The 71,739-nt window shown below is 42.8% G+C and overlaps 6 protein-coding genes across 7 annotated transcripts in view; 3 read left to right on the top strand and 3 right to left on the bottom strand.

The window, feature by feature from the left end:
- kcnh6b (potassium voltage-gated channel, subfamily H (eag-related), member 6b) overlaps positions 1-7,636 on the top strand; it is an 18,839-nt gene extending 11,203 nt beyond the window's left edge. For both annotated transcript variants that reach the window (XM_048232933.1, XM_048232934.1), the window contains 7 exons: positions 1,032-1,466; positions 2,712-3,108; positions 3,655-3,854; positions 4,326-4,578; positions 6,700-6,893; positions 7,044-7,149; positions 7,452-7,636. In XM_048232933.1, the coding sequence (XP_048088890.1) occupies positions 1,032-1,466; positions 2,712-3,108; positions 3,655-3,854; positions 4,326-4,578; positions 6,700-6,893; positions 7,044-7,149; positions 7,452-7,636 (1,770 nt within the window). The remainder of the gene's footprint in view (positions 1-1,031; positions 1,467-2,711; positions 3,109-3,654; positions 3,855-4,325; positions 4,579-6,699; positions 6,894-7,043; positions 7,150-7,451) is intronic.
- On the top strand, positions 7,602-10,785 carry LOC125287309 (potassium voltage-gated channel subfamily H member 6-like). The gene is made up of 4 exons (XM_048232935.1): positions 7,602-7,762; positions 8,085-8,244; positions 8,329-8,536; positions 9,146-10,785. Exons 1-4 carry the CDS (start codon positions 7,732-7,734, stop codon positions 9,437-9,439), a joined length of 693 nt encoding a protein of 230 aa, XP_048088892.1. The 5' UTR covers positions 7,602-7,731; the 3' UTR covers positions 9,440-10,785.
- Positions 10,786-10,926: 141 nt separating this feature from the next.
- Positions 10,927-17,250, bottom strand: LOC125287306 (DDB1- and CUL4-associated factor 7-like). The gene is given in 8 exon segments (XM_048232932.1): positions 10,927-12,170; positions 12,511-12,628; positions 13,513-13,722; positions 13,987-14,105; positions 14,544-14,583; positions 14,585-14,656; positions 15,835-15,993; positions 16,335-17,250. Coding segments are annotated over 8 exon segments (1,026 nt in total). The 5' UTR covers positions 16,470-17,250; the 3' UTR covers positions 10,927-11,997.
- Positions 17,251-23,821: 6,571 nt separating this feature from the next.
- On the bottom strand, positions 23,822-53,747 carry erbb2 (erb-b2 receptor tyrosine kinase 2). Its single transcript, XM_048232520.1, has 27 exons — positions 53,404-53,747; positions 44,926-45,077; positions 44,049-44,217; positions 43,792-43,935; positions 43,546-43,614; positions 41,790-41,902; positions 41,381-41,522; positions 40,374-40,499; positions 40,077-40,203; positions 39,137-39,210; positions 38,846-38,936; positions 37,148-37,356; positions 36,549-36,681; positions 36,156-36,246; positions 34,925-35,079; positions 34,553-34,597; positions 34,127-34,265; positions 31,242-31,364; positions 30,645-30,743; positions 29,752-29,937; positions 29,343-29,498; positions 28,896-28,971; positions 27,844-27,990; positions 27,499-27,596; positions 27,157-27,345; positions 26,705-27,059; positions 23,822-24,892 (listed from the first exon to the last, which is right to left on the bottom strand). Exons 1-27 carry the CDS (start codon positions 53,471-53,473, stop codon positions 24,549-24,551), a joined length of 3,822 nt encoding a protein of 1,273 aa, XP_048088477.1. The 5' UTR covers positions 53,474-53,747; the 3' UTR covers positions 23,822-24,548.
- LOC125287089 lies at positions 32,138-33,187 on the top strand. Its single transcript, XM_048232523.1, has 2 exons — positions 32,138-32,759; positions 32,914-33,187. The coding sequence occupies exons 1-2, from the start codon at positions 32,258-32,260 to the stop codon at positions 33,102-33,104; spliced, it is 693 nt and encodes a 230-aa protein (XP_048088480.1). The 5' UTR covers positions 32,138-32,257; the 3' UTR covers positions 33,105-33,187.
- A 4,429-nt stretch (positions 53,748-58,176) lies between the features above and the next one.
- Positions 58,177-68,743, bottom strand: pgap3 (post-GPI attachment to proteins phospholipase 3). The gene is made up of 8 exons (XM_048232521.1): positions 68,206-68,743; positions 67,025-67,122; positions 66,508-66,660; positions 66,006-66,068; positions 64,393-64,454; positions 63,947-64,083; positions 59,922-60,126; positions 58,177-59,630 (listed from the first exon to the last, which is right to left on the bottom strand). The coding sequence occupies exons 1-8, from the start codon at positions 68,405-68,407 to the stop codon at positions 59,567-59,569; spliced, it is 984 nt and encodes a 327-aa protein (XP_048088478.1). The 5' UTR covers positions 68,408-68,743; the 3' UTR covers positions 58,177-59,566.
- Positions 68,744-71,739: the final 2,996 nt, after the last annotated feature.

The raw sequence follows: 71,739 nt of genomic DNA, 5'->3' as shown, positions 1-71,739 counted from the left end.
ACATGGCTGCCTTAGCTGCTGGCTGCAGCAACTTCGAGCTAGGACCAAAGTCCTTTTAGGCAAGTATTTCCACTCTCGTCCATATTGCAAGCTTTTTGGGCACTTATCGGGCATCTATTTCTGCAGAAATGCGTGTGCGTGGGTTTCCGCGACACCAATCTTGCTCCAGCGGCGAGATCACACAACAACAATCAATCCCCACCCAAAAAAAAAAAAGTAACTAAGTAACTTTTACTTAAAATTACATTTTAAATGAACTACTTTTTTTACTTTTACTTGAGTACATTTTCAGATCGGTATTTTTTAACTTGTACTTGAGTAATATTTCATCAAAGTATTGGTACTTTTACTTGAGTACAATATTTTCTTACTTTTTCCACCTCTGCACATAGACTATGTAGAAATATCTTTTTGCGTAATTGTTTTTGTATAATTATTTTTAATAGCAGCAGAAGTCATGGGTTAAAGGAGAAATCCGGACGATTTTTACATGGATCTTGATCCCAGTGAGTTGCCATGCTTGGTCTGGGGGCATCATCTAAACGTGCCTTTTTGCCAAGTACAAACTTGAATTTAAACGGCTTCTTCACAACTAATAAGTAGAAAATGCATCGTTTTGTAAGGACTTTGTAAGCACAGACCTTTTAATAACATTTTGAGGCAGAAAGGTACGTTTAGATGATGCCCCCAGACCTAGCATTGTAGCTCACTGGGAGCACCGGCCATTGGCTGCAGCTACTCCAGTTCTGTAGCACCGATTTTGGTCGACAGTTCTTGGCGATGTTTAGCGATCAAGATACATGTAAAAATCGGCCGGATTTCTCTTAATTCTAATTTTCTTAAAATTTCTAATATTATTAGGCTTGGGCTGGATCTTTTAAGATTTAAAAATAGTTAATAGTCATACATAACAGCTTTCGAACATTTCAGTTTTGATGTACATGCCCAGTGTGAAAGCTTCTGAAAGTACATCCCAAGTGTAATTGAAAGTGTAATTCCAACCGCGCTCTTCTTTCTCTGACCCTCCCCAGGTGCTGTCCTTAGCAGAGGATGTGCTTCCAGAGTATAAGCTGCACAAGGCCGAGACCCACAGCTGGATCATGCTGCACTACAGCCCCTTCAAGGCCGTGTGGGACTGGGTCATCCTCATCCTGGTGCTCTACACGGCCGTCTTCACACCGTACTCGGCCGCCTTCCTGCTGGACGAGCGTGAGCTCGGGATCGGCAGCGCAGACGGTGCCTGCGGCTACGCGTGCAACCCGCTGGGTGTGGCCGACGTGGTGGTGGACGTGCTCTTCATCGTGGACATCGTCATCAACCTGCGCACCACTTACGTGGACCGCATCGACGAGGTGGTCACACAGCCGAGACGCATCGCCGTGCACTACCTGAAGGGCTGGTTCTTCATTGACCTAGTGGCGGCCATCCCCTTCGACCTGCTGGTCTTTAGGTCGGGCTCCGATGAGGTGAGAGGAGGGACTGTGTTGGACCTCTGCAGACAATTGTCATGACCCCCATGTGCCCCCTACAGGCCGTCTCCTGTCAGTGCATGGGCAGGGTTGGGCCTATGTTGCGGTCTGGTAACTAGAGATACACAGATTGACTTAGATAGATAGATAGATAGATAGATAGATACATACATACATACATACATACTTACATACATACATACATACATACACAATAGTTACAGCAGTAAAACTATGATGATAGATAATCTACTAGTTGTGGCTCCTTTCTTGTTCTAAATGTGTTGCTTATAAGTAGACTGCTGCTATGATTGTGGAATATTTACTATCTACCAATAGGTGCCAGCTGGGAACATTTATTATCTACCAAGAGAACAGCTTGGAAGTCTTTGAATGGTTCCAAACAGTAGATTCACCTCTGTAAATTAACACAAACTACACACGTGTGGGAATGGTTCACATAACCATACCAATTCATACTCATGTAGTTTGGTCACTATGATCATCTTTCAATGAGATCAAGAGTCCCTTTATGAAGATGAGAGAAGCTTACAGAAGGACAGTGGCCAGATGGAAGCCATTGCCTGCGGGGAGTTTGCCAGAAAGCACCTGAAGGACTCTCAGACCATTAGAAATAAAATCCTCTGGTCTGATGAAATGAAGATTGAACTATTTGGCCATAATTCCCAACGGCGTGTGTGAAAGAAAGCAGGCACTGAGCTGCACTGATGTTTGTCATTCTGTAAGGTCCACAAAGTCCACAAATGAACTCTGGATCTCAATCATAGTGACCATTGGGTCCTTGGTTATCTGTCTGACCAAGACCCTTAGGCCCGGATTAGCTGGGCGGCCAGATCTACTGTAGGAAGACATGGCTGTCCAATCAAGTTGTAGAAGCATCTCAAGGACCATTGATAGAAGTAGGATGCACCAGAGCTCAACTGCAAGCATCATAACAAAAAGTCTGAATACTTATGTAAATGGAATATTTCTGTAATTTATTTTTTATTACAAAACAAAAACACCTGTTTTTTGTGGAGTATTGGAATATTGTGTGTAGATTGATGAGAACAAAAATTAATTGAATCCATTTTAAGATGAGTCTGAAACACAACAAAATGTGGAAAACTTGAAAGGGTCTGAAAACTTTCTGGTTGCACTATACTTGAAATTACCCCCTTTCGTTCATTCTGAGACCAGCTCCCTTCAGTTCCCTTCTGTCTTCTAACCCCTCCCCTCCAGACGACGACCACTCTGATTGGACTGCTGAAAACGGCCCGCCTGCTGCGATTGGTCCGCGTGGCACGCAAACTGGACCGCTACTCAGAATACGGCGCGGCCGTGCTCTTCCTGCTCATGTGCACATTCATGCTGATCGCCCACTGGCTGGCCTGCATCTGGTACGCCATTGGCTACGTGGAGCGGCCCTACATGAATATCGGCTGGCTACACAACCTGGCAAGAGAACTGGGCAAGAGCTACAACTACAGCGACCCGACGTCGGGGCCGTCCATCAAGGACAAGTACGTAACGGCGCTCTACTTCACCTTCAGCAGCCTGACCAGCGTGGGCTTCGGAAACGTCTCGCCCAACACCAACTCCGAGAAGATCTTCTCCATCTGCGTCATGCTCATCGGATGTGAGTTGCTTCATATTCACATGCACACACACAAACACATACACATACACATACACACACACACACACACACACACACACACACACACACACACACACACATTCGCACGTCTTGCCCAAAACTCCAAGAAGTTCCTCTCCATCTGCTCATCAGATGTCAGTACCTGTCTAGGCACCTGCCAGGGGTGAGGGGTCAAAGATGCAGAGCTCATATTAAGAGATTTACACTGACCTCATAAAAACACTGGATTGAGCAACCAAATCCTGTTACCCTTTCACAATGTAAAGTGTATTTAAACACTTTTAACACATTTAAACACAATTGGAACACTTTCCTGCCTCACCATAGACATACAGAACATGCAAAATTCATGACTTCCTCAATGTCATTAAACAATTTTATATTAGGTTTCTATAAGGTTGGCATATTTTTAGACATTGTAACAGTCACACACAAAATATATTCCCATCATCACAACTACATGCATCACAGTTTTCTCTCCAAAAACAACAGCTGACTGATGTATTATTTCAATCCAAATCCCAGCTCTGATGTACGCCAGCATCTTTGGGAACGTGTCAGCCATCATCCAACGCCTGTACTCGGGCACAACGCGCTACCACACCCAGATGCTGAGGGTCAAGGAGTTCATCCGCTTCCACCAGATCCCTGGCTGCCTCAGGCAGAGGCTGGAAGAGTACTTCCAGCACGCCTGGACCTACACCAATGGCATCGACATGAATGCGGTGATGGACACACACACACACACACACACACACACACACACACACACTCACACAGGCACACAGATTCAGAGGCTGTAACAGAGCTTCTCTGAAGGTTATCTTCAGCAAGTTAGCATCCAAACTAGTCATCCCAATTGTCTCAAACAAACTAATTAGGTGCAGCATTACTGGCAACATATACTGTTTTCTATGTGGATTGGTGAATGTTCCCATGAGCTAGCAGTTGCCAAGCTGGGGGGAATAAACTCCACAAAGACAATATAGTTTGTGGCATCTGTAATGTGAAGCCTGACTGGCTTGTTCTGTGGGCGGAAGTGACACCATTTTTAAACTTGGCGTACACCAATCTAGACATTTTTGGGTTGAAAATAATTGGCCTAGTATCAACCATTGAAATGAATTGGAATGGTACCTCCTCACTCTCCTCAGGTCTATATAATACCTCTTTGTCTCTCCCCCTCCTCCACCCAGGTCCTAAAGGGATTCCCAGAGTGTCTTCAGGCGGACATCTGCCTGCACCTGAACCGCTCACTGCTGCAGAACTGCCAGGCCTTCCGCGGCGCCAGCAAGGCCTGCCTCCGTGCCCTCGCCATGCGCTTCAAGACCATCCACTCGCCGCCAGGCGACACTCTCTATCACCACGGTGACATGCTCATCTCCCTCTACTTCATCACCCGTGGTTCCATCCAGGTGTCGCGCCACAACATGGTGCTGGCAGTGCTGGGTGAGAGGCCGTGTTCATGTGACACAAGTGGTTACAGCGCCCGTACCACATTCTGGTGCCCACGGGTCCAAGTCAGACCAGGGCCATTTCCAGATCCCGCCTAATCTCTCTCCCACTTGCTTCAGCCTCTTCACTGTCCTATCATAATAAAAGCAAAAAAGTCCCCAAAAATATGGGCCTACTTCAAAAAGAAAATATAGCTGCAAGCGGCAATGGCGGGCCCGAGCACCTGCGGGCCGCAACCCGTGACATGTCGAAATCCAACAAAGCACCGATGTGGTGCATTTGTGAAATGTACATATTTCATGCGTGTGCTATTTGTTTTTGTATTTTATTTTCTGCCTCATGTACTTGCTTGGCCAGGTGGGGGCGCAATGCAAGGCAGCCCCATTGGGTGTCATCATAATCATAATATATATTAAGCTGAGAAATTTCAGACCATTCATTTTAAGCAAAGAACATTTCTGATACACTTTTTGGCTGGCCAGATGGTGGCGCTATGTTAGACATGGAAATTAGACATGTGAATATCATCACAATAATGATATCCAAAATTTGTGTAAACTTTCAGATCAATCACTTAAGGCATTGTCCATTTCTGGCACATTTCCTGCTTGACCAGGTGATGGCGCTATGCCAGGCAGGCCCATTGGGTGTCTGGATATCATCATATTCATAATATCTATTAACCTGAGAAGTTTCAGACCATTTATTCAAAGCATAGAGCATGTCTGTCACAGTTCCGGCTTGTCCAGATGGTGGCACTATGCTAGGCCTGTGAATTATGAATGTGAATATCATCACAATAATGATATCCAATATTTTATAAAGTTTCAGATCAATCACTTAAGGCATTGTCCATTTCTGGCACATTTCCTGCTTGGCTAGGTGGTGGCGCTATGCCAGGCAGGCCCATTGGGTGTCTGGATATCATCATAATCATGATCTCTATTAACCTGAGAAGTTTCAGACCATTCATTCAATGCACTGTGATTTATGACACATTTCCTCTTTATGTGGTGAGATATTAAAATCATATCAAATATATAACATATCAAAAATCCCTTCACAATTTAACATCAGCGACATCTTGGCATAATGTTTGCCAAATTTCACATGAATCTGACAAACCGTCTAGGAGCAGTATGTTAAAATTGATCATGTGACATCAGTGTAATTGTCATTCTTTCTGTTGCCAGTTTGTGGCGACCAAACATGCATTATGGGCATGTGAATATTATCATTAACATGGTCTTCAATGACCTGTGAAATATAAAACATTTCAAGCCATGCATGGTGAATTAAGACACATTTATTGTTTATGTGGAAGGGTATTAAAATTCATAGTTCCGTCCCGGAACCGCACCGTCGGTGCTCGGGCCCTAATTAGCAACACTCAAGAGCCTATGCTTCCGTCTAGTGGGAGAGTTGGGGAATTGCATGCTAATGCATTAGTCCATGTACTGTACCTATACCAGAGACTTTCTAATGAGGAGACACAGCACTCAAGGAATCTCCCATAGAGATGTATGGGGTTAGTTCGTAACGCAAACATGCCAGTCGTCTACACAAATTCCCCCCCTTTCGCCGCTAAGAGTTGACATGTGAATACATCGTGCCAACCATGTGTTGTGATCTCGCAGCTGGAGCAAGGTTGGTGTGTTGTGATTCGTGAAGCCTTGCGCACACGCAGTTCTGCCTGAAATAGATGCCTGATAAATCCCCGAAAAGCGTTGCAATATGGCCGCCGAGTGGAGGGACTTGCCTAAAAGGACTTTGCCTAAACCCTGTCTTATTTGGAAACAAAAATGATAAATAACAATTGACCAAATTGAATGTAGCAAATGAACCAGCAAATTGACTAAATTAGATTTAATTGGAATTTAAATCAACTTCACTAAACAGTAATAAGTAGGTAGTATATGTACAATTCTATTGGAAAAAAGTCCTAAATGCACCCTTAAGTTTGTAATGGGACTCTACAATTGACTGACATTATATTTAGTACAGCGCAAAGTCGCATCACAAAGAGAGATGGATTCTGTTACCATTTATAGGTAATTTTTGACTGTTTGAATGAATGAAAAAACAACACTTTAAGTAATGTTTTGTGTGGTGCAGGTAAAAACGACACGTTTGGGGAGTCCATTAACCTGTTTGCGGAAACGGGGCGCAGCAACGCTGATGTTTTGACCCTGACCTACTGTGACCTGCACCACATCCAGAGGGAGGACCTGCTGGAGGTACTGGACATGTACCCGGTCTTCGCAGACAGCTTCTGGAGGAACCTGGAGATCACCTTCAACCTCAGAGATGCAAGTCAAACACGCACACACACACACACACACACACACTCTCATACTCACACACACACACACACACACACACACACACACACACACACACACACACACACAAACAAACACACACACATGTGTAACTGGTGGTCTGTAACGTGTGCTCAGGTGAACCAGGTGATCCAGATGCTGCCCAGAGAGGATTCAGACTGTGGTAACCGTGGTCACAGGGCCAGGCACCGGCGAAACTCACTGGACCGACGTAACAGACCAGGTGAGCACAAACACACACATACGCACACACGCACACACAGTTTACTTTGTTTCTTAACAGTTAGACACAGTGAAGATGTGATTGAGCAAGTCAGTATAACTGCATCCTCTCAGTGGCCAAACAAAGACTGTTCTGTGCCTACCATGATACCCAGGCTTGAAAAAGAGCTACTTTGTGTTCCCTTTACTTTACTTTTTTAATCTGCAAGATGAAGTCAAACATACACGATGTTAAACCCACACACACACAAACACACACCCGTTGACATTCACACAATATCTCTGCCCTCTGTCTCTGGCCAGATGGCATGGACCAGGACAACTCCTATCCCCTCACACAGACGTGCCCCCAACTGGGGCACACCCACCCCCACCGTCCCTCCGCCCCTACCCCCTCTGGGACGAGCTGTGCAGCTGTGGCAACACCTCCCAGTCCCAGTCCCAATCCCAGTCCAGCGAGGACCTCAGCAAATCCCCTCCCCTGCTGACCCACGGCCAGAAGTACCCCCCTAATGAGGACCCCCTGGACTACCCCCCCACCGTGGTGCGATTCTTGCCCCCAGGAGGGGCCTCCTCAGTGGGCATGGAGAGTGGCATAGACAGGGGGCACCAAGGTACAGTGGAGACTGACTTACTGGATTGATGTATGATATGATTATCCCTTAAAGGTGTATCGTCACACCGGTGTTGGAAAATTAATGTTCTAAAGAATATCTAGGTTCATTGAATTCAACATAGAATTTTAGAACCTTCAATTGTTGCAGAACGGAATCTTATGTTAGAATGTTCAAAAACCCACACCTTTAAGGGTTATCAATAGGGTTGTGGTATCACACTAAGTCAAATGTGTTTCTTTTTTTTCATCTTTTGTGGTGACCGGTTCTCTAACATTCCTCTCCTTTCCTGTGGTTCTGGTTCTCTATTTGGCCCCAATAGTTGCCGGGCTTTACCAGTACTGGCCCCATTGCTCGGCCCAGTTTCCCCAGCACCACTGGAGGTCCTCATCAGCACGGGGCACCCGTCCACCACCCTGTTCACGCGACCAGCCCAGCACTCTCCAGGCCCGACTCGATCTACTACAGAGCCAACTCAACAGGTGTGTGTGTGTGTGTGTGTGTGTGTGTTGAGAGAGAGATACGAATCTGATCTGTTTGGCCTTACCCCTGATCTGTGTCCTCAGACTGGAGACGCGTATGACCGCAGACATTAACGTCATTCTGCAGCTCCTGCAGAGGCAAATGGCCCCTGTGCCCCCCGCCTACAGCACTGTCTCCCCTGACAGCCACCCGCCCGACCCCACTACCCTGTATGGGCCAGGGGTGCCAGGGCTTCATGGCGTGTACCCGCTCGCAAGTCGACCCAGAGACAGCTGGGTCTCCTCACTACAGGTACTGAACACGCCAGGTCCTAACGCCACTAGTTACAGTGCAGCCTTTCCCATTTTTTCACCATTTTTGAGCATAGTTAACTTTTCAGTGTTTGCACAGCACTGGAGAACAGTTATTCATAATAGACAAAGAATACTCAAATGGGTTTTACACAGATTGTGGAATGTATTGAAGAGTTCTGACCAGACCGTAGAATGGCAAAAATGGAAGAAAGAAAAAGGCAGACAAAAGCACAGTTCAAAACTCAGTTCTTTGACATCATTCAATCCTTCTAAACTTCCGACTTCCATGGGGTAATTAAATAATGTGTAAGCGTAGCAGCTCATCCATAGTGAAAACTTAAGCCACATGCATGGACATTGACACAAGAAGAGACATATCACCTAGTCTCATCCCCTCTCCTCATCTCTCCATGGGAATATCATTTCTGAAGCCACATTCAGACAGGAAGAGACTAGAGACTATGGAGTGTTCATGAAATTCAGTGACTCCAGAAGTAAGTTCAACTAATCTCAACTTTTCAGGCGCCAAGCAATGGACGATGAGTGACTCGCCGTCTTTCTCTGCATGACTTTAATAAGCTCCTCTCCTCCCTCCATCCCCCCCTAGTGTGCTGCTCAGTCAGAGACCAAGGTGACCCAGAAATCCCAGGAGTCCCTGTCGAGCAGCGTCCACGTCACTGTGGTGTCGGGCGAGGAGGGGAGCATGCCCATCACCCCGGAGATGGACCTGGCGGCGAGCCCCGACGCCCGTTCTCAGGAGAAGATGGGTTGTCCATCAGCGATGACCTCATCACGTGGCGCCTCCCAGCGCTCCCCTTCATTGCCCAGCAACCTGGATGCATCGCTGCCCTTTGGTGAGATCCAGAAGCACATGTCGGATCCTTCCCTTCCTGTCAGCTAGAGACACGACATCAGGACCACTGGCCACTGCAGCCTCCCAAGACCTGAGAGACTGGGTCTTGTTGTCCCCTAATTAGGGGTTCACAGGATTGACTTCTGGACTGCATGCCTTCATAGAGACCACAGCAACAAAGAACTGCATACGACTCCACAGTCCAACCAACTCAGCTGGTTTGAGTAGTTTAAACCACCACACACCTCATGCATTTCAGTGATATATAATTTGCATTCCTGTGCTGTAAGCACTGTTTTTACATTCCCCCTGGGTTTTGTACAATAGAATGGCACCACATTGTGAATAGCCTTGGTAACCAGTAGGAATGTCCATTCTATCAGTCTCTCTATATGTAACATGCAAATTATTTGTATAAGTTAATAACACTAAAAACATAGCAGCTAACTCGACATGTTATATTGTCTGGGGATTTGCAGTGAAAGATGCCAACAGGCCTTCGTCAAAACTGGCAGAGAAACGTATTTTTCTGCTGTTATTTAAGACTGTTTCCAACATCAATGAAAACACAGGGAGTAACAGTTAGTAGACAATCTGTTTGTTTAGATATCATAGTCCAGTTTTAGAGCTTATATATTTATTTTCATCATCTAATTTATTACTAGTTTACATGTAGACAGGAACTACATTAACATATTGGGGGATATTTGCGATGTCTATTTTTTCATGTCTTCCCAAATCACAGATGCTACTGTTTGGTTCTGAATATCATAGAAAAACAAACAAACAAACTTGACAGAAAACAAAATGGCTGCCTAGACACAGTGGAATAGGGGGTATTCTGTGAAAAGAGATTAGTGGTATATGTTGAGTCTAACGCTAGAGGTGTGTTCAAGTCCAGCAAACACAAGGTGAACATTTGTGGCTATTGCATTGTTGCATGCACTTTCTGTTTACAGTGAATAACTTACAAAAAGCTTACACAAAACATTCACATTTAAATGGTTAAAGAAAACAAGTTTGCCACAAATTTTTGCCAAATTTGAATAAACCTCTGGCTTGAGGCTCAACCTTCCGCTAAACTCGCTTCGTACTTTAACCCCCTTCCAGAAGTGGATCAATGTGACCCAGAACATCCCAGTGACAAATTCTGACACAAGCCCGAAAGCAGCTGGTTCTAGACCAGTTCCATCCATTCTAGGATCAGCTGCAACCAGGGATCACAATGTGTAAGGAAAGTACAAGATTAATATTAGTATTGTTTTGTTATAGTTACACTCAGTGAAGAAGATCCTGTTCATTGAGTTTTTAGACTCATTTCAGAAATACAATAAACACTGTTTATGGGCACCCACATCTCCAACCCTTTCTCGCTCTCTCTCTCTCTCTCTCTCTCTCTCCCTCTCTCTCTCTCTCTCTCACACACACACACACACACTCTCTATCACACACACACACACACAGTAATCACACACACACACTGCAGTAATCAGTCACTGCACAATAGTTGCTTTAGTTTTTTCCAGGACGGGGGCAGGCAGGACGGTTCCAAGTGAAGACCAAGTCTCTGACGGCAAGACCCGCTGTGATCAGAGGAGGGCGGCAGCGTTTCTCTGTCTTGTGTGTTGGTGTTGGTTGGCTGAAAAACTCCCCTCTCTCTGTGTGGTGTCCTTCCTGACTGACTTCAGACTCGCGTAGACAACGTTAAATAGTCTCAATTCACATCCTGTATCGTCTTGACAAGAGGAAAATATCTACTTTAGAAATAATAAATGATAACAAACACAAAAACACACCAATAAAACATGCAGCTGATCTCAGACCAGCTGGTTGTGCCGCAGCTTCTTCAAATGTCTTTATCATGGCTAGTCACTTCGGCCTTAGAAGGAAGGGGGTTGTTGAAGTCCTTCAAATGACCCACATGTCAATAATAAACCAGAAATGCATCAAAATTCCCCAAACATAACTAAAAAAATAGCACATCAAATACAAAGAAATAAAAAACACAACAACTTCAAAAAAACAAAGACCTAACCTGCAAGAGTACATTTTTTGTGAACATTACAAATAAGCAGTAAAGCTGTACAAAGCCACTCGAGAGATGAACTCGTACTGAAAGCACTTCAAATCCAGATGATCTACTACTACATTATCAAACAGCACCACGACGCCATGATGAAAAACATCTGTATCAGTGTCAAGCTTTATAAATACTGAAAACATGGCGCCCGCAGGTCCTTTCCAAATTTTGGAGGGGAGCTCATGTATCCGTCCATGACCATGTACAATGGGATGAATAATACAATACAACAGGGCAGACAGAGATATGGAACGAGAGAGAGAGAGAGAGATTGAATAGACCAGATGGATAGGAAAAGACTGGAAAGACCAACCTGAAGATCACAACAGCAAAGATTGTGAAAGGGCTGTCAAAGAGTGACCGAGCAGGAGAGAGAAGAGACAGAAGTTTATGAGAGAAATAGGACAGATAAAGAAATGGAGTGAGTGAGTGAGTGTCTGTGTGTGTGTGTGTTTGTGTGGTGTGTGTATGAAAGTGAATAAGAGTCCTCCCGCATCTCTGTTGCCAGGCTCAGACATTCAGGCTCTCAGACGCGCAGGATCTCCAGGCAGTTGTTGTAGCAGATGGAGATCCAGTCGGGCTGGGTGGAGGCCCACTGTACGTTGTTGATCTCGCCCTCGGCCGTGTAGGCCAGGATGGGGTCCTCGATGGCGCGCGGCATCTGCTGGATGTCCCAGATCAGCGCCTGGTGATCGTCCGCTGAGTGAGGGATAAAATGATCGACAGACAGATAGACAGACATTTCAGTTAACTTGTAAAGAAATCTGATGACCAAAAAGAATTTGAGTGGCAAGCTCAGCAGGTGTATTCAAATGGATTAAATGGAACCATTAATTCAGGTGGGCAACTGTAGTTGGTCCAGCTGAGTGTCAGCTGACAAGCTAGGCAGTAGGCAGACTACCATGGCCTGTCTGAATTAATGGTACACTTGATTATCTAAAACTAGTAAAGGTCACACATGCAAACTCTTCCTATATACCTGGTTGAGTTCAATATTTTTGTGAATGGGGAGAGGGAGGGGGTGGAAAGAATTGACTACCTGCTGTGCAGATGTGGCAGGAGGAGTGGGGGGCCCAGGCGATGCCGTTCACACACGCCCGGTGATTATTCAGCCTGGCCACTGGAGTGCAGGGCACTCGCACGTCCAAAATCACCACCTGGCAGAGAGGCCGCAAGACCAGTCATTAGCCTTAGCCATAACGGATACATACTGGAGACACATGAGGCATGTTAAACCAATGATGATATGATGATCAATGATGAACTGAACTACAACACAGGAGAGGGACAAAGAGGAAAATACACTGTGATAACTAAGTAATGTGAGAAGCAGTGTGGGAGGAGAAGGAAGTGATGTATAACACCAAAAAAAGAAAAGTAAATGCAGTCTCAGAGGAGGAGGTAGGGAGTAGGGGAGGAAAAAGAAAGACATAAACAAAGAGAGAGGGACAGGGCTTGAAAGTGCCTGAAAACTTTAATTCTTGGAAGGAGAAAGAGAAGGAGAATCCGTGTGTGTGTGTGTGTGAGGAAGAGAAGTGGTGTTAGATTAGAATCGTCCTCTCTGCTTAGATACTACCCTGTGTGGGGCCTATAAATAGCCCAGGAGGTGTTTGGGTAATGAGGCCGCACAGGCACAGTAGAGGAAAGGAGAGACATAACGGTAATCTACAGGGCACGAAAAAGACAGATGGAAGATGGACAGAGAGAGAGAGAGAGAGATATCAATAGAATGGGCTTTAAAAAGATGGGGGACAGACTGACACATCGAACAAGGTGGGCTGACAGAACAGGAGACAGAAGTGAGGAGAGTCATACAAAGAGGAAAGGGCTGAGAAAGACAGATGGAAGATGAGGAGAGAGAGCGAGAGAGAGAAATGGATGAATAGAATGGACAGAAAGAGATGGGATAGGCAGACAGCAAAAACAGACAGATGGACAATGAGATAGCAGAGAGAAAGACCATCAGGGATACAGCTAATTTGACTGCAGGGAGACAGAGAAACAGGAATCAGGAGACAGACAGACAGGCCGACAGTCCCACCTCCATGCCGTCCATAGCCATGGTAGCCAGGTAGTTGGGGTCCTGCTTGTTCCAGCAGAGGCGCAGCAGCGGGTGGTGCTGGGGGTCCTCGTAGATGATGGTGCTGTGCTCCAGGTGGCGCAGGTCGAACATGCGCACCGAGCCATCTGCCCCCACCGACGCAAACATGTCCCGACCTCCACCCGCCCGGCTGAATGCAATGTCATAAACCTGCAACGCACCAACAGAACGCCAGCGCTCTTTAGAATCCCAATGCAACACTACGGCAACTTTTTTAGACTGTTATTAGTACCAATGTAATTGGTTTTGCATAGCCACAGCATCCACATTTTACGAGTATTATCAAGACTAGATCATAGAATTAGAATGAAAATAAGCAAAATAACAAAACACAGTCATATCTGGTAGTAATGATACTCCGTGACCAGTCTCATCAGGCCTTGAGAACACCACGTGTCCTTCAGATGTCCTCACCTCTTTGTCATGAGCGATGAGCTGTGTTTTGACGTGGCCCGAAACCAAGTTGACCCGACCCAAGACCTGTCCTGTCTCCAGCCCCCAGATGGTACAGGTGGTATCTATGCTGGACGTGCCTGAGGAAGAGGGGAACAGGAGAGAGAGAGGAATGGAAGAGAGAATGGTAGAGAGAAAGAGGGAAAGAGGGATGGGGAGAAAGAGGGAGAATGGAAGAGTGGACAATGAATGAGGGATAGGAACAAATTACTCCACAAAGGTTGGTGCCATGTTGCACTTCGTTTTAATACAGAAAAAGTTTGTAGATCGGATCCATTCAAAAATATTTGTAGATCCAATACATCACAATAATTATAGCCCACTGTTGTCTTTAATGTCTAGAAGCACTTTTGTGTCTCAATTCAACTCCATCTTATTTATTCATAGAGCATCATTAGCAATTTGGTCACAAATTATTGAACAACTATTTTTCTACAAGTCTACTAGAACCACAAGCCCCTTAGACTTTCAACAGAATCACAGACAAACCCTTTAAAGCCCCTCTTTTTGCTGCTTACCCAAAAGATTTGGGTCAACTTCGTTCCAGTCGAAAGAGGTGGAGGGGGGCACAAAAGTCAGAGTTTTTGTTGTTGTTTAGGAGGCACTCCAGCCGTGTGTCTGTCTCTCCCACCTCAGAGACACAACAAACAAACAAACAAACAAACAGACAAATGTTTTAGCATGAAAATGACAGCTGGCTTTAATTTAGCTCTTAAGGCATTACTAGTATTGACATGTGATGGCCAGAATGCTTCTGTGTGAAATTGCTGAATGAAGTTTCACCCTATAGCTCCTGTACAAATGCACTTTCGTTGTATATAATACTCTTTTGATCCCGTGAGGGAAATTTCAATACAAATGCAATGCTCAAACATAGGCCAGTCTTGAAGTATACTATGATTTACATTTACAACATTAAGCTATTTCTGCAGAGAAGGAACCTGTGTGACATCTTATAAAATTATGTAAGTAGGGCTGTCAAAATAACTGATTCATTTCGATTAATTAATTTGAGAAAAAAAATAACTGATTAAAAAAAATAACGCAGATTAATCGATTCCGTATGACCTTTGACCCCAAGCCATTGTAGTCAGTAACCATTAGACTGTAAAATGAAGGAGAGAGAAGAAAATGTGCTGACTAGATCATTGATTGGAACATTTACTTTAAACAACGGCCTGATGGTGTTGATAAAAATAAAGTGTTGATTAAAATAAAGTCCTTTGCAATGTCTGCAGCAAGGAATTTGCATATCACCGGAGTTCATCAACTCTAGTCACACATCAATGCAAAGAAATAGTGTTGACATTGAGGGAAGTGTTAATTTATTTTCATTGTGTCCCCTAGGTTATATCTGTGGCCTGAAATAGCTACCTTGTATGTGAAAAACAACTTCTTCCCGAAGCACTTTTGAATTTATTTCCTCAGCATATTAGGTCATCATAGATTATTATGGCCATTATTAAAATAATAATAAAAGAGTTTTTGAACTAATGTCACTAATGCTGATTATTCAATGATTTATTTGAATTTAAAATGTTTAAATACTTTCACAGCAAAAATGATATATGTGATTAATTTAGATTAATTAATCACAGAGTATGTAATTAATTAGATTATTTTTTTTAATCGATTGACAGCCCTAGATATAAGTTATTACCACCCTTATGCTTTGTGGGTATTGCAAAACCCAGTCAGGAGTGAATGTTCTGCCAGAAACAGAACTATGAAAGGAGACCCATTTGATTAGTTCATGAGCTAACTGCCTAGAAGACTACTAGATTATGACATCTTTCATAGTAAGCTTACCCTCCAGATACGGAGATAGTCCCCACTTGTGGCCAATAAATCGGGATACACCCCTTTGGTGTCTGGGATCCACATGATTTTAGTTGTGGGGTACGGGTGGTCAAAGGTGTTCCGACACACAAACTCTGAGCTTTCCTCCTCCAGACCCACCAGCTGAACCTGCATAACAGATCAAATGTATGCTCATTAGTGCAGGTAACATTATAGTATATATATATATATTATAACATAGATATGCGTACACACATTAGATACGCGTACAATTGTAGAGATGGTAGGCTACTGTTAGAAATACTGGTACTGGTAGAAATACTGATGTATTTCTATTGAGAGATGGTAGGCTACTACTTCTTATCCAAGTGCCGTTCATTATATTACATAGTTCAACATAGGACAACAATCAATTTTCAAAATAACATCATACAGTAGGCCTACTACACATATACTATGATACGTTAGCTATAAGGGCTTATTGGGGTAATTTAAGGACACTTTCTTACCTTATTATTGTATTCTTCCACGAAGCTGCCAAGAGCCAGACGGAAGCGCTTGTCGGGCCGAACGCTCCAATTCATCGCGTACACAGTCCATGGTGCCTCGTATTTGTAGATCTCTTTTCGTTTTCCGTGAGACATGACTTGTTCCCCCTCAAGGGACTGGTTCAACAAATGCAAAGGTACACACGCCTCGCGACTGTGTACAGTTTCGTGTAAGCAGTCTTCTTTTGTTTACCTGTCAGATTTAGCCTAATAGCTGCAATAATGCTAGCTGACTTAGCTAGCTAGTTATTTGGGCTTGTATTGCCTTGTTTTACAGTGGACCTTGCGTGCTAAATGCAGACCACCACACATACAAATACAAGATAGGCCCAGATATTAAAACAAAAACCCCGATAGTTAGTTACACCAAAATGTGTAACTAACAACAATGGCGGCTGCACTGCACTGTCGAAATGAAATTAAAATAGCCAACTAGCAAGCTGTATGATGCTAGCTCCACCAATGGGCAAGTCTTCATGTGCCTTGGAAAACGTTGGAAGCTGTTGTCATCATTCAGTGCACTGCAGAAGGGCTTTCATGGGCCGTGGCTGCGAAAAATTCGCTCCGTTATATCCCCAACTTCGCAATTTCCAGTCGATGTCAGCAATAATCATACAACAGCTGCAAGATGCCCATATGATTGGATATGACGGCTTTCGGATGTCCTCTTCTGCGCGTCGACTTCAACCCGGAAGTTGAGTTTCGTATTTCGAAGCAGTGGAAAAGTGTGTTGTCGGGCAGAGCTTAAACATCTATGAGCGTTTTCCTTCAGTTCAACTGTAGGCTACGTTATTAGTTGATCTATATGTTGCGCAAAAATATTTAGTTTCTGTTTATTAATGGACCGATCATGCTTCACTGTCTAACTTTAGGCCTATGGTGCATTCATGAGCATCTGGGATGTTTCTATGTGTGTGTGTGTGTGTGTGTGTGTGTGTGTGGGGTTGTTTATGTTACTCATAAGCAGGCGATATTGAACAGTACTTCCCAGCGTAGGCCTACCTTTGAGTGTTACGTGCATGATGCTGGATGGCAAGACATTTTCTTCAACTGAACGAAAGTAAAACTGATATAATTATTTTTGGCCCTCCAAGTGATGTTTCTATCTTGAAAAATGCACTAGGACCTCTCTTTTTGTTTTCAAAGCCCTCAGTGGTTTGGCACTTAGTTACATAGGTGACCTACTAATTCCGTACAGCACTCCAGGATCACTTAGGTCTTCATCTCAGAATCTTCTCTATATCCCCAAAACACGCCTTAAAACTAAACTAAGGGTGATAGAGCCTTCTCTGTTGTTGCCCCCCAACTCTGGAATAGTCTACCTGTCCATATTAGTCCTCTCCAACCATTGACTGCTTTAAGTCTAACTTAAAGACTTTCATTTTCTCCCAAGCTTTTAATCTACCTTAATACCCACACACACACACACACACACACACACACTCTCTTTATTCTTTATTTTATTTTTGAATTTGTTTATTATTTCAATTATTTATTTATTTCCCCCCATGTTATGTTATTATTGTTGTTGTACCATTGTCATTGTTTTATGTTTGTTTGTAAGCACTTTGGTTCAACTCAGTTGTTTTTAAATGTGCTATAGAAATAAAGTTGACTTGACTTGACATGATTTTAGCCTTCTGGCTAGCTAGCCTATGTTAGCAACGTCGCCTGTTTGTTGTTGTCAAGTGAACGCTCTCAGTTCGGATTCGGAAGTATGGAGTTCCAAAGTGGGGACCTTCTCACTTCCCAGCCACATGAACTCACCACTAGGCCAGGGGAAATATCCTTTATCAACCGTCTCTGGCCAGGGGTTCCCAACCTTTTTTGGCAGGTGACACTATTTTTGACGTTCAAAACGTTGGTGACCCCAATCATGATGGTGTGTTCATGCCACCTGGGAATATCAGGGACCTCCCCCCGTTATTTCATTGTTTTTCCCACTGCAAGTGTAAAGAACTGTATTTGCTTAAACATGGTGTAAGACACTTGTGAAAGGAGGATATGCAGCTTTCAAGTGACAAAAACGGCAAATTCCCAAGTTGACATTTGAGAGAAAGTGGAATAGAACATTATGTAAAATATTCCAATATATGGTTTAATGTTCTGCATTATGTCCAATATTCCAATATGTGGTTTAATGTTCTGCATTTCTCATTAGTGGGTCACTTTGATACTAAAAGTATGATTCTATGTAATGACTGTATGATATCTGTACTGTCCCTGTGTATATCTGTGTGTGACTGTATTTAAAGATAAGCAGGAATATTATGACTTTGCAGTGTTTTACTGTTCTGCATGGCTGCATCAGTAGCTATCTGCTCCGGATTGCCAGGTTGCCACTAATCAGGGTCTGATTCAGTGTAGTCCACGTGAGATGGGATGACCAACGCCATCTCCCGTCAGCCTGGAAGGATACTTAAACCCTAACTATTTCCTCGTCTAGTTAGAGCAGCTGATGGATCTTCAGGTGAAGTCATGCTGTCTCTCCCTTGATGCGCATCATTGTAAATAAACTCTGTTCCTGATTTTTCATACTATTGGTCTGACTGGGTCTCTATTAAATCGATGGGATCAAAATTACCATCACATTAAAATGTTTGGACATGAAAGTCCACATGTACTACAAATGAACTACAACGTGACGACGAGCCCCCAACTGGGCAACTCGGGTAGCAATCTTCCCCCAGTCTCCCACCTTTGACCTAGCGTTTATATGAATGGGCATCGGAAAAACCTTTTTCCCAGTGAAAACGTCATCATTCCGCATCATTCACGTCACGTCATATGTGAGTCAGAGGTCGGTAACTGGGGCCACATTTTGCTAACAGAGTTGCCCAGTTAGGGGCTCGTCGTCACGTTGTAGTTCATTTGTAGTCCATATGGCCTGTCATGTCTAGTTTTAATGTGAACTTTGGAATTTGCCATTTTTGTCACTTGAAAGCTGCATATCTTTCTTTCACAAGCGTCTACACTATATTTTAAGCAAATACAGTTGTTTATTTAGGATTAGTGAGCGTATGTTTTAACCTTTGTTGTGGCATCCATGTTTGTCACACATTCCGACAGCAAAACACATGAACACTCGCTGTGGGAAAACCAAAGTAATCCCGGGGGCGGTCCTTGTCATTCCCAGGTGCCATGAATGCACCATGATTCCCACCTGAAGTAACATAAATGATGACGTTTTCACTGGGAAAAACGCATGAACGCACCAAAACATTTTCCCTATAGTGAAAACATCATTCACGTCTGACATGGGTGAGCCTCAGAACAAAAAAGTTTGAAAAAGACTTAATTGTTGTTGAAGGTGGGTTGAATCCAATTGCTTCAGTATTGAGTATAACGTTAGGCTATTGCTTTTACAGAGGTAATGACAACAAAGCATTGTCAACAATGCAAACTATGTTATTCTAAATATCCTCTAAATTAGGCTACCCTCTACATCTAAATCTACATTGCCTAGACAGATACAGACACACATTTATTGGCACAGTCTTGAGTTAATATCACACAAGAACACCAAGAAAAGTCATGTAGGCCTATATGCACAAAAACATTGCATAGGCAACATCATCTTTCACACACTCAGATGTATCAAGACTGAAATGTCAACATTTAGGTTTTCTACGTATCAATGACTTAAGATAATTTATAGGCCTACTTTATATGAATAATTCATAAATTCATGGATAAAATAAAATGTAAACACTCTCACTCTCACAGAAGAACGCCTTTTTCAGTCAGAAAGATATCTCTCAGTGTCTTCAAAGTGTGTGTGTGTGTGAGAGAGAGAGTGTGTGTATGAGAGTTAGTGTGAGCACTGAACAAAGACAGAGTATCAGGTAATGTATTAGCATTTTTTCCATGTCTTTGTCCAATGTGACATGTTTTCCTGGGTGGGAACTGAGATGTGGTCTTTTTACATTAGCTTTCTCTGTTTTTATAAGTGAATGAGTGAGCAAGTAAATGAGTGAGTAAAGTTTATTTGTACAGCAGTTTTCTCACACAAACATCATACATTAAATGGTGGGCAAAGTCCAGTCTGTAAAAGCATTTCATCTCATCTCAAAAGTTTTCATGCATTGTCTACTGTATTAGCTAGTGTGTGACATCGGAGAACTAGGCTGACTCCTGAATATTTTTCCTTAAGGTCTTGCCATTGGAGTTGAAGTAATTGATTTAGCTTTAGTTAGACGTAAGACTTTACACTCTCTGCCCATCGTTTAAATTAGGGCTCATAAAGTTCAGTTAGTGCATAAGAACTACCACTATACTACCACTTGGAGGGGCTAAAAGCTCACCCCATTCTTCTGAAAGCATGCATCTCTACAGTGTTTCTCTATGACAGCAGCTTTGTAATGCTATTTTACAGTAGACCTATCTTACTGAGTGTGCTTATGAATTACCAATGATACTGGTGGATGTAGCTGTCCTCATATAAACCGCAGAAACTCCACCGAAAGTATTCTTTGCTGTTAATTGCATCATTTGCAACATATTTCTGTGATAAATTTGAGCGCTGTTTGGAATTTACATGTAAAAATTAGCAACCAAATGAGCTTCATTGTATATGTATAGACTACTAAAGCCTACGAGTAGCTGTGAAAATATGACATAAAAGAGACGCCATGATGGAAGGATGTTTTCTTGTATTAATTTATATGCCACACACAGTATAAATGTATCTCAAACATTTTTACACTTCAAAGCACTTCATTATTCTCTACAATATTTCACATATTTGCACCAGATTGTATCCATATGGTCAAGTCAGTGATGCTAGCCCACATCAGTAGATTCAGCACTAAAGCCGAGTAAATAAAATACTCTTTGATATATCATAGCCTAATATAAGACTACCAGAAGTGGTAAAACCGGACATTCCCTTTAGATGCCACATATATGTTATTTAGTGAAACCTGGGTGAATTTCTGCATAGTGATAAGCCTCCTACAACAAGCACCATTTGGCTTTGGTTTGCTAGGTGAGCCACAGGGCTTTTGTTGGAAGGTCTACCACTTTCTCTGGGTTACCTTACCCAGATTTGCCACTTAACCACAAGAAATCCCCCCTGCAGGCCTGAGCAGGTGTGTGGATCTGTTTGAGAATAGACTGGCTTCTGGGAAGCTGTCTCTCAATTAAAATGACCATCAAATGGACAGTGGACTGAATTTATACAATGCTTAGGGTGCCACCTTTTGGCTTAATGGCCACAGTCCTCTGAATCAGTTTTCTGTACCGTTACATAAAGCAATTCAATATTTACAAGACAGTTTAGATGCATTCAGTAGTTGTTGCAGAAAAATAAAAAAGCACCAGGATAAAAATTCTTCAGTACCATTAAACCCCACCCCCCAAAATTGTGTGCATTTAATGCACAATGTTTTGCATATAGCCTTATTAACGACCTGTTAATGTCTTGGAAGTTGTTTTTTATTTTTCGACAGCATAAATGCACCTAGACTTGGCTCATTTAGAGAAAGGCACTATCAAACACCACCATGACGATAATAACAGTCTCCTCTCCCACAGAACAATCCAATGAAAACCATTTACGATATATAAAAAGCATTCACATGAAAAAATATAAAGAAACATTTCATTTTTCAAAATCACAATTAAAGACAAAGATTTTATAATTCCTTCAAAGGCACCTTCAGCCAGCTGCACACATAGTCCGAGTCCAAGTTTCCCATTGACGGCGGAATATCATTAATCTTCTCAAGCAAAATCTCAGAAATGAGGTCCGCACCATGTGTGTGTGTGACTGATATAGCAGAAAATCATATGCAGACTTACATGAAGATTTAATAGTTATATGTAGAAATCTAATTTAGTATAAAAACAGGTTTGGTAACTGCAATATTGAACTAGATTCAAGCATTCAATATAGCAGTCGGCGCTGAATATAAGGTCTGCAATAATAACACAGCTATCTCAGATGATACATCAGGTTGGATCAAACTCCATCTAAATAATTCTGGCTCTCAGTCAATCAACTGAAACCTCAGTGATCTCTTCTCTTTTTTGGTACTATTCGTACAGACCTATGCAGTCATTTAATTTAAGAGCTATTTTTTCTTCCAGTTACAATGCAAACAGCTTATGAAAATGAAGCCAGCTGCCCCTCAGCATCCTGGGAGTACTTCTGGAACTCATGTCTTGTAGATTCTAAAACGTGTATTCTAGAACATTGCAAATCCTCAGAGCACAGCTAGCCAGAATGGATCTGTTCAATTCCATATGGGTGGCTGCTGTGTGCCATAGCCAGTCAAAATAATATGAAATAGATGCTGTTCAAAGTCTATACAAATGCTGCTGATGTTGAAGTTAATGACATACACAAAGATTATGATTGTACAGGTAGTGACTGCAATGGTTAAGCTGATAATTGTGGAAGTGTTTGTTTTGGTGGATAAACAGGGTGAGGACAAGTGGGAATATTTCAGCCTTTTGAGAGTGGTCAGAGTATCCCTACTGCATCTGCAGTCTAACCACCAGCATGCCAAACTGAGTGTGGACACTAACGTCTTTTATGGAGGAAGAAGTGCAACAACGCTGCTGGCTGTGCGTGAACAAAATAGGCACAAATTCAATGAATACTTCCACCCCCATCTGGCCAGTCTCTCTATCTCTCTCACACACAAACACACACACACACACACTCACACACAAATAAGTCATTGTTGTGGCTTACATCAGGAAACGTCCAAATAGACTGAAGAATTGCTGCAGTCTCTCAACAGACTTCTCAGTCCCAGTGGCTCCTTATCCTAATGGCCATGCGTGTCGTCACAAAAATCTCTCTGTCTCCATGACGATCTAATTCACTAGGGTTAGGCCAAAGCTGTCCACAGCCAGAGGGGAAGGAACTGTTCCGCTAAATGTGCCAGTTATCCAGTTGGAGGTAGGAGAAATGGTGCCATGAGAAGGTAGATTTGAACTGAACCCAGCTAGGGGATGATCCAACGATGCATGATTGAAGAGAAAGTTCCGGACAATTTTGAAAACATATGGTCTATTCCATAAGGTTTCTATGTAAAATACACAAGGACAGCCGTTAAATGTATGACTGTAGAGATGACTCCTAATATGAGATTAATCCTCAGCTCAAGCTGCTCGAAGAAAGTCTGACACCTCAAGTCCCCCCTTCATTTTTTTTTTGTCTCCACAACATTGGAGCAAATTGGAGCAAACACAAGAGAGACAAACCAGAAGAGTGAAAAAAGTTCACACAGGAACCTGTTGGCCATTTGGGAAAGTACAACAAAGAACAAAGGCACTGAGAGGCACTGAGGCAACAACCTCAGAGAGTCACATTCACATGTGAACATTCTTAAACACATTCTCAGAAATGAACCCATGAATATTAAGCAGTCTCTCTGTGTGTGTGTGTGTGTGTGTGTCTGTGGATATGTGTCTGTCGCACTTTGATGCAGGGGTGGATGGGGGTGTTGAGCCTTGGGCCTTGAGGGGACCTCCAGACAAAATGGACATTATTGTGCTGCTACCCTTCGCTTCAGGGGAGAACATAAGTTAAACATTCACAAACTCCCCAACAAACCACCACAGGACGGTCTGAGAGGTCAAGACAGAAATCCGATGGTCCTTTTCTCCACAAGACTACGGAGTCAAGAAGTCTTTTCGTGCCATTGAACGAATAGAGAAGAAAAATATCTTAGTCTGTCTTCACTCTTTTTTGGTGTTCTTTTGCATTTAACAACAGGTGAAGGAAATGATTCTGGGTGTCGTACCTGATTTGCTTTGGAAAACAAGATTGTGGAGAGAAAATGGGATCGGTTCGGCCTCTTCTGCATTAGGCAGGGGAGGCCATTTTCTGACATTGTGTAAACAGTTTTGTTTGAGACATGATTGCTTGCATGATCAAAATCAAGAGTTCACTAGTGTCTCCCCGCAATGCTACATATGGAGTGACTGCATGGAGGGAGGGGAAGATAGAGGCTGGTCCCATTGACACACACACACACACACACACACACACACACACACACACACACACACACACACACACACACATGCATACCGGTACACATGCATACAGGTACACATGCATACGCATTTTTGCTCTCTAGCGATCCACCCTTTCCTCCAGACCCCCCAATCCCTCTCTCCCTCTCTCTCCATCTGCTGTCCCAGGTGTGTTTTGTCCTCTCAAGTGTGCTCCTTCTGTCCACTCCAGGTGTCGGCTAGCCCCAGGTACTCTGGGTTTTCAGCGGTGGGCGTGATGAAGCCGTTGAGCTGCCGGTGAGGCGGGGACATCGTTGCCGTGGACATGCTCGGACTCCTGTCGTTAGCGGCGGCCACTGCTTGCGCCTTGGCCACCAGGTCCAAGTAGTAGGGGTTGTCGAAGGCCGGTGAGAGGCTCCCGGGTGGCACTAGGTACTCAGGGTTGTCCACGCTGTGCCCTGTTGACATTCCATTACGCAGCCGCCGCTCCGCCCCTTTCCTGGGGAGCGTGCTCGGACGCTCCGACGGCACTTCTTGGTTCACATACTCTGGAGGACAGAGGACAGGCAGTGTCAATCAAAACAGCCTACTTACTTATGAACTGATAACATCACTGTGTTGATACAGTAGCTACTTATAAACTAGTAATAAACAGTGTTTCGATAGCTACTTATAAACTAGTAACATATCAGTGTTTCCATAGCTACTTCGATAGCTACTAAACAGTGTTGGGAACGTTACTTTAAAAAAGTAATTAGTTATAGTTACTCACTACTTGTTCCAAAAAGTAACTGAGTTAGTAACTGAATTACTCTATGATAAGAGTAACTCGTTACCAGGGAAAGTAACTATTTAGATAGATAGATAAATAAATAGATGGATACTTTATTGATCCCCAAGGGGAAATTCAAGATATTGCACATCGACAGACCTACGGTTGACTTCAGCCTGTGTCATAGGTTTTTGTTCTGAGGCAGAAAGATTTAGCTTTTGCTGCTTGGAGCACTTTGCTCCGAGTCCTTCTTTGCTAGTGGATGGTGAGCTATCATCTGTGGTGGCGGTATCGGTGTTTTTGGCCACTAGCTTTAGATGTGTTGCTTACAATGTATGTCAACAAAGTCTTCGCTCCTGGACATTTTGTGGCAGCCGTGGCCCACTGGTTTGCACTCTGGACTTGTAACCGGAGGGTTGCCGGTTCGAGCCCCGACCAGTGGGCCACGGCTGAAGTGCCCTTGAGCAAGGCACCTAACCCCTCACTGCTCCCCGAGGGCCGCCATTGTAGCAGGCAGCTCACTGCGCCGGGATTAGTGTGTGCTTCACCTCACTGTGTGTTCACTGTGTGCTGTTTGTGTTTCACTAATTCACCGATTGGGTTAAATGCAGAGACCAAATTTCCCTCACGGGATCAAAAAAGTATATATACTTATAATGTACACATTACATGCACGTTCTTGCCTTTGACCACAATGAATTTGAAGTAGTGCTTATATCTCCACCTCGAAAATGCCAACTTTTCATCGGATTGATCCTGACCTCTGCTGTTTTGTCAAATCTCTTTTTTAGCTGTTGCGTGTGTATGTGGCGCGTGTGCTGGCAAGTGTGTAAAAACACTGGCTCTGATTGGCTACCATGAAACATGACTCTGCCTTAGCCAATCATAATCGCTTACGTCGTTATTAACCCACCTCCTCACTAGCTGTGAGCCAGGGGTGCGTTCGGATTACAGTTTATTCAATCAATGCATAGTAACGCACCGCATTTAACGTCCATTAACATTAACGGCGTTGTAACAACAGGAAAAGTAATTAGTTAGATTACCCCGTTACTGAAAAAATAACGTTCTTTCTTTTAAACGGCGTTATTCCAAACACTGCTTATAAACTAGTAACATAACAGTGTCGATACCTACTAACTTATTTATGAACTAATAACATAACCTGCGTTGATATCTACTCATAAACTAGCAACGCAACAGTGTTGAAACCTACTTATAAACTAGTAACATAAGTGTCGATACTAACTCACTTATAAACTAATAACATAATAGTGTTGACACCTACTTATAAACTAATAACATAACAGTGTCGATACTTACTCACTTATAAACTAATAACGTAACAGTGTTGACACCTACTTATAAACTAATAACATAACAGTGTCGATACTTACTCACTTATAAACTAATAACATAACAGTGATGATAACCACTCACCTATAAACTTGTAACATAACAGTGTTGATACCCACTCTCTTATAAACTAGTAACAGCACAGTGTTGATACCCACTCTCTTATAAACTAGTAACATAACAGTGTTGATACCCACTCTCTTATAAACTAGTAACAGCACAACACACTCACCTGGCTGCTTGTGTGTCCTGCGGGGCAGCGTGTTTGAGAATGGGCTCTGCCCCGCCCCATCCGTCTCTCCATCCCCCTCGGGGAAGCCATTGGGGAAGGTGGGGTCCTGGCAGTACCTCCCCGGGCTGGCGGGGGGTCCGTCGTCATCGGGCCCCACCCCTCCGTCCAGGAACACTGAGTCCGACTGCGCCCCTTGGGAGCGATGCGAGATGCTGCGGGCGAGCGAGGGATACGCCCCCCCTGCCCAGCCGCCACCCACTGGCAGTGTCGGGTACTGGCTCCGCGCCAGCGTGCTATTGGACGAGTGCATGCTCCGCCCACTGCCGTCCACTTCCATCAGCTGCTGATCTGTGCTCTGATTGGACAATACAGAGAGTGACTTGCGTTAATTTTAGTGTGCCCCGCAGTTACATACATTATAAGGTATTAAGAGCAGTGTGTTCTGTTCTGACCCGATGGGAGTGGTGTCTACTGGGGCCGTTGGCCGTGTTCTCGCCCTGCTGTCGGAAGAAACTGGGCTGATGGGGAACCAGGTATTCCTCAGCATCAAGCAGCTCGCGGACATCCCCGCCCTCCTCCTCCATCAACGTGCGGAAGAACTGACTGTCCACTGGGCTCGCCAGGTTCATTTGCTCGTCATTCTGTACACACACACACACACACACACACACACACACACACACACACACACACAGGTCAGATGTCAACACCTCAAATACAAACATCAAATAAACAATATATAAATATACTGTGTATGTACATAGGCCCAGGCCTAGACCCAAACCCAGACCAACCTGAATGACAACGTAGCGGGCAGGGTCCCTGGCCATTGTGCTGAATTCAGTCACCAACTCCTTAAACCTGGGTCGGCTATCCGGGTCAATCTTCCAGCCTAGTTGACCACACAAACACAAAGAGGTCCAATGAGCAAAGTATGCTTGTGAATATAACCTCCGTTCTTTAAAGGAGAACACTTAAGGGATAACGGCCACCGAGGTGTCTTGATATACGGAATTAAGGGATGAGGCGGAGGAAAAGAACTCCATGATGTGAAGTGGAGTGGGGATTCCTCTGCCAAGGCCCTTCAGTGCATAGGTACTGAAACGTAGCTGAAACTGATATGAATTGCCCTGACTCACAGTTGACCATGATCATGTAGAGCTCCTTGGTGCAGATGGGGGGCTGGGGGAGCCGGTCTCCTCCCTCCAGCAGCTCAGGGATGTCCCGTGCTGGAATATGGTCATAGGGCTTCGCTCCGAAAGTCATCAGCTCCCACACTGTCACGCCTGGAAAACACCCACATATACACATGTAAGGAGAGAGACATATAAGCACACACACACACACACACACACACACACACACACACACACACACACACACACACACACACACACACACACACACACACTGTAAGGGGAAAATGACAAAGATGGACTTTAACCTTGTGTTGTTTTGATTTGATTCTTGTGTTTCTGTAAGATCTTACACTTTGAATGGACTCTTCTGTTTAAGTTTAACCTTAAACCTTAAGTTCATAAAGTTCCTTATAATTGATACTTCTTTTGCCTTGTGACTTCATTCTTTTGTTGGAGACTGACCAAGTTCTTAAAGTTCTTCTCTATGTGATACTTCTGATTCAGTAAGTGTTGTGTAGATGGCTAATCATGTGTTGACAATATGACAATAAAAATGCTCTTAATGTTCTTGGTTCTTAAATAACCCATTGTATTGACCAAGTCATGTGTATGTGCAGAGAAGGTGTCATGATACAATGAGATTATGATACCGTGCAAGGTATAAATGTGTGTATGAGAAACAACTGATTGTCTCTTTGGTGCACAGACTTTGTCTCTGTATCTTGATTGCCTGATGCATATGAGACCTCTCGGCAGAGATTAATAAACTACTAACGAGAAAGACAAAACCTTAGTTCAGATTCTCAGACTCTCTCACACACACACACACACACACACACACACACAATCTCAATGTCCTGCTGTGACAGAAAGAAGTGAGCTGCATTGCAGCAAATGGGAAAGGAGTGATATTCATGGTTCAGTGTGTCAGAGTGTCTGCTTAGTACACCAAGAATGGAAGAATTTACTCCTTTGAAACACACACACACACACACACACACACACACTGAGCATAGCGTTTGATGTTTGATGTGTGTTAAGTAAACACTAACCGTAACTCCAGACGTCACTCTGATGAGTAAATTTCCGGTGGAGGATGGACTCCAAGGCCATCCACTTAATGGGCACCTAACACACACACACACACAGATGAAAAGAAAGAGAGAGACAGAAGGTGATCACATTTGTGTCTTTAACTAAAACCGAAACTGAACTTTGAATCACAATTAATGTATAACTTTTAAGGCAGGGTGATGCTTATGTTGAGACAGCTCTAGCATATTATTTAACTTGAACAGACTTTAACTTGGCTGGATCACATTCATGCAATTATAAAATCAAAATATGATTTAAAAAACAGTAAACACTGTAAAAACAGTTTTTAGTATTCAGTAAAAATGTTTTTTAGTAATTAAAGTAATTAAAAGGCAGTGTTAATTTGAGATCATCTTCCCCTTATAGCCACAGTTGAGGATACTGATACTGCCTCGTGCTGTTACCTTTCCTCCATCTGCATGATACTCTGTCTCATCAATGTCCAGCAATCTGGCCAGTCCAAAATCGGTGATCTTTACGATGGAGGGGTTCTTCACTAGAACGTTCCGGGCTGCCAGGTCACGATGTACGAGTCTCTCATTCTCCAGGTAACTCATGCCCTGTGAATACACACACACACACACACCCACACACACACACACACACACACACACACACACACACACACACACACACACACAAAAAACACAATCATGGCCTCTGGAGGTTTGGTTTGGTCAAATAACAAGCAGTGGTGATTTGTTATATAAACACCTGCATGTATTAAAGCTAAACACAACTGTATCCATATCACTCACTTGCTTGTTTGATATATAGTGGTCTATAGTAATAGCCATGTGTAGTCAGACTCACCTTGGCGATCTGCACACACCAGGTGAGGAGTGACTGCGAGCCGATGCACTCGTTGTTCTCGCGCACGTAGTCGAGCAGGCAGCCGTAGGGCATGAGCTGCGTGACCAACTGCACGGTGGACGTCAGGCAGATGCCCAGCAGACGGCACACGTACGGGCTGGCAACACCCGCCATCACATACGCCTCCTGCAGGGGGCAGCATAGGTCAGTAGGGTCAAAAGAGCCAAAAAGGCAGAAGAACGCGTCAGATTTTGTCCCAAATGCATATTCCATTTTACACATCAGTACTTATTCCATTGCAAAAACAGGAGGTAAGCATACCACTTCATACAGTATAATATTTGACATGAATTGCCTACCCCTGCCTAAGAACAAAAACATCACACGTACACAGAACATACAGATAGTTACATCAGTCTATAACATAATCAACATTACTGCCTATAACATAATCAACATCACAGTCATGCTGCTATGTGCCAAGTCAATTCCAAGGTAAATCAAACAAACTTTAGAAGATAGAGCATGAGTAAAAATAATACTCAGAATGGAGAGAAGAGCAGCAAACATAAATCCCATAAACCAACTGCCAGAAGAGCAGGATGGAATCCCAACAACATGGCGGGTATATGCACAATCTACTAATGTACTTATAACATTGCATATGTCTCCTTCAGCGAAAGCAGGACTGGATTACTGTCATTTGAGCCAAAATGGCAGAAGTGCATAGCCCACTGCTGCATACCAAGCACAGGCATCAGGGACTGAAAGAAAGGTCAGGCAGAAGTACAGACAGATATACAGGCAGACAGATATACAGTACAGGCAGACAGACAGAAAGACAGACAGACACAGACAGGCAGACAGGTAAACAGACAGACAAGTAGACTCACATCCAGGATCTCTTTGTTTGCCTTGGGTGAGGTGTTCTCACGTAAAACCTTTATGGCCACTGGGATCTTCACACTCTCTCCATCTGGGGCCCAGATACCCTACATAAAGAATACACACACACACACACACACACAGTTAACTTCATAACTAAACAGGTGTCTTTTATGATTAGGCTAGGGATACAGTGATTTGTAGCTACTTCATTATGTAATACTATGTAACAGATATTTCCATTCAATGAAATACTCTGTCCAAAAGGACAAAAATGTGCAAAAAATAATAATTACACATGGTTAAGTCCATTTAAGGACAATGAACACAAGGTGCAAGCACTTCCTGATTACATCTTTGAAAGGGGTCGTGGGAAACGACCTCTAACCTTACAGTGCCAACACTAGCACACTTATTTCCGCCCTTAAAGCCTGGCAGCAGAGAACATCAGACCCTCCCATACCGAGCTCATACTGTAGTGTAGGTATGTGTGTGTGTGTGTGTGTGTGTGTGTGTGTGTGTGTGTGTGTGTGTGTGTGTGTGTGTGTGTGAGGGACACATATATGAAGTGAGCGAGTCTATTGCTAACGACCATGACCTCTGACCTTGTAGACAGTTCCGAAGGCTCCAGATCCGAGAACACGGAGCTTCTTGAGCTCTGTCTCCTTGAGGATGCGCATCTGGGCCTGGTTGGGCGTGGCTCCGCTCGGGGTCAGTGGCTCCACCAGCTGACAACACAAAACAGCAGATGTGTGTTCAAATGAGCAGACAAAGGCAAATGTTTGTGAATGATTATGAATAGTTTTTTTTATTTGCTTCGAGTTAGCCACGAATGTCTGCGCATACTCGCAAACAGTCTGAGGCAGTTCTGTGCAAAACATATACTGTATGGACACTGGTCAAAGGGTTACCGTCGAAATAAAACAATGCAGTGTCAGCACAACAGCACAAAATATTATTTACTTATGTTGGGGATCACTGCTCCAGATTGATTCAAGGATATTTCAAGGATGAGTCAGTCATAGCCGTCATATTTTTCATTGAGGGATAGAACTATGTGGCCTGGTCCCACCCACCTCTGCTCATTTTCATTTCATTTCACACTCATACTCCATATTTCATACTCCTAAAACCCAATTGTCATGTTTTCATTTTCTATTGTCTTCTTCTACTATCCTTTTGTTTTTTCATATGTAATGCACTTTGAGTGTACAAAAGGTGCTATAATTAAATATAATATTAAATAATAAATATAAATAAATCTGCTTTGCTTTGCTTTTGCTAGTAAATATAGTGTATCGACAAAGGGAATTACCAAGACAGTCAAAAAAGACAAAGCTTTTGACAAAGAATCTGTCAACATTCCATTGAATGATGTTAAAAGCAAAGATTCTAGAACAGAGCTAGAATCTTTGGTTAAAAGGGTACAATCATACATCACAACATTCCGCCTAGGTCACAAAGACATCTAGGCAACATGATGCCATAGAACATAACCAAGTGTACAGTTGTTCACTTGTTCATAAGTTGGTTAAGAGATTGGCTGATTTTTTATTTACTCGTGATTTGATGTGGTTTACTTGTTTTTTGACCTGCTGCCTGGCAGGACAGCAGCAGGGCAATGGAGATACCAAAAAACACAACTAAGAAGAAAGTTAAGAAATACAAACTGGAGGAATTGAGGAGCGAACTTGAAACTTTGGGTGTTATTGTTGATGAAGACAGTCACAAAAACAAAAGGAAGACAAAAAGGGAACTCCGCAAACTTCTCGTCAGGAAACTACAACAGGTGGACTTGGATAGCGCTAGAAAGGACATCCATGGCAAGACCATCAAGACAGCTGAGGATAGCAAGGAGGGCTTCACTCTGAACATCGATATTCCTGAGGATGTCGTGAGAGTCATACATGATCTGGATGCTTTTCTTAACAAAGAGATGGAAGAAATGGAAACCAAAGAAAACAGGGAAATTGATGTGAAATTCATGATGAACAATCTTTTGGATGCAGTTGAGAAGATAAATGGCAAAGACGGAAAAGAGCTTGAGACCGAGGAACGGCAGAGGGAACATGACGTGAAAGCTATACTTGACAGTCTTCGGGGTGAAGTGGATTCAACACTGGGTGAGTAGAAGAAATCAGCTCACAGTGAATATGAAAAGTTGACTTAGTGAAATCTCACTTAATCCCAGCCAGCACTGATGGAGCTCACATTTAAACATCTAAGCTGCTCAGCATTGGGTTTTCAATTAAACATTCCCCATATATTTTGCTTCAGGTTTGAACAGAGAAGAGGAAAAGGTGAAAGTGTCGAGTCCTTGCAGTGGAGACCAGAGGGAGGAGAAGACAGGAGAGGAGGTCCGCTTCTGGATTGCCAGAGAGGACAAGAGGAACCCTTACTGGTTCATCCCCAGGAGGAGGTTTCGAGGGGTGGACAGAAACAGCACAATACAGGAGACCGACTTGTGATGAATCGACAGGGACATCAAACAACACCAATATCATCACATTTCTTTCCATGTCCGCTGTTTTTATTAAACACCTTTCACAGATCCACTGCCTAGTTGGATTTCTTGTCGTCTTCACCCTTTTAAATTTGTGAAAGTACCATTGCTAGTATACAAACACAACCTATAACAGGACCGCTTACTCCTTCAGATGGGGTGTAAATAATAGGATAGATACACTTGAGTATCACAATATAATTGTTTTTGTGATACTGTATGGACACTACGGTAGTTAATTTCATGTTTAAATCCCCAACCACTAGATAGCAGTGCAGTAATCCATCTGCAGCCATCTGACTTTTTCAAGCCAACATAACAATTGTGTTTTCTATTGTTCATTTAGATTTTTGTTTATTTATCCTCTAGTTCTCTCACTGCCAAGCAACGTAACACACTCGAGAGTCAAGTTCAGTGAAAGGCTATGTGCTTGTGCATATGTTAGTAGCCTAACTTATATAGCCTACTTACTTGTCTATATGTCTCATATTAAATTAAACATTCACCTAGGCCTACTCTTTATTTACTACATTTTCTCACTCAAATGTGATGTTATGAAATCGCTGCTCTCTCGATTTGAATGATTGGAATGTTTGCGTTAGATAATTCAATATAAATACGCAGATCACTAGCTGCAAAACGCCGGAGTGGGGTATCACTACTTGTGATGACTCATAGAATGCTTCTCGTGTCTTGTCCAATCAGAAATTAGTTTGGCCGGACCTAACTATTGTATAATAGGGAATATACACGGCACTAAACACATGAGTATGCATTTTTCCAGGAAATCTCATCTTCCTAGTGAGTCCACAACTTGGCCTATATACTATATATAGTGTGTATATATATATTAGCTTAGGATGTTCAGTGCACAAGAACAAAAGCATCATCTACACTCCCCCTTATCTCTGAAAATAAGGTTACACGCTGGTAGAAAGGTAGTACAAACTTAAACTACATTTCCCATGATGCTTGGGTGAGCCTCACCTCGTGCTCCTGCATGATCCTCCTCCTGTTCTCCTTCCTCTTCAGGTGCCTCTGGCGGCGCATGTAGAACACCATCAGCCCCAGGAGGATGATAAAGAGCAGTACACCACCCACTGCCGCCGCGATAGACGTGCCGGACCTGCGGGGTTACAATGGAGATTACCCTTAGACCGTTCTCTCAGCAACATCTTCATCTTTTTGTTCAGTGACAATCTGATACACACAACCATGAGCCATTTATACGACTTCAAGTTTCATAGATAGATGGAGGCATGTTCTTATGTTCTATAACTACATGTGGAGGAAGAAAAATGTCATGTTCCTAAGTTGCTAATGGTTGCTGCAGTGTTCTTTCAGGTTAGTTATTGAAATAGTGGATGTCAATGAGTGTGATCAGCTGAAGTGTGTAAGTGTGGAGATTTTTACCCTGATTTGATTGCGATGGGACAGCCACGTTCATCCAGTGGACACCTGGAAACAAACAATCGTACTCAGACGTGTCGGGTAACGCAAAACCGAAGTAATTTGGGCGACAGACAGAAGATACCATGTTTATTACACTCATACCGTTCTGAAGTAGGCATACAATAAATGTAAAAGTACGGTCTACAATTCTAATCGAACACACATAAATGAAATGAATCGCTCCTCACTGTCCCTTGTGCACTCAAAAAACAGTGTTTTTACATAGCAAGTGGTTAAGACTGAACTATGCACAACTAGAAATCAGGAGCATGGCAAGATGGGGTGTCATTTGATTGGCTGATGAGCTCTAAGGTGTGGGGTGGAGCCACTCACGACAGGGTGCAGTTGGTGTTGCAGGACTGGCAGTGGCCCGTGGCGTTGGGGAACTTCCACACGGTGTGCTGCTCCTCCTTTGTGCCACTGGGGCACTTGCTCACACACATGGCGCCGTCCTGCACGGTCAGGCACTCCCTGCACTGTTGTGCCCCCTAGGGATCACACAGGGAAAAGCAGGCTCAGTCACAAACAGCTGCTTTAAGACACATAGATGTCCCAGGGCGTCAGTAATGGTTGGAGGCTGGCAGGTCTGCTTTCACTCTGGACCTTAACATGGCATCAAATGTACCAGTGGTGTAATGCACTGTATGGTGGTCACAGAAACATGTGAGATGATAATGTTGTAATTCAGTGTTACAGTTTTTCTCAGTCGCTTTGATGCTTTTCTCACATCACTATTAACATTTGCACAGCAGTTAGTGCATTTCTCAAAACAATTAGTGCAATCTGCAAAACCTAGTGGATAACCTGCAAAAGCACGTCACTTGCTCAAAATGGATAGTCCAAGTCCAAGTATTTATGTCAATGGTTATGGTGACACTGCCTGAAAATGATCAAGACAGCACTATACAGTACTTATAGGCTACAGCCATTTGAAAACTACAGTAAAGTTACAAATTGCTGTAGTTAGGGGAGTAAGTGAGTACAAGACACTGAATATGTACGTTTCACAGTTTTACTGTATATGCTCTTTGCAATTCTACAGCATTGTGACAGAATTTGATAACTAGTTCACCAATTTTGTATGTAATGACTCAAGCAATGAAATGAAGACTATTAGTTTTATTGGAAACGACTATTCAGCATCCATAAGTATAGTTCATTTTGACTGACATGACAAAGCAACTGATACATGTTCAAAAGCATTTGCAATTTGTTTAGAGGAAGGAGAAATTGCTACTATGATGTGCACAAATGACTAAATGTTGTGGAGGTTGAATAGTTATGAGAATTTTCATTCTGATCTGAGAAAAGCACCAAAGCAACTGAGAAAAACTGTAAAGGTACTGTAAGCGACTCTAAGCTATTTCTCCTCACAATCTGCCAGCTGTCCATTCTGTGGGTAAATTGTGAAATGAAATGGTTTTCGTACGCAGCTGTGATGGATAGATAGATTGATGGAAGGAAGGATGGATTGATAGAAGGATAAATGAATGGATGATTGACTGTGATTGATTGATTGATTGATTCAGAGAATGTATTTGGCAATCAATTTATTCATGCATACCGGTCCATCACAGGAAGCTGAGCCGTTGATTGGTTGACATTCTGAGTGACAGGGAACACAGCGACTGCCGTCAGTAAACTCTCGCACAGACCTGGAAACAGACAACACAACGGTTACTGTGGCAATCCCTCTATTTATTGCCTCTCCGTCTTGTGCACACTGACTCAGACACTTATGGGACTGTTTGTACGTGTGTGTGTGTGTGTGTGTGTGTGTGTGTGTGTGTGTGTGTGTGTGTATGTGTGTTTCTGTGAGTGTAATATGATGTCTGCTGGATATTCAACAAGCACAACAATGTTTGCGTGCATGTGACTCTCTTCCTCGTTCCTCTTGCAGGATGTTATAATATGTCAGTGAGTGTGTATACTGTCTGTGACTCTTGTTTGTTCTCACCCCTCCAGGATGTTACACTCCTCGACACACTCCGTCCCGCGCTGAAACGACACACACTCCACACACTGGTCCGGGCCTGAGCCCCAGCACCCTCCTGTGCCACACAGGGGATGGCAGACGTGACCCTCCGCCTCTGAGGACGGCCAAGTGGGACAGGAAGAGAAACCGGACAACAGAGTATTAATATAGCACTGCACTACAATGCTTTACAATACTGAGAGTGATGACTATGAGTGTGTGTGTGTGAGTGTGTGTGTGTGTGTGTGTGTGTCTGCATTTGTGTGTGACAGTATCTCATACTGCAGATGTGGGTGTGGGTGTATGTGTGTGTGTGTGTGTGTGTGTGTGTGTGTGTGTGTGTGTGTGTGTGTGTGTGTGTGTGTGTGTGTGTGTGTGTGTGTGTGTGTGTGTGTGTGTGTGTGTGTGTGTCTGCATTTGTGTGTAAAAGAACTGTGACAGTATGCAGCTCATACTGCAGATGTATGTGTGTGTATGTGTGTGTGTGTGTGTGTGTGTGTGTGTGTGTGTGTGTGTGTGTGTGTGTGTGTGTGTGTGTGTGTGTGTGTGTGTGAACGCGTGTCAGAGACAGAGCCTCCTACCACAGGTCTGCAGATCTCTATTGCCGTTGCTGATGATGCTGGCGATGCTGCTCTGCACGGGTGTGAGGATGGCGTTCCAGGGCACGGAGTGCGTGTAGCACAGCTGGGGGTTATCGGAGATCAGGACCAGGCCACCGTTGATGCGCTCGAGCGAACGCAAACCCAGAGACTCAATGTGCAGCGACTGGACCCCCAGAGATAGCACACTCCTGCAGGCAGAGACCAGAGAGGAAGCCACAGGGTTAAGCACTTCAGTGATGGAAGAGGACCATCCTGGGTTCCTACACTTGAGAGGAAGGATGGGACACCTATTTGCATTCTGGAAGGACAAATAAGGCCCCTATATGTACAGAGGAGAGGAACCATGTGGGTTAAACACTTCATTGGACCCTATATTGAATGCAGAGAGGGCATTAGTTGGTTCAAGGGAGAAGATGGTGTCAGAGAGCAGGAAGCATAAAGCCAAAACAAAGGTGAGATATAACCATATATACTCTTTTGATCCCGTGAGGGAAATGATGGGATTGCTGGTCACAGAAACAGCAAGAGGTTGAACCGTGTGCAGGCGTGTACAATGTCACCTATCTTAGAACATATACAGCATGGCACGGTGCATGTCTGTAACATATGCATAGTATGTGTGTGTGTGTGTGTGTGTGTTATATTTTGTGTTATGTTGTATATGCATGTGTGTGAGTCTGAGGAATGTCTGCTGGGGGTTTGCTGTGTGTGTGGGGGTGCAGCAGCAGAATGTGACAGGAGCGATCGAGGAAGAGAAATCTCAAAGCGAAAACAGTCCTCAGGATTAGCAGCATAAGTGAGGCGCGTGTCACTGTGGCACCTGCTGGATTCACTCTTGACGCATCAACACACACAAACACAAACACACACATACACAAGCAGAGTACACACACCCACACACATGCCGAGTACACACACCCACACACATGCCGAGTACACATACACAAACACACACACGCATACACACACACTTACACGTGTTGAGCACACACAGACACAAACACACTTACTAATAAATGCACATACAGGCATACACACACACTCTCTCTTTCTCTTTCTTACCCACCTAGCCACACCCACACACACACACACACACAAAACACACACACACACACACACACACACACACACACCTCACACATACAACACACCAATACTTCCCAGTAAGAGCCACACCTCTGTGGAAGAGTCCATCCAGTACAAAGAACAATCATTAACTTTTACCACCAGTGGAAGAGACTCACAGATAAACAATAAGACACGCCGGAAAACACAGAGAGAAACAGAGAGAGAGAGAGAGATAGAGAACGAGACGTGACAAGCAATTATGAGGCAGATAAAGTGATAAGCAGACTGCCTTGTGCACAGGTCAGCGTGGGAATGTGGAAACGGAGCGGTGAGAAGGATGCAGACACCAGCACTAGGACAGCCTGGGGAAGCTGTCAGAACCTGCAATGTGATGTGGTCCTAAATGCATGCACTGCTGTGTGTAGGGAGGGAACTGGGACATTTCTTTATATACTCACAGTATATGCATATTCATCATAACTTATTCAGCTTTCAATGTGTGTGCACTGGCATTCTGGCATTCTGCTGAGAGGTGTGCTAACGAAAATCCAAGCAGGCAGACAAACAGAAAGACAAACAGACAGCCAGGACACGGAGAAGTGTTCTTACTTGTAAAGCATCCTTCCTCGGATCAATTTCAGATTCTCAAACACACTCAGATTTTGCATATTTGCTGGCCAGTCCTCGATGTACAAATATCCTGAAACACACACAGACACACATGTGAGTACACACTATGTAACACTGCACAGTTTGTCACACTGTAATACAAAAATGTAAATATAAACAGATACACACATGCATACATGTATGTGCATATGTGTGTAGTATATGTATGTATGTATTTATGTATGTATGTATGTATGTATGTGAAACATAGGTGTTATCAATGTACAACACCTGTGATCTCCTCTAGATTCCTGAACACCTCCAGCTGGGCTGGGAGAAGGCCTGACAGATTGGACCCTGGGTCTCTGGATCAGGAAGAAAACATTTGTACATACATCATCACCTTCGCAGTCATGTTGACATAAGAGAATAATGCTAAAATATAAGATATTTCTCTCATAGCAATATCTGTCTGTGAATGTCTTGGAATGCGGGTTAATCGATTTGGTGCATTTCTCGAATCATCATTAACATTTGCACAACAGTTCACAGTTCATCAGTGCATTTTTAAAAACAATTAATGCAAAGATAGATAGATAGATACTTTATTGATCCCTAGGGGAAATTCAAGAAATTCAAACAGCACCCGATTACCTGCAAAATCGGGTTTCTTGCTCAAAATGCTTTGTCTATGTCTCAAAAGCAAGTATTTCTACCAATGAAACTGTCAGTGCAATCAAAATGACAAGTTCTTCGGACATTGTTTATGTCAAGACAGTCAAACTGTTTTGTCTTGTTATGACAATTTACTCTGTAGGTATTTCTAATGAACAATATAGAGGGCATCACTATTTTCTATGTGGGACAGCTATTTCAAAACTACAAAGTTACACAATATTGTGTGTGGAGGGGGTTGATTGCAAGAGAGTGGATATGTTTCAAAGTTTTTATTGTTATAAAGAAAACAAAATCGATAGTCTGCCGTTATAATTTATTTGCCTTGGGTGTACTGTGGAGTGGGTAAGACTGTTTTTAGTGGCAGGCTAACACATACCGATGACTTGCATTAGCCTAGCACCTGTAAACTCTGCAACTAGAAGGACTGGATGAAACGTGTTGAAAACGGCCTCCACTGTAAATATCACACTTGCTAACTTGGAAATGAGGTCCTATGTCCAAAATCCTGAACCACCCCTTTAAGCTGTTCTGGTTGTTTAGCAGATCTACTCACCCCTGGAAAGACTGGCTGAGGAAGGACAGGCTGCCGTAGATTTTCTTGCAGTTAAGGAAGAGGTCGATGTTGGAGGAGTTCACAGCAGACACCCCCTGAAGAGAGCCCATACCCAGCCCCTGGCACACTGAAGGAGTAGATGAGAACTTGGTTAATGTGCACAAACACACACACACACACACACACACACACACACACACACATACACAAGCACACACACACACACACACAAACACACATACACACACATACACAAACAAACAAATAGAATAATGCACAGGTTTCTTTCCTACTCACCTTTGTGGCAGTTTTCACATTTTTCACATTTCTGTATCTCTGGACCACCCGGCTGTGGAATGATAACTTCCTGGTTGTCCTGGGGGCAATAGAGTGTGCAGGCCACATCCATGGCTAGATAGTTATCTGTGTGTGTGTGTGTGTGTGTGTGTGTGTGTGTGTGTGTGTGTGTGTGTGTGTGTGTGAGTGAGTGAGTGAGCGGGCGGGTGAGAGAGAGAGAGGGGGTGAAGTTAGAACAGATAATGGATAAAACATGTTTAAGTTTAACCACAAAAAAAATATTCTGTCGCTTTTGTGCATTTCTCAAATCAAATTCACTGCACCACACAGTGGATTACCTGCAAAAACACTTTTCAAAATGCTTAGTTTATGTCTCAAAAGCAAATATTTATGCCAATCAACATGTCAGTGCCATCAGAATTATTCCTGTGCCACTGCTATGAACAAGATAATCAAAATTCAGTAACAGTACTCTGAACAGGCAGTTTTGAGAATTCAATTCTGATCTGAGAAATGCACTAAAGCGAGTAAGACTGTAAGACTAAGACTAAAACTGTAAAATAAGTCCCTTAAGAATGAACAAACACCCATATAGAATATATATGCAAAATTATATCAGCAACGCTGAGATTGTCTTAAGAAAGACATTAGATTCAAGAGGCAAATTTAGATGGGACTTACAATATGAGGGGAGAATAGGAAAGAAAGAAAGAAAGAAAGAAAGGAAGGAAGGAAGGAAGAAATACATAGAATGAGCTGTGTACGTGTAAACAGAAAATAGACAGTCAGTCACTGAGAAAATAAAAGAGGTGTGAAGATGTAACATGCATGTCTTTATGCAGGCGACCCTAAAGCTGAGCCTCTTGATAGACAGATAGATTGATAGATGGATGGATGGATAGATAGATAGATAGATAGATAGATAGATAGATAGATACTGTAGATAGATAGATAGATAGATAGATAGATAGACAGATACATAGATAGATAGATGCAGTGGTGCTTACATGGGCAGGTCTTGACGCAGGTGGCACCGAAGTTGAGCCTCTTGTTTGGGTTGGGCTTGGACTGGTAGGTATTGGGGTCATAGATGGTGGGAGGGGGGCAGCTCTCCCTACAGGTGCCATTGTTGTTAAAGTGACGACACACCTTCAGGGAGGGACAGAAACAGTGGGTTGTTCTAATCTTGCTAAAAACAGTCAAAAAGGGGACTATTGTGGGACTATTACAGTGTGTGTGTGTGTGTGTGTGTGTGTGTGTGTGTGTGTGTGTGTGTGTGTGTGTGTGTGTGTGTGTGTGTGTGTGTGTGTGTGTGTGTGTGTGTGTGTGTGTGTGTGTGTGTGTGTGTGTGTGTGTGTGTGTGTGTGTGCGCGCATGTGTGTGTGTGTGTGTGTGTATGCATGTGTGTCTACTCACAAAGCAGTCTGTGTCTCTGGGCCCAGTACAGCCAGCAGCACACTGTATGTGGCAACAGTCACTAGACCTATCACCTTTACAACGCGGACAACCCTGACAATGCACATGAGTTACTACAGAGGGAGAGGGAGAGGGAGGGAGAGAGGGAGAGAGATCCTTTACATCATTCACATACATTATATATATATAATCAGTTCAATCCAGTATATTTACATCACTTTGTTCACACTACAAAACAATAACAATTTCGTTACCCATGTAAACAATTAGCCTAATTAGTAGAAAAATATTTTTTCTGAGTGAGTAGGCTACACTGTAATAAAAAACCCGGTCTCTGTAGGCAGCCCAGGCTCCGAAAACTACAAACAAACAAAGTGGGGGCACAAACAAAAATGGAACCCTGCGTAGAGTTTCTATGGAAATACTGAAGGTAGGGGTGACTACCTCTCTGGCATGTTTCATTTGGTCTTTGGTTAAAATATACTGTACATTGTTTTGGACAAAAGCGTCTGCTAATAAATTTAAATATAAACATAAACACAAACAAAAGTGACTTCCTGCGCACGCTGGTCGCTGACTGCACCTTTAAGTAACACATCTATCTATCTATCTATCTATCTATCTATCTTCTATAAATTACAGGAATGTCTGCCTCTCTGTCTGTCATTCGCATATCTCTCAAACCGTTTGTCTGATTGATTGCAAACTTGGCAGGTGTCTTGCTACGGGCACGAGTAAGTGCAGTGCCAAGTTTGCACTTACTCGTGCAGTGCAAACTTGGTCAGTCACTTATAGGCTACCAGAGATTGTTTTTGAGTCATATCATTGCAAATTTCTGATGCATCATTCCACAATATAATTGGTCATTTCTATCCTCAAGTTATTCAATAGGCTAAACATATAGCATTAACTCAAAACAGCTGTTAGGCTTATGTCATCATGCAGCCATGCTTAAATTCTGCTCACTGCACATTTATTATAATGTATTATAATATAATATTCAGTATTCATTATTGAATGCTTAGCTGGAATAAAGTTTTTCCCTATCCTATTTTTAAAGCTGGCCTACCTGCGGGCATGTAATTGGGCTAAGTTGTTTTTTTACACGAATAGCATGTCTGAACAGGCACTGAACTAGTTGTCTATTTGTAAGAGGTAGGCCTAATGCATCAAACATATGCTTAAGGTAGTTAAACACTGTATCTTGAAACCCCCAAAAATGCATATGAGCCACAGAGACACTATGAGACAGAGGGAGAGAGATGGAATAAAAACACACACTATGAGACAGAAGGACAGAGGTGGAATAAAAATGGACAAATAGAGATAAAAAGAGACAGTGTGAGCTTCATCATGAGTAAGGGAAATAGCATTTGTTAGAGCTCAGACCTGCTCACAGGATGGTCATATGTTTCCACTGATAGAGAGAGAGAGAGAAATAGAGAGAGAAAGAGAGAGAGAGAGAGATACAGAGAGGCAGAGAGAGAGACAGACAAGAAAGACAGACAAGCAAGCGCTTAGACATTAAGATGGGTACACATAGAGACGAACTGACACAAAACAAGCAAAGACATCAGGCAGACAAAATGTCTAACATGGAAAACATAAGGGCAAGAAATCAGGAACAATTGGCACACACAAATAAAAAATGTAGACAAACAGATTGGCAGACAAACTCACACATTCTTGGCACACGCACGCACGCACGCACGCACACACGCACACACACACACACACACACACACACAGGGCTTACATATTTGGCAGTCATTTTCCGTGCTTCCCCAGCATCCTTTTGGTCCACAACTGGAGGCACAGCCTGGACCTGGTAGTCAAGATAAATAATATAGTCTTACAGACAGTTTACTTACACACACACAGACACACACACACACACACAATAAAATATTTTGTAAAAAGGTGTACATGCATATAACTAAACACCTAGAGAGAAACTCATACGCACACACACACACACACACACACACACACACACACTCACAGCTGGTTGCTGGCACTGGCTGCAGGTGTCGCAATGTTCTGTACTTGTTCTTTGTGTCCAGGGTGTCGTCCCAATCTATGAGGCCGGGGTCGGGGTAGCAGAGGTTCGGGTTCCTCTGGATGTCAACGCCACCCAACAGGATCTCTGAGAGGCGATCGAGGAGAGAAGCACAGAGGGAATCAGCATGGCTCTATACTGGGCTATTACACACACACACACACATACACACACACATATACACACACATATACACACACCTGTGAGGCTGCGCAGATTCAGTTGGATGAGTAGGGTGTTCTCCAGGACGGCCAGTGAGTAGCTGGTGTTGAAGAGCTGACTGCCTCGGATGATGCGTAGATTCTCCAGAGGAATCACACCCACTGACACGTTATACACTAGCACATAGCCCTGCACTTCCACGATATTCTACACACACACACATACACACATAAACACACAAATACACAGTTAGGGTGTATTCCCTGTGACTTGCACTGTAGGTAGACTGTGCACTTTCACAAACACACCTCACACACAACGGGACAGTCACTGGCTTCTTTGACCTGGTGGCTACTGGCTAGCTACATGCAGCCATGAAGTAACTTAATGGTGGACGATTCAGTCTGCACATCCGAAGAGCCCAACACTATCTGTGTTCACAGCCTGGACACTCCGGAGGGATTTTTGCCCTTCTCCCGATTTGGACGTATTTTTTTGGGGGCCCTTTTTCTTTTTTCCTTTTTTCCTGAACTCTAAGGAGCTCCACACACAGGGCTCATCCAAGGAGACATTGCGTGGGCTGGTCCAGCCCTGGGAGGTAATGTGAGGTGCGTTTAAATTCGCAAAAACATAGGCGAACGTTTGCAAAGAGTTTAAGGAGGTAGTTCTCCCCTAACATGTTGGGAGTGGGACGGAGAGTTACCATCAAAGATCTTAGTGCGTAGTGCTACACAAAATCGTTCAAATGTATCTGTTCATACAAACATCTTCGCCTCTGTTCAAGGAATTTGAACGCACCTCTGGTGTTCCCTTGTATCCACTTTGCTTCATACATACTAACACGTTATGGTACACATTTAGGTTAGTGACTTCGGTATGGGCAACACTTCAAATCCCAGTTAGTTCTTATCTGACCTGGAGGAAGGAGAGGTCTGGGTTGCCACGCAGATGTGTGATCTCCAGGTTGCCGTGGACGATGCGGCAGTTGGTGTAGAGCTGCCTGAGTATCTTATAGTGATTCTCCTGACTGGACAGCAGAGACGTCTTCATATCTGTGCCCAGACATACTGCACACACACACACACACACAGACAGACACACACCGACAGACACACACACACACACACACACACACACACACACACACACACAAAGATCAGGGATCAGTTATACAGTTATACACAACCCTTCTCACTGCCTCTCTTTTTCTTTCTCTATCTCTCACACACAAAAACACACATACAGAAACCCTCCATGGAGTATAAATGTTTTGATCAGGTGTCTCTCTCTCTCCCCCCCCTCTCTCTCTCTCACACACACTCTCTCTCATACACACACACACACCTCCCCCCAGGCCTGTATCACCTTCCCCATTTTTTCCCAAGCAGAGCTGCACACAGGAAATGCCTCTGTGTCCCATCAGCCAGATGGACGGAACCAGGAGATAGAGTTCTTATCATTTATGAGTGTGTGTGTGTGTCTAATGTGAAAGGTATCTCTGCAGTTCACTCAAGAGCATTTATAACTCTGACTTAAATGTGTGTGTGTGTGTGTGTGTGAGTGTGTGTGTCACCACACACATGTATATGAGTTTGTCTTTCTCTCTCTCTTTGAGTGTGTTTGTGTGTGTGTGTATGTGTGTGTGTGTGTGTGTATTAGCGGTGTGCGTAAAGGTGCACGTTATTCGAACCGAACCATTTACAGGTACAGGACGTTAGGTTCAATACAGATGCATACTGAATGTACCAAATGTAGTCTTTAGTAATCAGTAGGCTCTTTTGCTTGCGGACCATGTTTCAAATTCGAGTTCCCACACAAACACTTCAATTAACAAACAATGTCAGTTTTGTCAGTTAACATCAAAGTACATTTGACACCAAATACTATTCCCATTACTCATCAAAAATATTGTCAGTGAATTAAGTTAGCAGTACCTACAGGCACACTGTACCAAAAATTAATCGAACCTGACTTCAAAACCGAGGTACACACCGAACTATGATTTTTGCGTACTGTTACACCCCTAGTGTGTGTGTGTGTGTGTAAGTCGGTGTGACATCCTGACCTATATTTACCGATACTCTACAGAGGGCCTTGGACCAGCTGGGTCAGGGCTAAGGGGGGACTAATCACATTCAGTCCAGTTAAACGGACCAAGTGTGAAGGCAACCTTAAGTTCTTACTTCATAATGTTCCAAAGGTGCTCTTACCTAAGATGTCAGCGAGAATGACTGAATACAAGCTTTGAGAGTAGGACTGTGTGTGTGTCAGTGTAGTGTGTTGGGTTTGTCTGTGTGTGTGTGTCATTTATCCGTCAATGTGTTTCTGTTTATCTATGTGTTTGTCTTCATATTTGTCTGTTTTCCATATGTGTGTCTGTTTATATTTCTGAGTATAAGTATTTTGTATATTTGCCTGTCTATTTCTGTATGTGTGTGTGTGTGTCTTTACTGAATGCCAGAACAGCCGTGCCTGTGTTCCCCCTGTTAAAAGCCTCTCCTGCTGCAGTCCTCTGCCCCTCACTCTTTATATAGGCCTGCCCCTGCAAATCTCACTTCCATGGGGAATCTGAGTGTGTGTGTGTGTGTGTGTGTGTGTGTGTGTGTGGATAGGCCGGCTGGTGGCCTTGAATAGAAACCCTTTCCTACCCACCCCCATTCCTCCCTCTCTCGCACTGTGTGTGAGTGTGTGTCTGTATCCCTCTCTTTCTCTCTGTCTCTCACACTCTCTCTCACACACACACACACATACACACACTGTGTGTGAGTGTGTCTGTATCCTTCCCCCAGACAGGAACAAGTGTTATGTGTTATGTATGTGTCAGAGCTCCACAAAGCAGTGTTGCTGACACCCAAACAACACAGAAGACTCATGGAGGCCCCGGTGGCTGCTAGCGCAGACGCTAATTCCCGCTAATGCTCGCTAGACACCACTCAATTGCTTGGTGTCCTGGCAACCTGGCTTGGAAAGCTAGCCACACGCCAAATGGTTTCTGTGGTAACATTGTGGAGTTATTGGGGGTGCTTGGTAGTAAAAAGTACACACACACACACACACATTCCAAGTCTACCATGGAGAAAGTGCTTATCTTGCTACAGTTAAACCACCACCGTTTGAAAATCAGTCCGAGCGACAACACAAAAAAACCCACACAAAAGTTGGCCTGGCAATGACTGTCAATTTACACAAAAATGCCCAAATAAAATTACTTTTCAGTCAATATTACCTTTAAAACTATATTGTCATATTGCAGTTAGCATGGTTTTAGAATGTTAGCATAAAAGCACATTGCTTAATGTCATGCTAAGTACATGAAACCTCATATGGTGTGACCCCATATCATATAGTGTGACCGGGTTTTCTCGTCACACCATATGGTTTATTTGTCATACTGTATGATAGAAACTGCATTTTCCTACATAAATAATGTTTTTTCATACATATGTTTAACTTATAATTAAGTGTAATATATATTTTGACATATTTAACATGATTTACCATTTATTTTTAAGATGTCCAACTATTGCATGTATTGCAAATCACACACACATAAAACACAGAAATCACCCTCACACACACTCACTCACTCACTCTACAGCCTTGGATACAAAAGATACATATTTGACATTCTAAATATCAATAGTAGCCTGAGAAAATAAATTCTGGTGTTAAAGAAAACAGTAATATTTATGTTGTCTTTAGCACTATAAGTAATTGCAACAATTTAATCTGATTATAATGCAGGAAAAGTTTTGAAATTATCTGAATACATTTTTGAATTTGTCTTTTAACAGATATAAAGAGAATAAACTCAAAGGGGAACTACAAACATTCAGATTGAAGCCCACCATTGAGAAGAGAAAAACTCAGGGAACCCAAGAGCTATACAATATTTGGTGGCATTCTGTTTTACATAGTTGTGGTTTCTGAAAGTGAACCTTTACATGATATACCTGTCTTAAACTGTCTTTTGTTGCTTGTTAAATACATATAATACACATTTTTGTATTAACAGATTGTTATGTGGTGTTATTTATCATATGGTGTGACACCATATCATTTGGTGTGAAATCAAGAAATTCTGAAAATAAAAAGGCTTTTGGGGTCTAAATCATACAAATCTCAATGGAACAGATAGAAAATAGGGTCAGCAAAAGTCACAAGCATTTTCTTTCTTTTATATCAAGGTATGTCAAAATGAGTATGACGTTTATTGAAAGATTGAGGACATACGCCTTACTCTGTGTATTGATGAAGAAATACACTGTAAAATGTAATAAATTTGTACAAGGAAATGCTGGATCTTGATGAAGTAATGATAGAAGATTATAATACATTGCTCACATTAAAAACAAAATACCCCATTATAATTTTACACACAATAACTTTCATGTCACACCATATGACAATTTTAGTCACTACCACAACTAATTAGTGAATAAATATGAATTTCAACACAAAATCTAAAAGACCAAACATATTTTTGGGAATGGAAGGGTCAGTACAACAAGACTAAGTGATTTCCAAGCCTAATATCTGAATCTTTTTTCAAAAACTTTTTTTCGGCCTAAAACGTCAACCACCCACGTATGAACTGATGACCTAAACCTGCCCTGCAAGTGGCTGTGCAAGCAAACCTGGCCACACCTGTGTGTGGCAAATAGCCAGGCAGGAAATGGGGCACTCTCTGTGTGTGTGTGTGTGTGTGTGTGTGTGTGTTTGTGTGTCTGTTGTTTACTAAGTCACTTGGGCAGATTGTGTTTACCCATGCCTTTGCAGGCCATTTCATCCATGGACCCATCCAGACTGACCCATCCCAATCTGATAGCTTTGCTTGGCTAACCAAATGATTCAATCTCAGGAACATATCAAGCCACAGTTCTCTGTGGCACCAAAGACACAGCCAGAGCCACACACATCTAATCTATACATCTTTATCTTATAGCTTGCACTATACATTTCACCCCTATTTGTTTTGTTATTGTATTTGTTTTGTGCAGAACACATGTACTGATTCTTTTATCGGTGAAAATTCCACCTCAAAATCCACGAGACTGGAATTAAACCTAAAGGCACCTACAAATCCACAAGACTGGAATTAAACCTAAATGCTTAATGACGTCTCTAAATCTCCTTTATACTTCACTGCACACAATGAAAAATGCGAAACTCAAGATTTGACATTACTCTGCAGTAGCTCCAGGGTGTTCTTCCAATTGTTGCAGGATTCCTCTCTCACATTAACTTACACCACCACAGGCACTTTGCCCCCTAGTAGAGAACTCTGTGCTCCAGACCTCTGTACATTCCTCTCTCTCTCACACTCTCTGTCTCTCTTTCTTTCTCTCTCTCTCTCTCTAACACACACACTCAGGGAACAAACGAGTATTGCTCAACCGACAGGAAGAACCGGATATATACCAGTCGAGTGCATCAGGAGTGTGAAGAGGATTTAATTCTACCAAAAAACACAACAATACACTGATAGGTAGCAGCAAGGCAAGCTGTAGGCACATCCATGCACACACACACACACACACACACACACACACACACACACACACACACACACACACACACACACACAAGACACCATGACCTAATATACGGTACGGTACATACCAAACCACTGACAGGTCAGATAGAATCAGTGGTATCCATCGACACGCTAATGGATACATACATTACATATCGATACACCTACCATCATAGTTCCTGTTTCTCAGAGGGCCTTACTACAGAGTGAGGCAACTGGCTAACCTGAGTAACCGTCTGTAAAAGAACACTGCACTGAGCAGCTAGTTTCTAAAGTAACGTGTTGATTGGAGATCAGTGAATTCAGGAGTAACCACTGATCTCTAATGTGCAGTGTTCTTTTACAGATTTAAGTTACCTGGGTGAGCCAGTAACCCACATTGGGAGGTGATGCTCAGTACAGACATCAAACTGTCCAAAAAAACAAACAAATCACCTACCATAGGCTACACTTAAACTCGGAACACTCTGCGTACTATCAATTTTCTTACTGTGTTTCAGTCCGTTGCTCAACGTCAAGTGTTTCACACTCGACTGACACTGAGGATGCACGGCATTTCGTAGACCAACAGCAAACTGGTTCAAATTGGCTTCACTTGTCCTTCGGAATGACTTGTCCTTCGGAATGGCTCTGTCCATTTCTTTTTTCATTTCTTTTACTGTCAATGGTATTTACAAGGTACAACAGTAACACTAAAGGTCCCAATCTATTGATGTCACAGCTGGTACCATGGTCACCAAATATACATTCACCAAACCCGCAGATTGGTTTCTACATGGTGAATTTCATATACTGCACACACACACACACACACACACACACACACACACACACACACACACACACACACACACACACACACACACATGTTCACTGTCTCACACAGACATACTTATAAGCTGACAGCATGCAGGTCTATCTCTGGCTTTGTGGTTGTCACATTAGTGGTTCCCTACATGCATCTTAGCACAAAAACACAACACTGTTCACAACTTCACACACTGCAAGTCACTAATGCTACTACATCCATAATATGATGTTCCATTGCATTTCATGTACTTATTGTTTTTCTGTATGGTTGTGTTAACCTGTTTTAACTTGCATGTAAAGTGACTTGGCGTATCTATAAAAGTGCTCTAACAAAATGTATTATTATGTTTTATTACTGAATAGCCTCCCTCCCATCAGAAAACAAACAATGTAAGTATTATTACCTCTATATAATTATTACATTGCCATTATAACAGTAATTACTATAACAACAAATATTTACAATATATATTTTTCCTTTGGATTCAATGATGTATTACTCTCATACTGGTCTCAAATAAGTCTCATATAAGTCACTTTTTGTAAATGTGTGCTACCTATACAATTTAATCCTCAACTTCAATCATATTACTGTAACTAAATCTACTGCAGCACATGGTGTTTATTTCTGAGGTGGGTACAAGCTGGAGAAGCTCTTATCTCCTCCATCTAAACTTCATTTCTCACACAGCAGGAGTGAAGTTTCACTGTGTCTCTGCCTACACCTCTGTATCTGCGATCTTTGCTATCTTTTATCAGAGCCAGCAGCAGACTTGAAATTCCAGTGAGACTTCTTGTTTTGGTGCCTGGAGAGGCAGAGTCATGTCAGACCAGCAGCACACACAACACTTTGTTGTTGCAGAGACTGTTTTTGTTCTGCAAGAGCATGTCAACAACAACAACAGTTATTGGGCCACAATTTCAATTTTAAGCATACTGAATCATGGAGTCATTCCACATGCAAAACATGTAATCCACTGTTTATCACAGTAATATGGCAAATATTTGTTCTCATATGAATGTGTGTGTGTGTGTGTGTGTGTGTGTGTGTGTGTGTGCCCAGTCTGCGTGCATGCATGTGTGTGTATGCATGCATACTGTTCAACATACATACAGTATCGTGTACAATACACCATGGTATATTCATCTTCCTGAATGATTTCTGAAATCTTTCAGTACTCCTGTCTGGAGGAGACCTGCCCTGGGTCACGTAGGAATACATCTGGCTAACTGAACTTCTAATAAAACCAAGCAAAGCTGAAGCCTGACACACCAGAATCAACACTTGACTTCATCAATGTTTTGCCACCAGCCTAATGAGTTACAAGATCTGCTGAAGAGAGGGAATGATTTTTTACATCAGAAAAAATTAAATATCTCGTGGATACACACACACACACACACACACACACACACACACACACACACACACACACACACACACACACACACAAGGAACTGTGTTCCCCCCTGTCAATTAAGAAACCATGTCAGTTATGCATAAAACTTCAGACATCGACCTTTGGAATATCTTCTGTTGAACTGAACAGGGTGTGTTTGTATGTGTGTGACTGTGTGTGTGTGCGTATGTGTATGTGTGTGTGTGTGTGTGTGTGTGTGTGTGTGTGTGTGTGTGTGTGAGGGGTATTAGATTTAACTTATTTTATTTTCCTTGTCTTTATGAGAATCAGGTGGTTGACCATGCAGCACTCCTCACATAGACATTAAGTCTGCCTCTCAGAACAACCACAATGCCAACGAGCAGTTATCAATAAACATACATAAGATCTGATTTATGTGATTTTAGGTAACCTGTAACACAAAAGTGGTATCGATAACACCTGGAACAGGTGCACTGGCAGGCTCTGATGTAAGACACACAATGAAGAAACTCCACAGTGTTTGCTGTTGAAGAAACTGTATCTAGACCAGTTGTTTGACCCATTGTGTTGGCCTAATGTTCTGAGACAAGTCTCTTTTAAGGATAGTGCTTTTGGATCTAGACCCTATTTTCATATATTTACGTAGATTTTATGGCATTTTTGCATTTCTCTCTCATTGCAAAGTCCAAAGACTATTTTCGTTTAACTTATAAAAAGTAGGGTTGCAACAATTACTCAATAACTCGATTAGTTGTAAACTACGACTAAATTAACGGCCAACTATTTTGATAACCAATTCATCAATTTGTAACATTTAAAGGACAATGCCTCAAAGTTCTCTGATTACAGCTTCTTACAGTCAGTCTTTAAATCTTTAGGCCTACTTACTCCTCTGTTACAGTAAACTAAATATTTTTAATGTGTGGACAAAACAAGGCATTTGAAGATGTGATCTTGGGAAACATTGATTTTTTTTCACTGTTTTATTGTTCAAACAACTGATCAATTAATCCTCTATTAATAGTTAATTGCAGTCCCCAAGAAGAAGTGATTCTACATTTCCTTCAAGGGGTCTCAGTTGCTGGCCCTGTAGATGTTGGTCAGTCTAGCTGGTGTGTGGACAACACAGATGACAGCTGTAAGAATTTTCTTTAGACTGAGGTGCTGAACAGGTGTTTGTTTACCATGTTAAGCAACCACTACAACGGATACAATGAGGGAGTTGTTTTAAGTACTATTGTAAAACCAAGTTGCAAAGCAGGTTCCAAAGCTTAGGCTACTTGGAAGTGACTGTTTTAAACTCCATGCGTGGTGGTTAACAATCACCCTCCATTTCTTCTGTTCTCATATTGTGCGAGTCAAATTTAAGAAATCGACAAATTGTTCCACGTAGGCCTATTACAATTACGCATTTCGTCCGTTGGAGACTGTCGGTTAATGAATTTTCACTCACAACTCGAGTCTGGCGAGGGGGTGGCTCGTTTCAGCTGCAGGAATGTGCTCTATTGTCGTTCCAAGCGACATACAGTGCTCAGATCCAACTTAATTTGCCGTTCCACATTCAAAAAGATACTTAGTAAGAAATATGTGAAGAACTGGGGTGACTGTTGAGATCACTACGTGTTAATTCCGTTAAAGACAGAGACCCATATCAGTGTTACCCACCTTTGGCAGCCGTTCGCGGAACTCCAAAAATCAGAACCCAGAGAAGCACTAAAGTTCTCGCCGCCTCCATCGAGCGCAACCAACATTAGTCCATATTCCCTCCAGTAACGTATAACGTATTCCACTCAAGTGCCGCTCTTCAACACGTTTCTTCTTGTAAATCCTCCCCGCATGTAAGATCAAGTGGTTGTTTTCTCCGCCAAGTCCCAGAACACAACTTCCTGCCTGGAATTTCGACTGTGCGCCTGGCAAAGCTGGGTCAGTCCGTCCGTGCGTGTTGACTGCGTTCGTAGTAGAGTGTGTCATAGGAGGCGCGTTCCCGTCGAGAGCAGGGGTGGGGACTTGCAGTTGCGGACGGCAGACTTCGATGACTGCCCTCCTACAGTCAGAAGTCACTAGGCGAACGGGACGGGGGGACTACTCACTCAACTTACCCAGTGACGTTACTGCCTTGTCTTGCTCAAGGCGAGTGTGCAGATTTGAGCGCCCTTTTTAAAATACGCGTCATACTGGATGTATGGTTTCTACTTAACTAGTAAAACTGCGTTACACAAACGTACATAAGGGGGACTCAATAAAACTCGATGAAACCCAGGAGTATTGGCGCCCCAAGCAATGGTATGTCACCTGTCAAATGCAGTCATTGCAGTTGGTGATTGAATCACTTGCCATTAAGCAGACGTTATAACAGTGTCACCAATAGATTAATTACCCCCATCCTCGTTATTTTCTCATGCTCGACCATGATGTGGGCTACAGCAACTAATTAGTTACTTCATTAACATAGGTTATTGATTGTTGCACTTTCCGCATGCGTTTTTCAAGCGCTTGGAATAAGGAGATATCATCGGTGCATTTCTGACATAGTTCACAGGGCACTTTCCCCCCTTCAGCGCCGGCGGAGGGGGAAGCGAAGGAAGAAGAATAAAGCCTATTCATCCGAAACCATCCGACCCCCCAACAGACACACACACATACACACACTCCTCCTCCAATCCATAATATGGACAGCAACTTTCTTTCTCCTTTTCCTTTCCTTCATTCTATTTGAGTTTGTGTAGGCCTACAAACTAATGAAATAAGATATTGGTTCAATAGTAATAAGGGAAATAAGACACTGAAGGCAAAAGAGACCTAGCCCACTCATGTGTGTGTGTGTGTGTGTGTGTGTGTGTGCGAGCGTGTGTATGAGAAAGAGAGAAAGGGTAAAGTGAGTGGATGGGAAACAAGTGACATGTCTATACTCTCCATTGACTCCAATGCTTCAGTTCTCACAGCTTCAGCTCTGATCATCAATCAGTGATTATCCTCACAAGGTCACAGGGTTGTTCCTACACCAGAGAACAAAGCCTAAAGTGAGACAGGATGGGCCCATGCCCCAGTCACCCAGAGTCCTCCACCACAGCTACCCCACCCTGACTACCTGCTGACTGAAACACAGAGTTAAACACCCCTTAAAGTTAAACCAATCAGCTCAACAGTGAATGGGGAGAGCTGTGAGGCTGTAGGCCTATACATATTCCAATGTGGCAACAAACCAAACCAGATCTATAGGCCAGAGGCCCATTTACATTTTCATTTATTAATTTGGCAGATGCGTTTATCCTTAGGGACATACAGCAATAGAATAACATTTAAGCATTTTAATATTTAAGTTACAGAGCTACAGTTGCAGCATTGGAATAACACGTAAGCTAACATTTAAGCATTTTAATATTTAAGTTACAGAGCTACAGTTGCAGCATTAGAATAACACGTAAGCTAACATTTAAGCATTTTAACATTTAAGCTACAGAGCTACAGCAGCTACAGTAGTATAATAACATTTAAGGTACAGTGCAGAGGAGACTAGGAATTACCACTGCATGCTAAGAATTACCATTGCATATAGATCATATATGCATCAAGATCATAGATCATATCAAGTATCAATAATGTACAAATGCCACCGATCTCACAGGTCTAAATTAGACTACAGGTACTGTAGCCTACATATTCCACTGATGTAACAACTGTAACCTTACAAACCTGAGGTAATAAAAGTAGACTAAGGCTGGTATTCACATCACTGAACAAATCTAAAATAGACTAGGCTGGTATTTATACATCATTGAGGTAAAGTTCACTGGGACTATAGGTCTAGTTCATTGAGGAAATCTACCATGAACATAGTTTTGTGCAAGATCAGAGGAGCGTGATAAAAGCAGTCAGATGGAACAGATGGGAGAGGCTGCCGAGTAAACACAACCCAGAGGAAAGAACATCCTAAATAAGATATCCCCTTTGTCTGGGCTAATTCTCTAGACATCCAAACTCGACCCAAGTCCAAGGTAAGTTGATTGTAAGACCGTACAATATTGTTTTCCCTGTCTATCTCTGAATAAGAGCTGTTTTTCTGAAACAAAGACAAGATAATTTCCCTTTCTGAATGTTACCTAGACACCTCTTCTTTTACGGAAACCTAAAACTTTGGCCAAAAGAGTTGCCCAATCTGTTTCACAGACTTGTGTTGACTAACTGTTTTTTCACACACATTCATGTTCATATGTATGTTGTCTGAAAAGTACTACTAATAAGCATTGTTGAAGTTCAGTTTAAAACAAATAGGCCTACCACCACTGATAAGAGCTGATTTGTGGAGGCTAGACGGATATTTTGCCATGGGGAATTCCCTGAAGTCATCTCTGTATTTATATGTAGACACAAAACAGCTGAATTATAAATAAACCAGACACATGCTATAGATAACATTTTTTAATTAGTTCATCACTTAAAGCTTTCTTTAAACACAACTTGGTGTGGTAGAGGAGAAAGGGGAGGTGCATTCAGAAAGACAGAGAAAGAGAGTGAAAGGTGCATCAGAAGGGCATAGAGGGTTCAGTGATTGGAGGTGTAGGTGCGTGTTAAGTCAGCAGGGGGCAGTGTGGAGCTACTGGGAGTCCACAGTCACATTGGCTTTGGGGGAAGGAGGAGGTTGTGAAAATCCAAAATAACTTTTAAGACCACAGCTCCCATAAGTCACTTCCATACAACTTTAGCTGACAGGAGGCTTTGACACGTTAACATGGAAAGGCAATGAAATTAATACATACCAGAAAATCACAAGTCACAAAGAGGCCAGTGCATTTGTATCGCAAGCATGGCGTTGGTGTAGTTGTAGTTGTGATATTCAGTGGATGTTATACAAGTTTACAAGTGGACCATCACCACAAATGTTAAAATCTTGCTTTTGATAAATGCCGCAAGGACACAGAGGATATGGACAAAAAGATTAGCCAATTTTCCTAACCAACCAACCAACCAAGAGTCAGGCTCTTCACTGCAAACTGCAATCTCTACTAAACTCACACCATCACAACTAGTCAACGCCATGCTTGTGATCTGAGCTCCGCTGGCCTTCCCATACACCATTACGAGAAAAGCATCACCATGTACACAGGCAACCCTGCGGAATGATTTGAGATGGACTGCCACCCACTCCAGGCATGCGGCGAGACAAATGAGTCACGCGTGCGTGCGTGCGTGCGTGCGTGCGTGCGTGCGTGTAAGTGTGATGAGTTTCAGTCAAATGGCAGTTCTGATAGTGTTGCTGCTCCCCACTCCCGCCACCCAATTTCCTCGCTCTAACTTTTGCTCCGACTCTCCCACTCTAAGCCTCTCAAACAAGCTATATTTACACACACTCATACACTCTGTCTGTCTGTCTCTCTCTCTCACACACACACACACACACACACACATACACAGGTCTGACGCACTGCATTCAGGAATTCACGGGATAGCAAGCACTCCCGGGTCAGCCGACCTCACGCAAACTAAGCTGGCTCACTTCTGTGCATCCTTTCTCTCTCTCAAACACACACACACACACACACTTCAAGCAAACACAGTTATGGCACTATTGTGGTACGAGACTTAGCTTGTGACCACGGTGCATGTTCTGATAACAAAAGGGAATTGAATGATTCACAAAAGCCAAATGTTAAGATTGTCAAGCTGAACAGGCTACTTCAATCACTTACAAATTTGAATGCAGTACTGCATCGCTAATAAACCGCTCACATGCACTCAACAATAGCATCACATTTTCGAATAGCATCACATTCCCGTTACACATCCTTCTCGAGGAGAAACTATTCTTATTTGTGCAAGGCTTGGTGTGAGACTTTCAAAACTGGACAAGGCAGACAAACAGATAAACAAAGGCAGACAACAGAACACAGCATTGTGTGATGGCAGTTAGCATTTAGTGTGTGTGTGTGTGTGGGGGGGTAAAGTAAGCATAAGTTAGTTAGACTTGGTGGGAAACGTTGTGAGCACACACAAACACACACACACACACACCTGATGAGGACATAAAGCTTTTGACAAAGCAGGACAGGGGAAGTAAGGCAGACACTGATTGTTAGTGTGGACATTCTGTTCAGTAAACCACCAGAGATGTCAGCATTATAGCTAAGAAAGCAGGCAGTTAGTGCAGAGATGCCTGTGTACAAAAAAAGAGCCAATCACAGACACATGCAGAACTTTGTGACGCTGTGGCGCACGCGCACACCACCACCTGCCTGCACTGCGCCGCATTACACACACGGACACTGCAGCACACACGTCACATCACACACGTCACGACGCTAACACGCGACACCACACGCATGCCTGCGATGCGTTACCACACGCACGCACACACGCGTACACACACGCACGCACACACGCGCATTTGCGCACACGCATCGCCGCCACGCCATTACCCACACACACACACACGCACACACACGCACACACACGTACGTACACACACACACACACGTACGCACACACACACCAAGGCTTTAAGAGGAACCTGTTTCCTCCTTCTTCTTTTTCCTTTTTATTTTTACCCTCCCTTCCTCCCTCCATTTCACACTGATTCATCTCTAACATGCTCACTCTCTCACCCCAAATACTGTCTAACGTTGATGCAAGGTGACCCACATAAGATCAAGAGCTCAGCTAGAATCAGTGAATACTGGGTCTCCTTGCTTCCACCCCGTTGTTTGAAAAGGCAAACCTGGTACACATGAGAAAAAAGAAATAAGACTGTCACAAACAAAACATTCCCAAAAAATAGAAAAGAGAACAGAGAAGAAACGAACAGAAAAGAAGTACAACAAAAAGCTGAAAAGCTGAAACTCAATCCAGAGTATGAAAGACAAAGCACATTATGGTTGTAAGTCATAAAACAGTAAAAGAAAAAACAATCACAAGAGCAAAAATATGGAACTCAAGACAACTGAGTGATAATCATGATTATAGCATGCCGCTATCAGAAATTAAAAAAAGAGAACTATTCAATCATGTCACATAAGGAAGTGGTGAAGCCTGTATATACTGAAGAACACTTTCTGACCCGAATACTGCTTACACAGGTACACCCCACTAATTCTCCAACCTGTTTCCTGCAATAGTTGTTTGGCCCCATTAACACTGCATGAGCCTGGAGAGATAGATGCTAACTGTTAGCATATTAGCATGTCCTTGCTACAGGCAGCTAAGTGCTAAGTATAACAAGAGATGATCAATCTTGTTACACCCAGGCCTCCTCGCCTTGTGAGTATGCTATGCTGCCCTCTACTGTCTGATTCAGGTACTGCTACTAATTGTGTCAGGGCTATTGAAAACCTCAAAGCGCACCAAAAAACTTCAAGGTCTTACAGCAGGAATTCACACAGTTAAAATGGCCTCCTTCCCTGACAGAAAGATCTGGCCATAACAAAGACTGAGGGAGGGAGTTGTGTGGTCATATAAGCCTACACCAGTCTGAAGTCGTGCTTAACATGAGTGAGGTCTGTGACAAAGTTAAAATATGTGAAAACAAGTACAAACAAAAGCCTCAAACCTATTTATCCTATTTCAAGGCAAAGCTCAGTGAATGCAAACACCAATCAAGTTTCAAACTGAAAATGGAAAAGAAAAAAAAACAAACCTAATCTGAAAAAAAAGTTTGTTTTTCTTTTTCTTCCTGGGCAGAATGGCATGAGTTGAGAGAGAGAAACATTTCTCAGGATTTTGGCTGAGAGGAGTGTCATGCAGGTCGCCATGGAGACTGAGGGCCCTCCCATCCCGGCATCCGCTTGCCTGATTGGGTGTGTGTGAGGAGGGGACAAGGTGCAGGTGGAGATTCCCCCTACTCGAGTTTGACTCCTGTCTTCTCTGTGTTGAGGAGGTGCAGACTGTCATCAATCAGGAAACTATGGGAACAAGGATCAATCAATCAATCAACCAAACACCTTTTACCTTAAAATAACATTTGCAAAATCATTTTGATGGCACAAAAACCCTTAGAAACGTGAACTTCTGTTGCACACACACATACAAACACATAGACACACACATACCACCACCTGTAGAGAAGGCGTGTGCACATCCAGCTCCTAGACGAGTGGGGAGAATTATTTTTCTCTCTCACACACACACACACACACACACACACGACACACGAACAGAGAAGACACACATACACAGAAGACACACACACAGACCTGTAGAAGAGGAAGTGGACGGGCACGGTGCTGAGGTGCCAGACGGCGTGTGCGTCCAGCACCCAGAAGAGTGGGGGGAAGTCGAGCAGCTCCAGCAGGGCCAGGCCGTGCAGCAGCACCACCACCAGGCTGCACTTCCACCAGTAGGGCAGCGTGCGCCGGTTCTGCCAGCACCAGCACAGCCACCACAGCAGGTTCACCATGCCTACAGCACACGGAGGAAGAGAAGTGGGGGGCAGATGGGGGAGGGGAGGGTAGGAGAGAGAGAGAGAGAGATAGAGAGTGAGAGGGTAGGAGGGAGAGAGAGAGAGAGAGAGAGAGAGAGATAGAGAGGGTAGGAGGGAGAGAGAGTAGGAGGGGAGAGAGAGAGAGAGAGGGGTGGGAGGGGAGAGAGAGAGGAGAGAGAGAGAGAGAGAGAGAGAGAGAGAGAGAGGGTAGAAGGGGGAGAGAGAGAGAGAGAGAGAGAGAGAGAATAGGAAGGGGAGAGAGAGAAAGAAAGGGAATGAGGGAATGAGAGGGAGAGAGAGGGCAGGGGGCGACGGGGGATTCAGGGAGAGATGGAAGAGGGAGAGGAAATGGTAGAAGAATAGGAAGGGGAGAAAGGGAGAAGACAGAAGGAGAAAGGGGCAGAGGATTCAAGGAAGGAATCGGGGTGTAGAAAGAAACAGAGGGTGGAAAAGAGACAGGGACAGCAAAAGAGAGAGGGAGAGTATGGGGGACAGGAGAGATAGAAAGGGGTAAGAGATACAACAAATGAATTACCATGACAACAATCACAGTACCCTAGAGTAGAACACCACAACACCTGCTCATCTGTTTGGCTCATCTATGATTTCCTACAGAGTGAACACAATAGAATGTTTTTTGCACAGCGTGTATGTAAGGGATAATGCCCGACAAGGTGTCCATTATCAGAAATAAATGAACGACGCGGAGGCGTGAACCGTCCGATGCGAAGCGGAGCTTCTGCGAAGTCCATTTATTTCTGATAATGGATGCATCGAAGGGCATTATCCCATTTATACCATGGTCACTTACGAAATAAATAAATATGAAATCAATTATTAACCCTTAGAACCCTAAGCTGTTTTTAGGGCATTTTCACTACCTTTATTCATAAGGATTTATTCTGGTCATTGTAAGTGCCACACACATATTATATATTGTTTTTTTCAGCAGAGTCTAGGCTATCCAGAACTGACTAATTCCATGTATTAGTACTAGCATTGATTTTATTTTGATTTTTAAAGAATTAAAATATAAAAAGCGTATTATCAAAAATCTTATATTTTGACATATATCTCACCACAGCAAGCTCATAGCTCTACATGCATTTCATGTGTGTCTAGAGCAGACTATCCTGAATCGGGCAATATAATTGCCATGTTGGCGGGATACTCTGGGTCTGAGCAATTTACAGAAATATGTGGTGTGTGATTTACGGAAATAAATGCCATTTTTTATTTAGTGATGAAAAATGACCTTTCTGCGCACCATATCTGTGACACGAACTGATCTGACCTGACTTGACCCGAGTTTGCATGTTAGCCTGTGTGCGCCTATGGTGTATGCACTCATAATGATTCTCAACTTTTTACTGCATTGCCATGAACAAAGTAAAGGCAAAAAGGTGTTTCTTTGTTGAACAAATTGGGATGCAATGTGAGCCTTGAATTGGATGCCATGCAGGAATTTGCTAGGATCTCAAAACCGGATTATGAACATGCTTTGCCATAGAGAAACACACAATAGCGTTGGATTATACCATCCTTCTCTCTATACTCGCTAACATGGGAATCTCCGGCTCTGCTCTCTCCTGGTTTGAATCCTACCTCACAGGGACCTTCGTTTAGCATTATCATGGCTTGGTCAGCTATCTGCACCTCACCATCTCACCACAGGGGTCCCCCAGGGCTCAGTGCTGGGCCCCCTTCTCTTTGCCATCTACACCACCTCCTTGGGACAGATTATCCGTTCGCATGGCTTCTCATACCACTGCTATGCAGACGACACACAGCTCTATCTGTCCTTTCCACCTGATGACCCCTTGGTTTCAGCACGGATCTCGGATTGCCTCTCAGACATAGCTACATGGATGAAGGCACACCACCTCCAGCTGAACCTCTCAAAGACTGAACTGCTGGTCCTCCCAGCTAAACCTACCATACACCACGACATCAACATCAAATTTGACTCCTGTCTGTTTCACCTACCAGGACTGCAAGAAATCTAGGAGTTGTTCTCGACAACCAACTAAACTTCTCAGATCATGTTGCCTCAGTCGCCCGGTCATGCCGTTTAGCACTCTACAACATAATGGAAAATCAGGACTTACTTGACTCAAGATGCTACCCAACTTCTGGTTCAGGCAATAGTCATCTCACGACTTCGACTACTGCAATGCCCTCCTGACAGGTCTCCCAGCCTGCGCCAGTGAAACCACTTCAGATGATCCATATCACTCGCGGGCGCGCCTGGTCTACAACCAACCCAAAAGGGCACATGTTACCCGCTGCTCATCCAGCTACACTGGCTACCTATGGCGGCCCGCATCAAATTTAAGGCTCTAGCGCTTGCCTACAAAGTAGTCTCGGTTCTGCTCCCACCTACTTGAATGCCCTCATACAGACATACACTACCTCCAGACCGCTGCGCTCCTCAGACGAACGACGTCTAGCTCTACCACCGATGCGCTCAAGCCAATCAAACTTTTTCTCATCTGTTGTTCCTCGTTGGTGGAACACACTGCCAGTTCCTACAAGGGCAGGGACATCCTTCTCCATTTTCAAAAAACTCCTGAAGACCCAGCTCTTTAGAGAACATCTCCTCTCATAGCAACACTTACAACAAGTCTTACTGATCCTAGCACTCACCAGCCGTCTTAAACTGACAAGTAACTGTTAAAAACAGCACTCACTGATGCACTTATTCTTACTGCACTCTAATGTTTTTAAATTGTCCTAAAATTGTTGAGAATTGCTCTAAAACTTAAACTGTTTACCATGTTGTAAGTCGCTTTGGCTAAAAAAGCGTCAGCCAAATGTAATGTAATGTAATGTAATGTAATGTAATGATTATAAACATGCTTTGCCACAAAAACAGACAAGAACATGGGGTAAGTCCAGCTATATAAAGTTATTATTTTGCTGTTACTTCGTCTGTTTTATAACCCAGAAGGATGTACTTGGTATCAAATGATAGCTCTGTATCTCCTCTTTCATCTGACATGCGTGGCATATCTATCCGATCACGGGTCCGCGAGTAATTCAAACGAGAGTAATGAGTGTGCAGCGTTGGTTTGTGTACATGACGTTATTATTTTGCAGTCACTTCGTCTGTTTTCATAAGCAAGAAGGATCGATATGTACATGGTACCAATTGATAGCCCTGAGTCTCCTCTTTCATCTGATATGCTTGCAATATCTATGCGATCACGGGTTCGCAAGTAATTCAAACGAGAGTAATGGGTGTGCAGGTGAACGCAGAGAAGTATAGACTGTAAATATGATGCAATTTGATTTAATTTCATTATTTTTTTACATTTTCATACTTTAACGCACAGACAATTGAAAAGCCCCACTTCTGCTCTGTCATGTACAAAAGGTTTCATCTCGCTGCGGTGAACAGTCGCGGAGCAATGTTACAGAGGAGAAAGGGTGTGTTTTTGACGCACTTTGCGTCAATCGGGTTCTAAGGGTTAATACTAAATGAGTTTTAGAGCTAAAATCGTTAGTTTTTTCAGCTGTTTACAGTTGATTTCATTGTTGCAAAGCCTGCCTCCAGGCTCAACCGTTGTCCTACTATCGTTGTTATAGTTACCATTCATAAGCATTGATATGGAACGGCGATTAAACTTTTTTTACCAGATCTACTTCATAGGTGTAGTATATCACTTTTTAAACAACACCCTTTTCAACCTAGACCATGGTATAAATAGATTTATAAAACGGATAGTTCCGGTCCTTGATTATGATTGGTTGAATCGCGTTGGATGCCGTTGTATATTTTCCTGTGTGTCCTCTCACCGATGGTGGCGTTGGCAGCCATGTTGTATCCATAGTCAAAGCTGATGAACGTGAGATAGGAGACGTGGGAGGTGAAGGCCAGGATGAGCAGCGCTCCCACCATACTGGACACACCTGGCCGACGCAGTCCCAGCGTCCTACAGGAATACACACACAGCACACAGTAGACTTTTTTTGACTTTTTTGGCAATTGCAAATAATGCAGAAATTCCATGCCTGCGTGTGTGCGTGCGTGCTTTTTTTTTGTGTAAACGTTCAGCTATTGCAATCAGTTCAGGCTATTGGGCAACAATTTTTCACCTGGAGGCCTTTTATCAAAAGTGGGCTACTTCACAGGTGTCCAATCAGAACACTAGGAAACAGTCACATGACTGCCCAGCAACTTTATTATGCTAATAAAGTTGGCCCATGTATCATCACCTTAAGGTGGGGTGGCTCAGGCCTACCTCACACAGCACATGTAGATGGAGTAGAGGATGACTGCGGATGCACAGAAGTAGTCCATTTTCTGCAGAAAAACAAAGACAGGAAATTACTTCATGAATGAACTGATCATACCATATGACAAGACATGGATGACTGCAAAGTAAGTAATTTCTTCCAATCAAAGACTGCTGCTCAAGGGACAAGCATGAGCTATTTATGTAACAATTTTAGGGTATTATGAGTCCACACCTTTAGTGTGAACATACACACATGAGCACCGTGAGTATTAACATTAATGTTCTTCTTCCATATAATGTAATAAAGGGATATTCCACCATTTGGGGAATTACACTCATTCTCAACCTCCCCTTGAGTTAAACAATTGATTTCTCCAGTTCATCCAGCCATTCTCCGAGTCTGGCGATACCACTTTTAGCTCCAGCCTAGCATAGATCATTGAATCAGATTAGACCATTAGCATCTCGCCCGCTAGCATCACACTTAAAAGTGACTAAGATTTCCAGTAATTTTCCTATTTAAAACTTGTCTCTTCTCAAGTTAGAAAGTGTAATAAGACTAACAGAAAAGGAAATGTGGTGATTTTCTAGGCTGATTTGACATGGAACTATACTGTCGTTCCAGCGTAATAATCTGCTGCAGCTCAACTTTGTTGCTGGAAGTTATAGCCTACCGGGACTATTTTCAGGTGCTGCGTGCAAGCTAGCTCTCCGTTTTGTTTAAAAGTCAACAGAGGTGACATTACCCAGCATCGCTTAGCGCACCTTTAAGAGAGCCAGATTGTATGCTTAAAGCCTGAGACAGAGTAGATAGTTTAAAAGTTGAATGTAGATAGTGTAATGGATATTGATAGACAGAAAGTTTAATGGATGTTGATAGGCAGATTGTTTAATGGATGTTGATAGATAGTTGAATGGGTAGATGAGTGAATGGTTTGAAGAAGTTGGATGGATAGAAAGTTGGATGGAATGTGCCTTATATCCTTGTAGAATGGAGACGCACAGGGAGAGTTGGCCAACAGAACCGTGCATTTTCATGCACTGTAAATATAAATATTTTGATACCCCCTTTCATTGGTACCAATAGTTTAAGATTGCCGTTCAGGTTTTAATTAAATCTGTTATCAGTTAATAAACTTTCTGTTGTCTTGGCCTGCCCTTTTACCGATTAAAGTTTTTGTCGTGGTATCTTTTCAGCACTGGTATCAAGATACTTAGGCAAGGTATTGTATCAAAGTCATCATTTTGAATTGTGACAACACTATCACGTAAGGCAGAAATGCACTATGTGGAACACAGATGGACCGGGGAAGAATACACTATGAAGTCTGATTTGTGGCATGTTAAACCTAAAACAAGAGTTGCCTTGTTAAAACACAAAATTAACGTTAACAGTGTAATACCAACTATTTGATATTTTTACACAAAAACATTACAAATTAAAAAGTTTAAAGATAACATGTTTGCCACAAACATTTATCTACACTTGCCAAATTTGAATGCACCTGAGGCTTTAGACTTAATCCCAATGGCACACTTCGTAGTGTATATACCTCTCTGGTGTCTGAGGAAGCTCTATGCTGAGACAAGAAGAGGAACCCAGATTAAAAACTTACCTCAGTTAGGTACGTGTCTCTGGTGTGGAACACTGTAGACCAGAACCAAGCATTGAGAGAGACCTAGAGGGAAAGAGAGAAATAAAATAAAAAAAATCCTTTTATTCTATTTCTAGTTCTATTGGGTGGGCTTCTTTGAAGCTCTATATTTTGTCCATTAGTAGATAACAAGTCTCTTTCTTTAAAACTATTTAGGGACATTGCTTTGCTCTATGGCTCTCTAATTTAGCAGCCTGGAAGAGAAGCATAGTCGGGCTATGTGCCTCCACCAATACTAAAAATCTTGACTTGTGTAGTACACGCAGAAATATATTTAAGAGGAGAATGATAAAGGGAGAAATACACATTCGCTGGCTTCTTTCTGTTTTCTGTTATATTTTATGTAACTGAATGTTTACATACTTTGTTTTTTTTGTATTTTAATCTATTTTGTGTTTTTATATGTTCTTTTTGGTTTTACAAACAAACACACACACACACACACACACACACAGGAACTTACCAGAGAGAAGGCATTGATGGTGTGGTACATGGGGCTCTGGCGTGGCACAGCGCTTCGGTAGCGCAGCAGCATCAGCAGGCAGGCCAGGCCATTCAGCAGAGATGCCAGCGCTGATGCCGGCTCCTCGAAACAGAGGAAACGAGCAAAGGGCCACTGCACACAGGGAGAGGGGTTACACACACATATTAAAAATAACAGACTGTATACACACACATCAACTGACAATGGACCAGACATTGGGCACTATATTGGGTCCAGATAAAGACCAGATCGGTACTAGAATAAGCAGCTGGGACTGGCTGTTTTGGTATGCTGGGATAACTAATTGAAAATGGACCTGTGTAAATGTGTGAAATATAATAATAATAATAATAATAATAATATAATAGTACAGAAGTATACAATTCACTGGTCTGATAGTTCTGTGAATATGTGTAAATGTCATCATGCACAGTACTTCTAGTGGTGATTAGAAAAATTGTTTTTGAAAAAACAAAAAAAACAAAAAAACACTGACTTTTCCATGGAATTGTGGCACTCTGTACCCCTCTGCCTGATACAGTCCCACAGTAGTCCACATGCACTGGTACTTACAGTCATCACGACATGTCCAACCTGGGGGGAAAGAGAAGGAAATTCATTCAATCTCTCTTTCTCAATCCTGTCTTTCCCCAGACAAAATGAGCTCAATTAAACATTAACGTAAGATTGTCATGATCCCTTGGCTTGTATATCATGCTCCTTACTTGTCCTGAGTCAAAATTGTAATCTCTAAAGAAGGGCTAATATATTTTTGAGACCCTGTTGTATAAATAGTAATATTGTCCTCTAGGTTTGTTTCAACCAAGTTATTTTTGTCTCATCACACCTTCAGCGTGTTTAGATTTTCTAGATATTTTGCATACACTGTCATTCACTGTATGGCATTCTGACTGTAGCCTACATCTAGGATCATGATAGGCTACTTCACTAAATCAGATGTCTTAGGCATTCACTGTGGAACAATTTGACATTTAAAACAACAAAAAACAGCCTCAAGTTCCAGTGACTCTCAAGTGTGTACACACTGACTCTTTTCTCAATCCACACATCCCTGATAACAGTAGCCCTGACCATGGTTTATGAAAAGCCTTTTTCTTCAAGCAAGAATAGCGAGACGACCCAAGAAACCCGACCCCAGGCCAGAAACCTGAAAATCAGGAAAGATGCACGACTGGGCCCAACACCGAAAGAGATAAACTTGACAATTGTCCATTCATGTCTTTGTCAGCTGTTTCATTGTAACAAAAGCTAACCTCGAAATTAAGAATGGAGTTAGTCTGAAACTAGTATTTCCTGTGAGCTAAACTATTCGCAAACGAAGTGTAAACGGCATGGCTAACATGCCAGAACATAACGGCTAACAGAACAGAGAACAAAACACAATGACACGTGTTTTAGTCTACAAAGGCCTATTTTCATCAACGATTGCATTATCATGTGATCTTCGCAGATTGATGTCATCTCTACTTCGAGTCACCTAACTCATTTTGTCCCTACCGATTCCGCTTCTACCACGCTAGTGTTTAAAATGAATGAAACAACAAAGATGCTGGAAGTTTAAATGACATCTCTCAGGCTGAATCACTGTATTCCCAGCTCGTTGTGGGTTCCGCAGTGAGCGCATATAACATCATCAATGTAAACACCGACTCTCACCTGTCAACGCCATGTAAGGAGGCTGGGTGGACTGGAAACCACGTAGCCGGGCCCCAGTGCAGTTGGTCCGGACACACTGATTCACGCAATCCCGGTATACTGGCTCCTTGTCGCCCTGGGAGCTATGAACGGAAGCCGACAGCAAAAGGACGGCGCTTACCAGCACGATGAAGCTGGTAACAGGACCAAAGGACTGACCCATGGTGGCGGTCGGTCGACCAAGTCGATCAGGTACAACGACCAGGTCAGTCGATCAGGCACAGCGAGGACGCAGTAGCAGCGGCATGTCAGGCGAGCATGTCCCCGACAACAACAATCAACAAATGCGCGCCATAATGTCAACTAAACTACGATATTCCTACTAGCTAAGTATGCGTTGCCTTGAATGATTTGTGCATTAACCTCACTCGCACCTTTAATAGGTTGCAGTCGCGTCGTTGACTTGAAAAGCCAACCCACTCCGCCTGTAATTTTAAAACCAGGAAGTATCAATGTTGGCTACTGCGCATGCCTCAACATGGAAGGTAGGCCGACATCTGGAAAGAGCGCTGGGGTTGCTGCTGTAGCCTAATAACATAGATATATAGCCTACTGACAGTATCTATGCGGCAATAAGAGCTGTAGGGTCTCTCCTTTAAATCTAGCAAGTTGGCCTATTGTAGGTCGGTAGCCAGCAAACACATGCCTAGTTCAGAAAGTATCCAGTTTATCTACCGAAGATAATGCATAGGCTTATATTGTTCGTGCCTTATCGACATGTGACAGCAGCTGCACAACTTCAAAGTCATAGGCTATATCACTGCAGAAGAATTCAGTCGTTTGTAATGAAGAAAAACTAACACAGCCTACCTTCAATGAAAACGAATGCACGTGACATTACACTTCATGACATTTGTTGCTCTGCCTCAGTGCGCTTACATGGTTACATAGAGAAGTGTCGTTCAAGAAGTTGTCCACTAGGGGAGGCACCCAGACAGAAACTGAAATGTTTTCTGTAGTCAATCTTTAAAATTAAGCTATATCCATCTGTAAAGAACACAATTCACTCGGCAGTGTGTCATAATACAACATTTTAAACTATTCTGCAATAGTGTAGCCTATAATAGAAAAGTGTGTTGACCTATTTTGATTTATTTTCATTGGACTCATCAGACCTCTTGTCTGTCCAATTAAGAACTACCTGTAACCAATGTCATGGAGACAAGCTCTACCAACAAATCTGTGCACAACAAAATGGTAGCAAATAAATGTAAAGAGACATATCGTGGGGTTTATTTTTTTCGTTTTGGCAAGTAGCCGTATCTTAATAAGCCGTAAGTCTTTAATTCAAAGTGTTTTGTAGACATTAGATAGAAGTAGGAAACTTATACTTTAAACCAGGATTGGAAATGTACAACACAATTTCCAAAAGGGATGAAATGTTAAGAAAAACAGAATGTAATAAGCTGCAAATCACCTAAAAACAATATTTTGTTCCAAAAAGAACATCTAAAATGTTAAAAACTGACAAATTGTTGTTTTTTTTAAAAATATTTTCTCATTGTTTAGGCTACCACTGTTTTGCATTACCTCATCTTCTTCTTTTCTTCTTCTCCATCTCTGAACATTCGGGAACTGAGTAGACCAGTTGCTGGAGTTTTAAGAATGAGATGCGGGCATGGCAAAGTCAAATCCAATTTTAATGTCTTTTCATATACATAGACAACTAAAGGTGATGTATCAGGAAATTGTCAAAAACTTGTGTTTGCCCTTAACCACTGATGTGGTTCCTGAGTAAACATTTTGCAATGACCAATTAAACATGGCATAACAACACAAATACACAGCTTTCTAAAAACTTGGGGTTACCTCTCAGTGCTATAAGCCCCTATCATGGTAAGCTTTTTAAACACACTTCACACAGGTACAGGATTGTCAAGCACAAAAGATTGCTCTAAATGTTTACATATTATTTGACTGTTTGCCCATTATAAAAATATCATATCATGAATATGAAACAACCTTTTTTTTTTTGTCAAAGGCTTCATGCACAGAGGTGGACATCCCAACTTAATTAAAGTAAACATTCGACCATCGGCTACTGTGTGTTATCACCTGTGTTAAGTGCACAGGCAGAAGGAATGCATGGCTGGACTTTTACTTGCTTACACAAGGCTATTGATGATGGTTTGCATGGCTCTTTGTTTTTGCGGGTGGATGTCACTCCTTCCAGAGGGATCTGGTTTTCTTAGGGCACAGAGGATGGAAACATCACAGTAGACGATGGTTGGAATAGTAAAGACATAAGGGATTGCTATGAAAGATGTGGCGAAAATTTGCCTTTTTAGGGCACAGACTATCCCATAGCAACGTAAAGACCCACACCAGCGCAGAGGATACAATTCGGTATCTGGAGTGCTTCAGTGCCATGTACTTAATGGGGTGAACCACAGCCATGTAGCAGATGTGTGTAGTCTACACAGATACAGGACATAAGCAGAGGCCGTCCGACCAAGCCAAAACCATAGATAGTATCACTTATCTTTAAAACCACTCTATTGTGGAAGATCAAGTAATTAAGTACACCTGGAATCATAAAGATAGTAAAGTACATGTCCATGACGGTGAGGTTGAGAATGTAGACATCATTGGAAAAGCCTCTGCGTTGCCTCTGAAAGAGCAGCCACAAAAGCCACACACTGGCTGGCACCCCCACACATGCACAGGGAACACTGATGATGCCCCAAACTAAAGGGCCCACAGACAATCCAGTGCAGAAGAAGTCTAGCACATCTGTCTCGTTTGCAGTGAAACTTGAGGACAAGGACTGCATAGTGAAACCTGGACACATAAAAACAAAAAAATTAACTTGATGATTTTATAAAGTAACTATTAAAGCATACCTTAAAACAGCTCAAATTTTCAAATCTGAACATTATTTTTGGGGAGTAAGACATCTCCACCTGAATCTTTATATGACCTTCTGCTGACCTAGCCTGGCTAGCGCCACCACTTCTCAATGAGACGTGGTCTGGGAACCAAACGTTAATTTTCTCGTATTTGAAAAAAATGCCCAGATCCGTTTATTGGGTGCCACGGATGTCTATCAAATGCGTCTGTGCATAGCTCATCATCGTCTTGCTTTCCCCCCTGTTCTGTGATTGGTTCCCTATCTCAGGCGAAAATTTGCTCCATGGTCTCCAGGCTGCCTTAGCAGCGTGAATCAAATCGCGCGCAAGGCAGCATGGGAACACCCAGGCTACTGCTGACCAGTTTTGCAGTCAGATTAATTAATACCCAGGTTGGAACCGCTGCAGAAATGTTCTGTTCTTGTTTCCAGCATTTAACATGACCAATAACAGATTATCAATACAATTTAAATTTCTTAGGTACTTAAGATTATATAATGAGAGAGAGAGCATGCAAAGCATACATGTGAAGATGACGGATCTACATAAGTGTCATTGTAATCATGCATTAGAAATACCTGTTTGCTCATAAGTTGGAAGAGTTCTATGGCTCTGGACCCTTGAGAAGCTAATAAGGCCTATAGCC

Source organism: Alosa alosa, chromosome 22, assembly GCF_017589495.1.
Source record: "Alosa alosa isolate M-15738 ecotype Scorff River chromosome 22, AALO_Geno_1.1, whole genome shotgun sequence".
Taxonomy (NCBI): Eukaryota; Metazoa; Chordata; class Actinopteri; order Clupeiformes; family Clupeidae; genus Alosa; species Alosa alosa.
This window is presented reverse-complemented; position numbering and strand designations above follow the sequence as displayed.

What these genes read in the sequence shown, in the direction of transcription:
- LOC125287309 (XM_048232935.1), top strand. Translation starts at nt 7,732, where the DNA reads ATGGAGAGTGGCATAGACAGGGGGCACCAAG. An exon ending in CATAGACAGGGGGCACCAAG is followed by an intron (nt 7,763 to 8,084) that starts GTACAGTGGAGA and finishes TGGCCCCAATAG; the next exon opens with TTGCCGGGCTTTACCAGTAC. An exon ending in CTACAGAGCCAACTCAACAG is followed by an intron (nt 8,245 to 8,328) that starts GTGTGTGTGTGT and finishes CTGTGTCCTCAG; the next exon opens with ACTGGAGACGCGTATGACCG.
- LOC125287089 (XM_048232523.1), top strand. Translation starts at nt 32,258, where the DNA reads ATGGAGATACCAAAAAACACAACTAAGAAGAAAGTTAAGAAATACAAA. An exon ending in TGAAGTGGATTCAACACTGG is followed by an intron (nt 32,760 to 32,913) that starts GTGAGTAGAAGA and finishes ATTTTGCTTCAG; the next exon opens with GTTTGAACAGAGAAGAGGAA.
- erbb2 (XM_048232520.1), bottom strand. Translation starts at nt 53,473, where the DNA reads ATGGAGGCGGCGAGAACTTTAGTGCTTCTCTGGGTTCTGATTTTTGGA. An exon ending in GAATCTGCGCAGCCTCACAG is followed by an intron (nt 43,936 to 44,048) that starts GTGTGTGTATAT and finishes ATCGCCTCTCAG; the next exon opens with AGATCCTGTTGGGTGGCGTT. An exon ending in GAGTGTAACATCCTGGAGGG is followed by an intron (nt 36,247 to 36,548) that starts GTGAGAACAAAC and finishes GTCTGTTTCCAG; the next exon opens with GTCTGTGCGAGAGTTTACTG.
- pgap3 (XM_048232521.1), bottom strand. Translation starts at nt 68,407, where the DNA reads ATGGGTCAGTCCTTTGGTCCTGTTACCAGCTTCATCGTGCTGGTAAGC. An exon ending in CCATCAATGCCTTCTCTCTG is followed by an intron (nt 66,069 to 66,507) that starts GTAAGTTCCTGT and finishes CTTTCCCTCTAG; the next exon opens with GTCTCTCTCAATGCTTGGTT. An exon ending in ATCTACATGTGCTGTGTGAG is followed by an intron (nt 64,084 to 64,392) that starts GTAGGCCTGAGC and finishes GTATTCCTGTAG; the next exon opens with GACGCTGGGACTGCGTCGGC.